At 40.1% G+C, this 72,089-nt stretch overlaps 1 protein-coding gene across 4 annotated transcripts; it reads right to left on the bottom strand.

The window, feature by feature from the left end:
- Positions 1 to 37,884: 37,884 nt before the first annotated feature.
- On the bottom strand, positions 37,885 to 63,250 carry LOC148036102 (coiled-coil protein). 4 transcript variants are annotated; one of them, XM_087678084.1, is made up of 7 exons: positions 63,028 to 63,250; positions 61,753 to 61,896; positions 61,444 to 61,489; positions 61,215 to 61,335; positions 39,337 to 39,651; positions 38,977 to 39,201; positions 37,885 to 38,882 (listed from the first exon to the last, which is right to left on the bottom strand). In XM_087678084.1, the coding sequence occupies exons 5-7, from the start codon at positions 39,577 to 39,579 to the stop codon at positions 38,172 to 38,174; spliced, it is 1,179 nt and encodes a 392-aa protein (XP_087534210.1). In that variant the 5' UTR covers positions 39,580 to 39,651; positions 61,215 to 61,335; positions 61,444 to 61,489; positions 61,753 to 61,896; positions 63,028 to 63,250; the 3' UTR covers positions 37,885 to 38,171. The 4 variants fall into 4 exon arrangements, with proteins under 4 accessions (XP_087534210.1, XP_087534211.1, XP_087534209.1 ...); XM_087678085.1 differs by lacking the exon at positions 61,215 to 61,335; XM_087678083.1 differs by lacking the exons at positions 61,215 to 61,335; positions 61,444 to 61,489 and having other exon boundaries at positions 63,028 to 63,249.
- Between the last annotated feature and the right edge of the window lie 8,839 nt (positions 63,251 to 72,089).

The following is a 72,089-nucleotide window of genomic DNA, read 5'->3' as shown; positions in this document are numbered from 1 at the left end:
AACAGCACTCCGAAATGGGAGAAGTAGTAATTTGGAACATTTTTTATCACGTGTCCTAGGGTTTTTCCCCCCTTTTGCTGCCAACGGAACCATCAGATTTGTGATTTGAGCATCAGATTGCATCTTGGAAGCTTCAGATTGCTGAAGATCTCCTCCATAAAGAGCTCTTCTTCTTAGCCACAACCCTTCTTCTCTAATTTAGCTATAAATAAGAGGCATGAGAAGCAGTTGAGAGAGGTCCGATAAAGAGGGGAGAGGCCCTTCTCAGGAGTATAGAGCGAGAGGGTTGCAAGAGGAAGCTAGAGAGGGGGAGAATTAGAAAGAGAGAGAGAGAGGGAAGAATATCCTGAGAGGTTGCGAGAGAAGGAATTAGAGAGGCGGTTAGAGAGGAAACAAATTAACTCAATCTCCCCCTATCTCGATCTTCATCTCGGTAATCTTTTCTCACGCTCTCCCATCCCGAATTCATTCCACCTTCTCTATCTCAGGATGCAAAAGAAATCATCTCAAAGGACAACCTCTTGTACACCAAGGGAACTTATGGAGCAAAAGGATGTGAACAAGGATTTAACATCAACACCAAGGATCGGGTCACATATCATTATTGTGGTAAGACTGAGCACATGGAGTGGAAGATCACAACATGGGCAAAAAGGTAACCATCAAAATCAATTCATGAATGAAGAAGATGAAGAAGATGCTTCCGCTATCTACAACAACTCTGACAAATTGTTTTCAAGAAATTTCCATTGTATGTTTCCCATAGTGGATCATGTGTTTTCCCATAGTGGATTTTTTTTTCCTTAGTGGATTTTCTTTGTTTTTTTTTTAACATTGCCAAATATGTAAAGTTTCAAACTTTAACTTGACTCGGCTACCTATGAGCTATTCTCCTTGGCCATGTCATCATGTAGGGGGGGCAAAAGCCAGCAAGTGTAGGAACTCATCATTTGAGGGGGGGTTTTGAAAGATATGACAAATGATGTATGCTCTAGGAAGAGATGCTATGTATCCCATAAGCACAATGAGAAGAGTAGAACAACCCAAAGGCTACATAAGCATGTACTTGGTTCTTATTTCAAAGCAATGTTATTGTACTTTGTACTTCAATCTATGTCCTTGTCATGTCCTACTCAAGATTGTGTTTATGAGTCCAAGCACTTAATCCTGGAACCTAATTCACTTGAGTAACAATCATTGTCTCTTATCTATGTCATCATGGTTCTAGTCTTTGCCTTTCGACCTCCATAACCAACCATGCTCAAGATCTATGTTTCCCAACACAAACAATGAGTGAAGTGCTATCCTGAAATGTATGATAGCAAATGGTCACAAACTGTGTATCAATGGCTGATCTTGGGAGCTTCAAATGAGGCCTAACTCAATACCAAAGTGTTGAATACAATGCCAAGTAAATGCCCAAGAGTTCTTAGGGGCTCAAGAGCTAGAAATGAGGAGGAGACTGATCAAGGATGGGGGATAGCAAACAAGCGCAATTCACACTAAATTGCTAGCCACTCTTGCTACCTTTGTTGAGTGGTGTGGCACTAGGATAGCCCCAATAGGTGCCATGGAAGCCGTGGACAAGCCTCACGTAACAAGAAGAAGTCAGGAAGAAGGTAGAGCTCAATGTATACCTCAAGGTGAAGAACCCATGGCTACCATTGCAACTGTAAACTGAAGCTTTTCTCCACAAGTAAAATGTCGAGGGCTTGAGCTCTTTGGGAAGATGGCTCTAATACCACTTGAAGAGTGTTGAACCTTGAAGTGGAAGCAAGAGGTATGGTGGAAGGAGCAAGAGCAAGAGAGAGAGACACACACAAGATGTGGAAACTCCAACAGTCAGAATGTGTGACCAGTCTTCCCTTTATTCAAATGTCACTAAAATAATAAAGAATAAAGTGAAAGTGATGGGTGCTCACCACTTGCAGTGTATAGGTGTGCGGGTATGCAGGTACTGTCAGTGTAACTAATACACGGGCAACTAGGCACAGGCGCCTTTACCCCCAACAGAGAATGCACATCAGGTGGAAAGAGACTCATGCAACATCCCAATCTACAAACCAACTGACCCAGAGCACTTCCTCCTCCTCCTCAACTAGCCCTTATTGTTGCTCCAGAACTAGCCCTAGCCAATAAGCAATCCCAACCTCCACCCCAATAAGCATAGTTGTTCCAATTAGAGGAGTTCCAAGGTAAAGGCTAAAGAGAAGAAAGATCTATAGCTTGATAGCCCTCATGAAAATCAACAAGTACTAGAAGAGCACATGGTTGCTGAGATCAAAAAAGTACTCTTTTTATTTATAGTGAAGAAGATCCTTTGGTCTTACAGAGATTAATTTTGCATTCAAGGACTAGCACTAGAGGCTATCCAAGAGGCCTCAAAAGCTTACCCTTATAGGCCTTTTTGAGAATGCATGATTATGCATACTTCATGCCAAGTGGGTCACTATTATGCAAAGAGACATGAAATTAGCTAGAAGACTGAGAGGGGAGAAAATTTAGTAATGCCATATACTAAGCATTTTTGTAATGTCCACTACAACATAATGTGCTTCATAAACTTTGACATGTAATGAAAGACCTTTGCCTTTAATTCAACTTTAAATGTCTCATACTATATTCACATGATGGTGTACTTATTAAATTTGATTTGGTATATCAACAAGGAATGTGAATTGAAATGCTATGGTTAAGTAGGATGGTTAAGTAGGATGAGCACTCAATCACCCATGCATCTCAATGTCTTATAGAGATTAATTTTTGTTTTTAATAATTTGATTGCTCTTCTTCTTTCTCGATCGACAAATGAGCATGCATGCATCTAAGCAATGAAGTACAGGCATAATGTTTTAAAAAATGATGTCAAAAAATCATTTTTTGAATGCCTAGATGGGCTAGTTTTGGAGCAGATGAAGAAATGCATGAGTCAAACTCCCGTCTTAAAGGTACCAAATTTCACCAAACCCTTCAAGATCTCCACAGATGCTTCCGATTATGGCATCGGAGGTGTACTGGTGCAAGAAGGCCACCCCGTAGCTTATGAGTCCAAGAAATTTACAGATGCTGAAACAAGGTGGAGTACACATGAGAAAGAGATGCTTGCAGTCATCCACTGCCTCAAAAAATGGAAGCACTATGTTCAATACAAGCACATAGTAGTCTTCACAGACAATATCTCCCTCAAATACTTCCAATCACAACCCAAGCTATCGGCAAAGCAAGATCGCTGGCTACACTTCCTAACAGAATTTGACCTGGAGATTAAACACAAGCCCGCCGGCTCCACCAACAAGATAGCAGATGCCTTGAGCCATAAAGCTGACTTGAAAGCCGTCAGTGTGGTCAGTAGCAACTTTATGGAGTTAGTCAAGGAGGCCTTGGAACAGGACCATGAACCCTCGAGGAGGGTATCCTATTTGTAGGCAAGAGATTGTATATCCCCAACAATTTGGAGCTGAAGAAACTCATCCTTCATGAAATACACGATGGCAAACTTGGAGGACACAAAGGACAAAGCAAAACCTTGGAGGCCCTTAGGAAGCAGTTCTTTTGGCCCAACAGGAAGGAGGAAGTCATCAACTACATCAAAACCTGCCCCACTTGCCAACTTGTAAAAGCACCACGCTCAAAGCCAGTAGGATTACTTCAGCCATTGCCCATACCAAACCGCCCATGGGATCTCATCAGTATGGATTTCATTGTGGAACTTCCCAAATCCCATGGGTACACAATCATCTTTGTAGTGGTGGACTATTTCTCCAAGCAAGCTCACTTCATCCCAGCCAAACCACCACTAAATGCTAAGGAAGTAGCCTGCCTCTTCTTCACACATGTATTCAAACTCCATGGCTTACCCTTGGCTATAGAATCAAATAGAGATGGAAGATTCATGAGCAACATGTGGAAGGAACTCTTCAAGCCCCTGGAAACACAATTGAGATTCTCCTCATCCTTCCACCCTGAAACAGATGGACAAACAGAATGAGTCAACTAAGGCATTGAAGATTACCTCAGAAGCTATGCTCGAGTGGATAAAAAAGATTGGGCCTTGTACCTTGATGTCTTGGAATTCCACTACAACAACTCCATCCACTCAACCACGGGTTACACACCCTTTGAATTGGCCACAGGAAAAGAAGTCATTACACCACTGGCCTTAGCATCAGGAGTGGCCAAAGCGGAAGATCAAGATGCAAAGGAGTTCTTGAAGAAATGGAGAGATCGGAATGCGGAAGCTAAGCAGAGCCTAGAACAAAGCAAAATCACCATGACTAAGCAAGCCAAAAAAAAAAAAAGAAGGCCGACAACCAATGGGGACGCTGCGTACCAATGCTCCATTCCAACGGTCCCTTTGAAGTAGAAGCATTCCTCCGACGTTGAGAACAAAGAGGATACCTCGAGTACCTCACCAAGTGGCACGGGCATCCCCTCAAGGAAGCCACTTGGATTTTAGAAGCAGAGGCTTGTGAGCACGGCAAAGATGCCTTTGCCCTTTGGCTCAAGGAGAACTCCACTACTCCTTCCAATGCCCCTTGAACTTCTCCAACAAACAAGCGGTTCTCAATCATAGGCCCTAAATGCCTCCACTCCTCAAACGTAATTGAGTCGAGGGTGGATTCACATGGTAATCCCAACACCAATAAATCCAATAGAGTCCTAAACAAGTCTAGATGGGAAGATACTGACCAGCTTGCTAGCAATGGCTGTGTTAAGACCCCCAAGTCCTAGTGTGGTAGATACTGACCAGTCTGATAGTATAGATTGTGTCAAGACCCCGCGGTCATATAGACCAGCAGACATTGGCCAGCTTGTTAGAAAAAACTGTGTTAAGACCCCGGATGAGTCAAATAAGGCAAGTATAGGAACAAAGTGGGCCATAAAAAATACAATCATTGGGGGTTTTTTTTAACCCCCATGTGGCCTTAATGTAAAACTAGAACCTAGTTTTTGCCATCGACCTTCCTGAAAATTGTTTTCATTGGGAAACTACCACGAGAACAGCTCCCCACTATAATTCCCACATTACGAATTACGACAACATCTTGAGCTTTTGCAATGGGAGGGAATACAAACCTAGCTAGGTGCAATATAGTTAGGGGTCTAACCAAGAGTGGAAGTCAACGTGGGGAACAAAGTTTAACTTGCCTCCCACAACTTGCAGTTTGTTGGAGTCTCAAGACTAGTCTTCTACCATACTAGATGTTGATTTGGACTAGTCATATGTGTCATCGAGACCACTCTTTGTCTTTGCATTTGTCGTAGCTACCTATGATATTGCTTATGCACCTATCTTCATCTCCATCCCATGTCCTAGAGCATGGGGATAATTGATTTTATTACCCCTTAGTTCATGAAGGTGAGCCATGATGCAAACAAAACACATGTGGATTTTGAAGGGGATATGTAATGTTCACGTAACTAGCTTTTTTGTAGTGTAATTCTCTCGGCTTGATATGAAAATCCCTAGGGTAAGTGGGGTTACTTACATGAACTTTTACCACTCATGAGTCATTGAGAAGGGCTAATAGTGAAGTGAAGTGAGATTTATAACATTACACTTGGACTCATGAATTAGTTCAAAGGGACTAATGAGTCACTTGCACATTCTACATGAGTAAGTGGGGTTACTCACATGAATTTTCATTGCTTGTGAGTCACTGAGAGGGGATAATAGTGAAGTGAAGTGAAATATTTATAATGTTACAAACAGACTCATGAATTAGTTCAAAGGGACTAATGTGTCACTTGCACATTCTACATGATCTTTTTCACATCACTACAACCACTACTCATAAACCCCCTCTTACTATCAAGGGATACCCCCTCTTACTATCAAGGGGTACAATGTAAAGTCGATGCTTAGCATCACCAAATTTTTTAGAATTTTTTTGTGGACACAAAGCATGAATTATTGTATTGATTTCTCATTGCATTTGGCTTGATATTAGCCTTGTACTTCAAGTATACAAAGTGCGACATTTGGATTGGAGGAGGTCTGCACCACAAGTATGAGAGAGAGAGAGAGAGAGAGAGAGAGAGAGAGAGAGAGAGAGAGAGAGAGAGAGAGAGAGAGAGAGAGAGAGAGAGAGAGAGTGTGTGTGTGTGTGTGTGTGTGTGTGTGTGTGTGTGTGTGTGTGTGTGTGTGTGTGTGTGTGTGTGTGTGTGTGTGTGTGTGTGTGTGTGTGTGTGTGTGTGTGTGCGTGTGTTTTTTGCTTGCTTGCTTGCTTGCATGTTTGTTTGTGCATGTGTATGTAGTGTGTGTGGATGAAGGGAAACAAATGTGTGTGAGCATGTGTGGGTAATATGAGAGAGAGAGAGAGAGAGAGAGAGTGTGTGTGTGTGTGTGTGTGTGTCTGTGAGAGAGAGAGAGAGAGAGAGAGAGGAGGAGGAGAGAGAGATTGTGTGTGTGTGTGTGTGTGTGTGTGTGTGTGTGTGTGTGTGTGTGTGTGTGTGTGTGTGTGTGTGTGTGTGCGTGCGTGCGTGCGTGCGTGCGTGCGTGCGTGCGTGCGTGCGTGCGTGCGTGCGTGCGTGCATGTGCAATATATATATATATATATATATATATATATATATATATATATATATATATATATATAGAGAGAGAGAGAGAGAGAGAGATGTTTGCGTGTGTTTGTGCACACAAGGGAGAGGGGGAGAGAAAGAGGGTTTGATAAAGTGAGAATTAGAGAAAGAGAAAGAAACAAAAAAATGTATATTAACACCCACAAAACGTTGTAAACATGTCCAAGTCTTTGTACTTAGCTAGTGCGATAAAGTGTGCATCTAGCCAATGGCACGCCAGTGGCCATGTCATGGCTGTACATCCATTATTTTTGGGTGCATGACAAATCTATTATTGAAGATATTTAAAAAGTGTCCCACTAGTAGAACCATCCTTGTGCCTAATTGATGTATGAAGCTCACCCATGTTTGCAACCTCACAATATCCATCTTGTAATCACTTGATTCACTTTAGCTTTGGTGAGTTTAAGCTTTGAACAATCAAGACTATAATCAAAAGAGGGAAGCCTGTCAATAGTAATTCCATGTAAGCTTAGCCATGTGCACATTTGAGTATACTAGCAGCATTCAACTCCTTCTAATTCTAATTGTCTCGAAGACTTTAGTGCTAGGTGTGAGTATTTCTGTTCTTAAAGCTCCCATCACTCTGAGTACAAGTTTTTGCCTCTACACACACACACACACCATGGATGATAACATGACTTTCTAGAGTAGCAATTTTTGCAAAGTAACAACCTGGTCTCTATTGCTTCTTGCATGGAAAAATTTGGACCCTTTAAGGTCACATATAAACATATGATCTAACCATCTCTATGGGGCTCCCCTTAAAGGCAAAGTATTGTTCTAGTCTAGTTATCCAAGCATGGATCCTATGAAAAACTATGGCCTTAGTTTTACTTAGGTTTATCAAGAGATCTCTTTCTATGCAAAAGACATGTAAAGCATTTAGGTGCTGCAGACCTTTTATGAATTTGAGATGAGGTAGGCTTGCTCCATGTTTTCTAGCCATCTGTACATTGTATTACTTCATCAATGCAAAGGCCAAATAGTGTAGGTGACAATGGGCACCCTTGTTTTTGTTCTTGGACATGTTACAAATTCTCTACTTCTATCTGCATCTCTTGCTTGTGAGCCTCAGTTTGAGTTAGATGAGGATTTTGAGAGCTATGTTACTATTTTTGTCTATCATTCTTTCTCGTGTGTCAATCTTGAAGTGTTCCCTCCAATCTATTCACATTCATCTATCTCATGTAGATTTTGCAATTTATTTCCAACTATTCGTGGTCATGTTCTACTTCAAATTTAGGTGCATTTCTCTAGTGCCACAATGCAATCCTCAATATTAGTATTCTTGATAGGTCGACAATATTTACTATTGGGTGGACAATTATTGCAACATTTTGGTTAGCTTAATTATCAACATTTTTCTTTTGTATGAAGTAGGTCAATTGATTGCATTATGAGTGTCTATTTAGGTAGTTATTGCATTCTAGGTTATGTATCCTTCTTGTAGATTCAAACACACTTGCATTCAACATCCTAATCAATGAAAACTTGTTCCTTCTCTATGTATTGACTCAATCTCTATGTTCCATTTTTCTTAGTATTCATAATATGTTTCCATTCCACACTCACATAAGTATGATCATTAAATAAGAGGAAGTAGAGACGCTATGAAGAGGGGACCCTCAAAATGTGTTGTTATGCCTAAAAGCAACGTTTTTAACTTAAAAGTTATTCCTATGCTAGACAATTTAAAAAATCAACATTTCAAGTCTATAAGTCACTTTCTCTGTTCCCCAAGTCCCTTCTACAATTGGCTACCCACCAAATGCAGCCTTTGTACTAGACTTTTCACATTCTCAAAGACTTCAACATCATAACCTAGTATCTTTATGTGTTTTCTTGGGTTTTTGTAATAAGTATCTAAAGTATAGCAATGATTGAGTAGTGCAACTATCAAGACAAGTTAGATCATCAAAATGACAACGATTGTGAAGACTAACAAAGTAACAAGTCTATTAATCCAATGTGTCACTATTTGATTGCTTATTACGCATTCTCTATTTAATAAATTCATGTCAATAAATTAATGACTCACTTTTCTTTGAGTGTTGATGATGATCTAGCATGGCCATGAGACCATTTAGAGACCAATATTCCTAGAGCATCACTTAATGGGGTGATCATAGCACTATGACAAGGATATCTGGTACATGCAGTACAAGTTATGAAGGGGGAAAGAAGTGTCTAACAAGTGTAAGAGTGTATACAAGAACCAAGGAGTTACATATAAATGAATATGGATTAAGTTCTAAGAAGAGGAAGTGCATTAGCATTGTATATATGTATTTATGTGTGGATCGAGGGATGCTTGGGAATTTTTACTTGTGTGTAATGAGCATTGCATTCATTTGGGGTCATCCTCTCCCTTACAAGTCAAGGTTTAAGTTCTTTTCTTTCATTAAGAAAGACAAGAGAGGTAATTCTCTCACTAAGAAAGACAAGAGACGTGATCCTTTGTAAGTGAGGAGAGAAGTGATTTTCTCTTTCTAAGGTCTAAAAAGACACAAGCTTTTGTGTGAAAGTCAATCTTAAGGTTGAGGCCCAAGGCAATTTAATGAACTTTCCTTAAGGTGGTTGCATGGAGGACCACAAGTTAAGAGTACAGTTTGAGAAGCTGTTCTTTTTAAAAAAAGACATGGTGAATTCATTTTTAAAAATATCTCGTGATAGAAAGATGATCTCTAAAAACGGGCCAAGTGAGTTATCAGAAACAGCAAGATCTACAACTTTCGTGTTGGATGTTTTTTCATCCGAACAACGCACAGAGAGATATCTCGAAATTAGTGCTCCAAAGTAGGTCCTGGAACAACCACATCTTACATGAAGATCAACTCAAGTCTCTCTCCAAGAAGAGAAGCTCTTGAAAGCCTATAAAAGAGGAGGCTCTCCTTGGGTGTGTGAGAGGTAAAGGAAGCATCACATTGCATGCATCCAAGAGGAGAAGAGAAGATGTAAGTGCTGCGGAAGCTCTGCTGAAATCAAGTTCCAAGAGGAGAAGAGAAGATGCAAGTGCTGTGGAAGCTTTGCTAAAATCAAGCGCCAAGAGGATAGCCCTACACATATTGTGTAGAAGACTCAAGAAGGATCAAAAGGTGCCAACTTCCAAGTTGTGAAAGTGTTAGTCGGTTGTATACCGTGCAAGGAATCGTGATCTTGTTTCCAATATCTACAAGTAAGAACTGGCTTATGTGTAACGGAGGAGCTTGCTCCTTGTTAATAATATAACTCCACAAGGGGGGGGGGGGGGGGGGGGGGGGGACTGGCTCATCTTCCTGTCCCTAGTGTGTTGCCAATTTCTCTACCTCTCTCTCTATATATATATCTTTCTTTTCGCTCATCTATTCTCCCCCTGTGCCAGCATAATATTTGCCATATATATTTTAAGTATATAAGAAAGTCGAGCGTGTATCTCGGATCTTATAACATTGGTATCAAAGTAGGTCTCTTTGCTTTTCTCAAAGTAAAGGCGATCCTTGCAAGAAGAAGGTAAAGATGGCAACTGATGAAGTGCCTACAAGTGAGCAATTACAGGCTCAATTGACAGAGTATTGTAGCTTGTTGGAAATTCCCGAAGTATGTCAATTGATTGACAGCTTAAGGGCAAGGGAAGAAGTTACTTATGAAGGACTGAATCCTCCAAAAGATGGTGATACTGGAAGAAACACTATTGCACCAATTGATGGTGAAGGTGCAAAGCACCCAATTGTTGAGAAGCTTCCTAGAAGGAAGGACTCTTGGGTCAAGAAGAGTAAAAAGGCCTCAGCTCGAGTGAGGCGGATAAGGATGGAATCATCTCCCTCAGCAACCAGCTACTCCCATGATTACTCAAGTTCCTCCTACTCCTCATCAACTTCTAGTTTCTACTCTCTTGGTTCTAAGTCTCGTACAATCCGCAAATGGACAAAGAGGGACCACAAGAGGAGCAAGCTTAAGAAGACTAAGACTTTCAAGTTTGGGGATAAGGACATAAAGTTTGACTCTTACTCCGGTAATAGAGATCCATCTAAGGCGTTAGCCTTTGTCAAGCAATTTGAAGTTTCTTTTTCTTATGGTAATTTCTCAGAAAATTCCAAGCTAAGGCATGTAGGCATGCACTTGAAAGACACCACTAGAAATTGGTGGTTGACTCTCATTTTGGAGGGAAGGAAACCCACGACTTGGGAAAAGTTCAAGAAGTTTTATGTTCGGTTCTTGCCTCCTGATTTTGAGAATGATGTCAAGAAGGAGTGGGATTGGCTAGGCCAGAAAGAGCATGAGAAGGTCACTAGTTATGTGGACAATTTTTGGTCTACTCTTCTCAAGGTTACTCCTTTCATGGAGATCGTTGATGAAGAGAAGAAAAGGAAGTTTGAAGCTAGCCTACTCCCTCATGTACATAGAACCATAAAGGTGTATCTACATGAAACCTTATCTTGCATGATGGAGTCTACCATCATAGCTGAAAGTTTGCATACACCTGGTACATCTCGAAAGTTGGAGATGAGTTCTTATAGAGCTAGACAAGAGCAGCTCTATGATCAACCAAGAGACAATACTAATCAAAGAAGACCTACCTTTACCCATGACCAATATTCAAAGCTAGAGGGTAACAAGAAGAAGTGCAAGTATCTCTCACCCTCTAAGATACAAAAGTACAAAGAGGAAGGAAGGTGCTTTCTTTGTGGTGAGTTAGGGCATATGAAGCCTGATTGTCCTCACAAAGGGAAGGAAGAAAATGTGCTTAAAGATCCTCATCCGCCATCCTCAAATTCTATTCTAGATGTGCAAGCTAATACTCATTCAAATGAGAAGAAAAGACAGCTCTTAAAGGGTTGGTGGACCCTCAACAATCAACGAGTTTTGATACTCTTTGATCTAGGTTCCACAGATAATTTTGTGTCAATAGATATTATTGAAAGGCTACAAATTCCACCAAATTGATTGGGAACATCAATTGGATCAGGTTCGGCATTTGAAGGAATTACAACCAATTCTACTCCTATCCAAGGGAAGTTGAATCTTAGAATTGGGGATTACCGTGACCAAGAATCTTTCCTACTTTCACCCATTGGTAATTGTGATGTTATCTTAGGCATGCCTTGGCATTATAAGATTAGACATCTTCCTCATTTTGTTAAGAAAGACCCTTGCATTTCAATTCAAGGGTCGGAACATAGTATGCATTGCTGATGCTGGAGATTGGCCTGTGCCAATGGTTAGTCATGTTAGCATTTCTAAAGAAATGAAGAAAGCTATTTCTACGTACATGATTTTTGTGAGAGAGTCAAAAGAAGCTAATGATTCAAGGGCACTTTTGATGCCTCTAATGAATACACAATACCAACTAATGCTTCTAAGTTTCAAACTTCAAAAGAACCCCTCTCTTTAATTGATCAAGCCAAATATGATTTTGTTAAACAATATGAAGATTGTTTTAGTGATTCACTCCCAGGAGAGTTAACCTAGCTCTTCTCCATACTGCTCTCCAGTCTTACTTGTTCAAAAGAAAAATGGTTCTTTCCGTATGTGCATAGACTACAGATCTTTGAACAAGATCACAATCAAGAATCATTTTCCTATCCCAAGGATAGATGATATCTTGGATAAGTTGCAAGGGGCTAGTATCTTTAGTCGCATTGATCTCAAGAGCGCCTATCACCAGATACAGATAGCACCTGAACATGTTCGTAAGATAGCTTTTCATATAGCATTTGGACTATACAAGTTTCTAGTCATGCCATTTGGTTTGACTAATGCACCCGCCACATTCAATCGAATGATGGAGAGAATTTTCAGCCCTCACTCAAAGTTCACAAGTGTCTTCTTTGATGACATTCTAATATTTTTACGGTCTGAAGAAGAGCATAGAAAACATCTATCTACTATTTTTCAAGAGCTTCACAAGCATAGACTACAAGTCAATGCTAAGAAGAGTGAATTCTTCCTTTCGGAAATTCATTACTTGGGCCATATTGTTTCTCACAATTTGGTGAGAATGGATCCTGAGAAGATTCGAGCCATTATTGAATGGCCTACACCTACTTCTGTACATGAAGTTAGAAGTTTATTGGGTCTATGTTCATACTACAGGAGAGAGTATGTTGCATCTCCTCTACATGACCTTACTAAGAAGCAAATGCCTTTTCACTAGGGATCAAGGCAACTACAAGCCTTTGAAAGAATTAAGTTTCTTATGACTCAAGAACCAGTTCTCATAGTTCCGAATCTTCAAAAACCTTTTGAAGTTCACTACGATGCTTCTGGGGATTGCATTGGAGCTGCGCTTAACCAAGAGCATCATGCAGTAGCATTTGAGAATCGATGCCTCAAGGATCATGAGCTACATGCTCTAGTATATGAGAAAGAGCTTATGGCAGTGGTACATACTCTTCAAGTATGGAAACACTATTTACTTGGTACACATTTTGTTTTTAAAACAGATCACCAAAGTCTAAGATACTTCCTCACTCAGAAGAAGCTCTCAGATATTCATACGTTTGGAACTAAGAATGTGGTAGCAAATGCTCTATCATGGCGACCTCGAGTGAATGCAATCACTACTGTTTACCATAACAAGTTCATGGATTTACCCAAAATGTATGCAACTGATTCTGACTTCTCAACCATATGGGATCAGCTTAACTCAGGCCAGTCAATTACACCTTACTCAATTCGAGATGGTTATTTGTATCATCATCAATTAATTTGTATAGCATTACCATTGCGACACAAGGTAATGAATAAAGCACATGCATCTCCATATGTTGGACATAGGGGTATTCTATCCACTACTCAAGCATTGGAAAGATATTTCTTTTGGCCCAATCTTAGAGCTAACATTGAAAGATATGTCCGCGAGTCCAAGATATGCCAAAAAGTAAAGTATGACAGGCATAAACCACCTGGTCTACTGAAGCCATTATTCCCAATGAACCTTGGGAAAGTATAGCCATGAACTTTATCATGGAGCATCCTTGCACACAAGCAGGCAATGATGCAATTTGGACTATCATTAATAGATTCAATAAAAGCAAGCTCACTTTATACCTGTGCAAAAGACAATCAAAGCCGATCATATGGCTAAGCTATTCATTGCTCATATTTTCAAACATCATGACATGCCTAAGTCCATTATAAGTTATCGATATCCCCGCATGACAAGCCTCTTTTGGCAAGCTCTCTTTGAGAACCTTGGGACAACGTTAAAGTTTTCATCCTCTTATCATCCTCAAACGGATGGGCAGAGTGAAAGTGCTAATTCTACTGTTCTGGACCTTTTGAAATCCTATATCTCTGATAATCAAAGAGAATGGGAAAATTATTTGCCTTTAGTAGAGTTTGCATACAATAATACAGTGCACTCTAGTATTGGTAAGGCACCCTTTGAGATCATCTATGGTAAGCCTCATTTACCACCCATCCTTCTTATGAAGGATAAGATCTTTGCAGCAGATGAGTTTGTTAGAGACATTGATACATCTTTCACACTCAAGTAAAAGCTGCTATCCAAAGAATACAAGAGAAGTAAAAACGCAAAGTTGATAAGCATCGTCGTAAGTTAGATCTCAATTTGGGACAACATGTTCTTCTTAAGTTTGAGAAGGCTTGCTTAAAGAAGCAAAAAGGGCAAAAGGGTAAAGTGGTTAAGCTTTCTAATCACTATTATGGCCCTTTCAAGATCACAGATAAGATAAATTATGTGTCTTTCTATTTGGATCTACCAAGTCATTGGAACATTCATAATGCTTTCCATATAAGTTTGCTACATCCCTATATTGGAGAAACTCCAATGGAACCAATCAAGGAAAATTTACCTGACCTAGAAGAAAAAGAAGAATTCCTTGTGCCTGAAAGAATTTTACACCATCAAGACAATACTCTAAGGTCAGGTAAGGTATTACGAAAGTATATGGTTAAGTTTAAGAATTATCCCCCATTGGATGCTCAGTTTATGACTGAGAGAGGACTACAAGACTTTCCAGATCTTCTTAAGGACTATGCATCCCCTCTACAATTGAGGTCAACTATTTAGAAGCCAGAGGGATGTCACTAAATTGATTGCTTATTACGCATTCTCTATTTAATAAATTCATGTCAATAAATTAATGACTCACTTTTCTTTGAGTGTTGATGATGATCTAGCATGGCCATGAGACCATTTAGAGACCAATATTCCTAGAGCATCACTTAATGGGGTGATCATAGCACTATGACAAGGATATCTGGTACATGCAGTACAAGTTATGAAGGGGGAAAGAAGTGTCTAACAAGTGTAAGAGTGTATACAAGAACCAAGGAGTTACATATAAATGAATATGGATTAAGTTCTAAGAAGAGGAAGTGCATTAGCATTGTATATATGTATTTATGTGTGGATCGAGGGATGCTTGGGAATTTTTACTTGTGTGTAATGAGCATTGCATTCATTTGGGGTCATCCTCTCCCTTACAAGTCAAGGTTTAAGTTCTTTTCTTTCATTAAGAAAGACAAGAGAGGTAATTCTCTCACTAAGAAAGACAAGAGACGTGATCCTTTGTAAGTGAGGAGAGAAGTGATTTTCTCTTTCTAAGGTCTAAAAAGACACAAGCTTTTGTGTGAAAGTCAATCTTAAGGTTGAGGCCCAAGGCAATTTAATGAACTTTCCTTAAGGTGGTTGCATGGAGGACCACAAGTTAAGAGTACAGTTTGAGAAGCTGTTCTTTTTAAAAAAAGACATGGTGAATTCATTTTTAAAAATATCTCGTGATAGAAAGATGATCTCTAAAAACGGGCCAAGTGAGTTATCAGAAACAGCAAGATCTACAACTTTCGTGTTGGATGTTTTTTCATCCGAACAACGCACAGAGAGATATCTCGAAATTAGTGCTCCAAAGTAGGTCCTGGAACAACCACATCTTACATGAAGATCAACTCAAGTCTCTCTCCAAGAAGAGAAGCTCTTGAAAGCCTATAAAAGAGGAGGCTCTCCTTGGGTGTGTGAGAGGTAAAGGAAGCATCACATTGCATGCATCCAAGAGGAGAAGAGAAGATGTAAGTGCTGCGGAAGCTCTGCTGAAATCAAGTTCCAAGAGGAGAAGAGAAGATGCAAGTGCTGTGGAAGCTTTGCTAAAATCAAGCGCCAAGAGGATAGCCCTACACATATTGTGTAGAAGACTCAAGAAGGATCAAAAGGTGCCAACTTCCAAGTTGTGCAAGTGTTAGTCGGTTGTTTACCGTGCAAGGAATGGTGATCTTGTTTCCAATATCTACAAGTAAGAACTGGCTTATGTGTAACGGAGGAGCTTGCTCCTTGTTAATAATATAACTCCACAAGGGGGGGGGGGGGGGGGAGGGGTACTGGCCCATCTTCCTGTCCCTAGTGTGTTGCCAATTTCTCTACCTCTCTCTCTCTATATATATCTTTCTTTTCTCTCATCTATTCTCCCTCTGTGCCAATATAATATTCGCCATATATATTTTAAGTATATAAGAAAGTCGAGCATGTATCTCGGATCTTATAGCACCATGTCCCATTTTGGAGCAAAGAAGAAGAAAAGAGGAAGCATTAAAAAATGAGAAATAAAGTTTGCTAGAGCAAGTGATGCAATTTCATCTAAGAAAAATACTTGTAAATTTTTAAATAGAAGATATTATAGTCAATGTGAAGCTGAGAGCCAGTCTCACTCTCATGCAAATTATATTGATTTTAGTTTGGAGTAGAGTCCCAATTAAATGTTTAAATACATGTATGCATTGCAAAGTCCAATCATGATGCCAGAAGAGTGGACTAGATACCATGTATAAAAAGGGTAAAGTAAGCTATTCCTGTGTGTGCAAACTTGTGGGCTCTTTATTCTTGCTTATCCTTTCATAATATTAGGAGAGTGAAGGGAGGGAGAGAGTGAGTGTGAGTGTGAGTGATAGTGGAGAGAAGCTCTCATTATCCTACTTTATCCTAATGTATCCATTCATGGTGAGAGATGAGGTTAAGAGAGTATAAGTGATGTTGAGTTGAGAGGAGTGAGGAATATGTAAAGAAGCTCATCTCACTCTGCTCTCCCCTTCTTCTTCAACTTCACCTCTCTGTATTGCATGCAAAGTTGGATGTGAGGATGTGGAGCAAACCATGAGCATTGTGTTGATTGTGGAGTGTTGATTATCAAATATAATGACTACAAAAAGGTAAGTTGGTCTCTCCACTCGAGTTTTGAGTCATTATATTGTGCAAGTAATATATTAGATTCATTGTAAGGTTTTGTGTGTGAGTCTGCTAGAGCCATTGAGTACATGGATCATGCCCTTGAAACAATAAGGGTTGTGTCCTAAGCCCTAACGGTAAGCTCGTGGAGCACAATTTTTTTTTTTTCTATTGCCAAAACATGAAGGATACATCGGCATTTAAGTCACTTACGTGCAGCTTCACATTGTGGATTAGGAGGTGGTGTATTTGTGCCAATCCAAAATATGTGGGAATAGTTAGGTCATGATTTTTGTTCACTAATTTAAAATGATATCATTGTGTAATTCATAACAAAGTTGTCGAGACATAGACTAGATGAATAATCACTCCTATCAAGAATATTAGAAAAAAGATATGGATACTTGAATATGAATATAAAATAAATGAGAAAATGTATTAGAAATACTTTGGATTTTTACAATGCACTAGAGGCACTCATCATCTTGAGAAATCCCACATACAAAGGAGGGTTATGGCATACTTACAAAGGAGGTGGGGGTGAAGTGTACCTTTACATGTTGTGAACGAGGGGAATTAAACTATAGATAGGAGAAAGAATTAGAGATTTCTCCAAGAGTGGAGAGAGAGAGAGAGAGAGAGAGAGAGCACATCACGCTCAGTAGTGACCTTGGCAGCAAAGAGGATAGGGGCATGTGTTGAGTTGGAGAGGAGTTTGCCTTCTATGTGGCTATTTGTGGAAATCCAAGGGTGAGTTATGCTGATCGGTAGCAAGATTCATGGTTCAACCTATCAATTTATATGAAAGTTTATAGAGGGCAAAAATACATTTCCATCTCTCGTGTAGCACACATGTGCTCCCATCACTTACTGTTGATAGGTCCATCACTCCTACATTTTGCCCTCTTGGCACACTGTCGATAGAATATTGTCAACAATCATATGCTAGACCTAAAAGAGAGTTCTATGTAGAAATAGGGTAAATAAAACATATGCATTCTTGATGCCGCCACATGCTATGGCATCTTTGACTACTTGTTGGGCACACTTTAGATACCCACCACCTATGACCATCCCCACATAGTGGCTGTCGACCAATAGCGCCTCTTTAATCCCTCCACCTTGCTTGTTATCTAGCGCTTTCCGATGATCTCCTTCATCATGGAGTTGTCTTCCATGCCACTTGGTTTTGTGGGTCATTGCCTGGCCATTTTGGCCACCTGAAAAGTAACACCTTGCTAGCCTTCAATCACACCATCAACTACCTTGACACTACCCTTGTAGTCCCTTATTCATCTTTGTGTAGTTGTCTTTTACTTTTTTAAAGGGTACTAGACGCTCCATGGCCAAAATGTGAACTCTACATATAAGTATTAGTTATAGGTTCAATGCAATTTACGTAATTACATTTAATAGTTAAGGATTCATATGTAATTAATGTATATATACATGATACATGCACACATATATACATAGTTTTTCCTTTTTGCTTCTTGTTGTCTTTCCTATGCTTTCTATGTGTACATGTATATGTGCATATATGTATGTGTATAATGTGTGTGCGTGCGTGTGTGTGCATGTGTGTGTAGTGTGTTTAATATGTGTGTGTCTATTTGTATGGTCTCATAAATGTGTGTCACCTCTCTCCCTCTCATCATTTTTATCTCTCCTTTCTTTTGCTCCCTTTTGTCTCTCACCTTTCTTCACCTCATATGTGTGTACATGTACACATGTGTATATATGTGCATGCATTGCATGTATATGTACATGTATATATTTGTGTGTGGATGCGTATGTTTGTATACGTGGGTGTGTGCATATTTTTAAGTGCGTGTTTTATAAGCGTGTATCATCTCTCTCTCTCTCTCTCTCTCTCTCTCTCTCTCTCTCTCTCTCTCTCTCTCTCTCTCTCTCTCTCTCTCTCTCTCTCTCTCTCTCTCTCTCTCTCTCTCTCTCTCTCTCTCTCTCTCTCTCTCTCTCTCTCTCTCTCTCTCTCATATGTTTTGCATGAGCATGTATGCATATATCATACATGTGTGTATATATGCATACATGTGCAAATGTTGTACATGTGTATGTTTGCATGTATTGTTTATGTGTCTTTATAGTTTATGTGCATTTATGTGTGGTTTTAGAGTATGTGTACATTGTATGAACATGTTTACCTATTAAAATTATTATCCCATCCCACATGTTTAATCAAATAGGAAATTCAACTCTTTTTTAATAGCCTATGTGCATTTGTGGATGTTTCTAGAGTATGTGCACATTGCATAGACATGTTTAACCATTATAATATTATATAATTTTGTATGTTTAATTTTTAAAAATTGAGAGAGAGTGTGTGTGTGAGTGAGAGAGAGAGAGAGAGAGAGAGAGAGAGAGAGAGAGAGAGTGTGTGTGTGTGTGTGTGTGTGTGTGACGGGAGGGAGGGAGAGAGAATAAATATAACCCCCACTCACCCTTCAAGAAAAAGCCCTCTTTATCTTTTGAATGCAGAACTCCTTCTCTTTGTAACGCATAAGCTTGGGAGCCTTATGGTTGGTTTGGCATCCCCAATGCAAATCTCTAAATAAAATATAGGATAGATGAGCATTGTATACCATGGTATGAATTAGAAGGACAAATGCCAATATTTGAATAAAGTGTGGTATAAGCAAGGTTGGATCAATGAAGAGACAAAAATCAATTTGTTGTCATTGTTGTTGGCATGGCAAAACAAAAGCTTAAGCATCATCCTTCACGGTGTTAAAAATTTATTGCTTAAAGATACTTTTCAATGCCATATATACAATACATACTTAGAGTCCCAAGTTATATCTGATAAGACAGTACCTTAATTGATAAAGGCTATCATCACATAGGTGATGCCTACTATTTGTGTGTGCCTTAAATTGATATCCTCACCACTAAGCCTATTTGCTTCCACTAGTGACCCCACATGTTGTTGTAGACATTGTAAAAGATAGTAACATGCAACAAATATCATGGGGACAAAACTCCTTGATGTAGTTTAGCAACCATCATTATTGCACAAAATTAAATCCAAAAAGAAATATAGATTACAATTCCAACTTATGTGATGTTGTAGTGATTCAAATTCAACTACTCTATCAAGAGATCTTGCAACAACCACAATGCTCTCCTCAATTGTTGCATCCAAAGGAAGCCTTTGCAAGTGTTCAAATAATATCCTGAAACCAGTGCAACACCCGCTATCCCCATCCCTTCCCCTCTTCCCCTTTGTCCCTATCCCACACCTTCTCATCTCTGTCACCTCAATACCCTCTACCCTTATCCTTGCAACTCTTCTTCACACACCATAACCACCACCTAGTCACTACCACACAAGAGAGGAACCACTGCCAAGCCATCACCATGAGAGGAGGAGCCGATGCCCAAGGACAAGCAAGGAAGAAAGAGAGAATTGTAGAAAAGTAACCCATAATTTGATTCAAGGTATACATTATTTAATTCTATTGTCTATATTCTCTTCTGCATAATTTCCTTGATGCTTTTATTATCATTGGGAGGAGTGGATAGCAAGGAAATATTGTGCTAAACTCCATATTCATGATTTTGGGAATTTCCCATCAATATGGGAAAACCAAATCAAAATGGATTTCGTGAGTTTTGGGAATTTCATTAATTTGGAACTTGGTGCAATGGAACATATTACTGCTTATGGTTGTTTCCAAGAGATTGAAAAAAACTCAAAAAGGTGGTGTTAATAAACACCTTAGTTTTAATATCCTTGAAAAGATTCAAGGAAAATCTTCAGTCGATGGATTCTTGTAGACTTTCTTTGGCCTTCAATACAACCTTTGGGGGAATTTTAATTTTTTTGGGAGATTTTGTACCTTTCTTCATCCAAGAGAAGAGAATGCTATCTATTTTTTCCCATCGTTCAGGATCTTTTTTGTTATCCAATATTTATCCCAACAATTAAAATACACCCTTGCATTTGTAGCATTTTGACGACTACAAACTAGTGCCCAACATTGTATACGTACCTTGTTGAAGTTTTTAGAATTTCTATTTGTATTGATCTCACTTTGTGCAACACCAAGCCATATTGGATATACTAGATTTGAAGCTCTAACAAGCGCACAAAGTCATCTTTCTTAACATCAAGCATTGGTTCAAATACATGTTTGGGTCGTTTGCTCAGAGGACCACAATAGTGATCATTCAACTCTTCTAATCCAATAAAGTCATCTGCATTATCTACATCTATATTGGTTACATCACTTTGTGTTCTTGGCCAAAAATCTATGAAAAATAAATATTCTTAGACATTTGGATTTTGAAGAGCATAGATCATATGTTTCCAATAATCAATCACTGGTGCTATAAACTTTATGAACTCTGCTTCAGGTCCTTGTACATTTGACCATCTTTTCCAATACTTCAAATAATCTTTAACTCCACTTACTACTTCTTGATGATCCTTAACGTACTCAAACATGGGCAGCAACATTGGAACACCCTTTGGAAGAGTAGGCTTTCTTGCAAGGTCTCTCTTCCATAATTCAATGCCACCTTCTCTTGGTAACCAGTTTGAGGACTTTGGATGCATCTTATATTGCACCCATATTGCATGACAGGTGTATCTCCTTGCATATAAAACCGAAATTGAAGAGGTTTTGAGTGACCCAACAAGTGTATCTTTGGAATCACACAAATATCCTTCAATGTATCTCTTAAAGTTAGGCATATGTGTCAATAAGAAAGGTGTAGGACTTGTCATCTAGCATGATTGAAAATGTTGCATAAGATGAGGAAAAGTGAAGGTCATGCTCGTCCTTAGCTTCTTTGAAAATTTGTTGAACATTGCATCGATGTCTTCATGTGTATGACCGACCATGAGAAACCCAAGCTGGATCATCTTGAATGTTCCTTGTGCAACAAGGAATGATAGATATGCAAAGAGATAGCGATTTTTGTTTTCTAATCCACATGTATCAAGTTGAAGTAGTAAGTTCTCTGGCAATTGTTTGAAATGATGATGGCCATCCTGTGGTGTATTATCTTCCATGCATGATTTATTTTGTGCAACACCTTGATGGTAGTCTAGTGCTTTTTTCGAGTTGAGGGCATTTAGTAGCACAGAGGTTGATCTCGGCATTCCATCTACTTGTAGATCACCATTTGCATGCATGTGTAGTCGCTCCAAGCTCCTAAAGCACAACAACAATGAGGCAAGTGTGAAGTTAGGATTGTGAGGCCATAGATCGAGTGAGACATGTCCATATCTACCTTCTCCATGTCCATGTGTAATCATGCATGTTAAAGAAATTGGTAGTTGAGTAGATCTTTTAGTCTCTTTTGATCGAAGCCTTAACCTAGGGATAGATGTCTTTTGCTGGTCCATTTTATCACGTATGATGCACAAGTTTTTATCTAGATCTAATGCTGAGGCCAAGCGCCAACTGTAGTATATATTCTGACAACTTTGTTGTTGTAGCATGTGACATTGACGCTTCTTCAAAAGTACAAACTTGACCACACCAAGCCATGTGATAAAAAATGCCCCAATGCCATAAATGACTCAGGCGGTGAAGCCCATAGAACCTCAAACGCATGAGCCGACAAAGACTAAACAAGTCTATCAACCAAAGCCACAGCCTGCTACTCACACAGTGCCTCAACCTAGTCCTGCTAGTGTCCCTAAAATCTCACCAACGTCTAGTAGCTCGACATCCGTATCACAAGCCAAGCCAAGTACACCAATGACTCAACCACGCCATCAAGAACAACCAAAGCCGCAACCATCAGCTATGTTGAATTGTCTAGTTTCATCAAAACCCAATCACCTAGGCCTTAGACCCTCTTACGAATGAAGATCAATTCTCACTTGGGGCATGGACTTTGCTGAAAATACAAGGGATGCTTGGTTGCTTGCCTTTGACAATTGGACGCAACTTTTACCACACTTGCTAAAAGCTATGATCGACTACACTTAGGCCTTTTGGACAAGCCTTCAGCAATAGAGGTACATACGTTGCCTTGTTCATGGGAGGAATCTAAATTGGTCTTTGTTAAGGCTTTCCAGGAAGCCGAGATATTAATTGCCACTGAGATATCCCAAGAACATGCATGAAAACAATGCCTCATTATGTCTTATGACAAGAGCACAATCCTTGCCACCGAGAGCGACCAGAAAATGAAGGAGTTGAAATGGCTTGTTGACACAACGACTCCTCTTTCTTGAGGAAATGGTATACTTGTCAAGATTGTGGGAGAGAAGGAAGGAGTCTCACTTGAAGCTTTCTTTCTTGCACAATGGGGGAATACACACAGAGATGGAGGCTGAAAACAGTTTTCCTCTTCTTAGTTGTGTAAGCCAAAAAGAACTCTCGTACATAGAAATAGAAGAACCCTATATATGGGTCTCAAACCAAACTCAACTAACTAAGGTGGCATACTAACTGAGCCACGAACTAGAGTAGATAAGGATAGCTGTCATCTAGCTATTATTCATGGGCGGTGTACCAACCGCATCTACAAACTGACAAGTCGGTGACATAAATACACAACGGTCACCCTGGCGTATCACGAGTGGAGCTCGATATCTCAACACTCCCCCTCAAGATCAATCCCAATTCCTGCACACCAAGCAGATCTCTGAACTTGCGCAGCTTCTCTACGCCCAATGCCAATATGTCAGCTACCTGATCCTCTGTGCTGACATAAACTAGATCAATAAGACCTAGTAAAACCCTCTCCCGCACATAGTGATAATGCACCTCAATGTGCTTTGTTCTAGCATGATAGACTCGATTATTTGCCAAGTGTATACTACTCATGTTGTCACAATAAATGACAACTGGCCCATCTGTAGGAGGCTGATGCATATCATAAAGTAGCTTATGCAACCAAGCTACCTCACATGCAGCCATTGCTGCATCCCTGTACTCAGCCTCTGTGCTGGACAAGGCAACTGTAGGCTGTTTCTTGCTGCTCCAAGTGACTGCAGCACTCCCAAAAGAGAACACATATCCACTGGTAGATCGTCTATCAGAAATGCTACTAGCCCAATCAGCATCAGTGTATCCATGCAACTGTATCTGAACCCCAATCTCATAAAATAGTCCATACTGCAATGTGGACTTCACATACCTGAGTATGCGTCTAGCCACATCCAAATGCGGTTTCCTTGGAGCCTGCATAAACTGACTTACCAATCCAACAACATAGCTCAAATCTGGCCTGGTAATAGTCATATAAATCAAGCTTCCTACTATGCGTTTGTACATAGTAGGGTCTTCCAGAAGCTCACCTGCATCTGCGTTCAGCTTCACATTCTACTCCAAAGGAACTGAAATAGGCTTACAGCCTGTCATCCCATATTTGGACAGCATGTCCAATCCATACTGCCTCTGCAAGAGCTGTATCCCACTTGGTGATCTAATCACCTCAATGCCCAAGAAATAACGCAGCTCTCCCAAATCCTTCATCTCAAACTTCTGCTTCAATAGCATTTTCACATGAAGGATATATTCATCACTGTCACCTGTCATAATCAAATCATCAACATAAATGACAAGTAGCATAATACCTTTCTCTGTTTTTCTCACATAAAGTGAGAAATCTGCCTTGGAAATCTGAAAGCCAATAGTGACAAGATACTGTCCTATCTTGTCAGACCATGCTCTAGGTGCTTGCTTCAAGCCATACAAGGCTTTCTTCAACCTGCAAACAAACTCAGGATGAACAGCATGCACATAACCTGGTGGCTGCTCCATATAGACCTCTTCTTGCAAATCACCATGCAAGAAGGCATTCTTTACATCCATCTGATGTAAAGACCATCCCTTTGATGCAGCCATAGCAATGACTGCTCTTACGGTTGCCATCCTTGCAACAGACTGAATGTTTCTTCATAGTCAATGCCATATGTTTGTGCATACCCCTTGACTACTAATCTTGCCTTGTATATGTTCACAAAACCATCTGCATTGTGCTTCACCTTATAAACCCACTTACAGCCAATTGCATTCTTATCTTTAGGCAAAGGTACCAATTCCCATGTAGCATTTGCTTCCAAGGCATCCATTTCTTCATCCATGGCTTTCTCCCATTTTTCTTTTCCCATGGCTTGCTCAAAAGAAGTGGGTTCTGGTTCCTGTATCACTTTGACCATATATGCATAGTGAATGGCTGTAAATCCATCATATTTCAGCCTATCCACAGGATACCTAGCTCTCGTAGACTTGCGCAAAATAGGTTCACTCCCAGGTGCTCTCAAAACATCCCTGGTCTTCCTTACTCCAGGTGTAACAATAGAAGGAATACCCAGCTCATCATCAATGCTCTGTTCTGAGCCACTGGATTCACCATCCACATAAGAGTGACCTGCATTCACATCAAACATGGGTTGATCAACCTTCTCTTTTCCTTTTCGTGATACCTGCATACCACTATCTGCATTGCTTTGAGAAGATTCTCCTGATCTCAATCTGCCTGTCCATGGCGAAGAATGTGAACCACTGCTAGAGGACGCTCCAGGTCCACTAATATTTTGTGACTGCTGCTGTGAATTCTGTGCAGCATTACCATTTTGTGCATCTACATCATCAATCACATTTACTGGTTTATACCAGCTACTCATCTCATCAAAAACAACATCTCTACTCACTGTAAACTTACGAGTAGAAGGGTTATAGCATCTATACCCTTTTTGCTGCAGAGAGTAACCAATAAAGATGCACTTCTCAGCTTTTGGATCCAACTTGGATCTCAACTCATCTGGCACATGTACATAGGCAATGCAACCAAAAATTTTCAAATGAGAAATATCTGGTTTCCTACCAGTATACCTCTCCTCTGGAGTCATCCCATGTATTGCTACAGTGGGAGTCCTGTTCATTATGTAGACTGCTGTAGCAACTGCTTCAGCCCAATAAAAATCTGGCAGGTCTTTTTCATTGAGCATGGCATGAGATACCTCTCCAATATGCCTGTTTTTCCTTTCTGCAATTCCATTTTGTTGTGGGGTATGACTGCATGAATATTGCTGCTTTATGCCATGCTCCTGCAGGAACCTTGCAAACTCATTTGAGAGGTACTCTCTCCCTCCATCTAACCTTAGGCATTTTATTTGCAGACATGTTTCTTTTTCAGCCATAGCTTTAAGAGTTTTAAAATGCCCAAAAACTTTCTTTTTCATAAAATACACCCAAACTTTTCTGCTATAGTCATCAATAAAAGTGACAAAATAATGACAGCCTCTAAGAGATGCAGCTTTAGTAGTCCACACATTAGAGTGGATTAATTCTAATGGCTTCTTACTCTCTTGAACATGTCTAGGAAATGGTTTCCTTGCCTGTTTTCCAAATTGACAGGCTTCACATACCTTATGCATTTCTGCAACCCTGAATTTAGGCAATCCTGCAACAATATTTTGGGCCTGCATTGATTTAAGTCGCTGTACATTAACATGACCAATGCGTTTATGCCAGATATCAATATCTGCAACTACACCGGTCCCATGTGCAAACATTGCTGCACTCAATTCAGGCATGTCTGCATCCAACGTAAACATTCTGCCCTTCTTCTTTCCTTTTGCTATCAAGTGACCTTTATTTTTCATATCCTCAACAAAGCATCCATGAGGATTAAATCTGACCTCCAAGCCCTGCTCAACCATTTGACCAACAGAAACCAGATTCTTGGTGATATTCGGGACATGAAATACATCGGACAGGTATTTCTTTTTCCCATCCTGCATAGACAAAGGAATTTTTCCAATCTGCACAATAGGATGTGCAGTATCATCACCAGTCTCCACAAATCCTGGTTTTTCCATTTTCCTTGCATCCTCCATCCATTCTGCATGACCTGTCATGTGGTTTGATGCACCTGAGTCAACATACCATACATCGTTGCTTTCTTCTGCACTTGTCACAGAATTGTTCATGTGCTGCACCATAAACAAATGCTCATTTCTATCATCACCCTGTCTACTAGAAGATGCATAATTCCCTTGTTGCAATTTCCCATTCATGATGTCATTCTGCTTTTTATAGCAGTCTTTAGCCATATGACCCATTTTACCACAGTAGTAGCATTCAACATTGATGTTTGCATTTTGGTCTCTTTCCCATCCACCACGACCTCTTTGGCTCCCCCTGCCTCTAGAGTTACCACGTCCTCCTCCATAGGACTGGTTTTCTTAAGTTTGCTGCATATTCTGATTTCTACCACGGCCTCCAAATCGACCTCCTCTACCTCTGCCTCTACCTCTTCCATCATTTGAGTAGAAGACAGCTTCTTTTGAAGTTCCTCCTGAAGAAGATGCACCACCATTTCTCTGCTCCTCAGAAATTAGAAGAGCAATCAACTCCTCAAAATCAAGAAATCTTTCACGGACGGAAATGGATGTTCGGAACTGTGCATAATCCTTTCCCAAACCATTCAAGGTCACAGAAACTAAATCATCATCTTCCACTGGCGACCCAATGGAAGCAAGTGCATCTGCAATCTTCTTCACCTTCATATGGTAGTCATTGATGCTCATATTTTCTCTTTGCACATTGTGCAACTCTTGCTTGAGCTGCATTTTCCTGGCTTGCGTATTTGTGCTATACATTTTTGACAAAGTATCCCATGCCTCCTTTGGCGTACTTGCATCTTGAATATGCACAATCATAGAGTCTGAAATGCTGATAGACAGCCAGTACATAACTTTCCTGGCTCTCTCATGCCATGCTTTAAATGCCTGCATTTGCTGTTGATTGGAAACATCAGGAAGAACTGGTTCTTCTTCATTTCCTACAACAAATTCCCAATATCCTTTTTCCATAAGGAAATTCGTCATTCTAAACTTCCATGCTTGGAAGTTGTTCTTGTCAAGCTTTTCAGTGACAATCTGTGAAAGAGAATCAGATGCCATTACAGAACACTGCAAAAAATTCTGTCACTGCAAAGAACACAGCTTCAGCCTCACAAGGGCAAATCTGCAAAACTGGGGAAAGTGGTATTTGACCACACAGTCACTTCCTAGTGACGATTTTGCATATACAGGAACCAAGGATGATTCTGTAACTCCCAATGTCTCTGCACACGAGCATACGATGCAATATCTGTGGTAACTTTTCACCGACCTGTAGAACAGTGGTCGCACAGCATAAAACATGGCTTTTTCCTGAGTGCGTGCAGAAAACTTCCGCCTCCAAAACAGGCCCCGAAATGGCCTCAAATCAAAAAAACAGGGTCGCCGAGGGCTAAAGCTCTCGCCCGCAGCATATACTGCCCTCTTGCTTCACCGCGAATGGCGTCTCAACCTAAGACAATGCACTCTTGCAATTTTCGGCTGTGCTGCCTGCAGAGATCTGCTCCCAAAACAGAAAATGAAAGCAACACTGCTCCTCTTACCAGAACACCGCGAGCTTGCCTTGCTTTCTTGAGCTCCTTACCACAAACAAGGCTCTGATACCATGTCAAGATTGTGGGAGAGAAGGAAGGAGTCTGACTTGAAGCTTTCTTGCTTGCACAATGGGAAGAACCCTATATATGGGTCTCAAACCAAACTCAACTAACTAAGGTGGCATACTAACTGAGCCACGAACTAGAGTAGATAAGGATAGCTGTCATCTAGCTATTATTCATGGGCGGTGTACCAACCGCATCTGCAACAACTGACAAGTCGGTGACATAAATACACAACGGTCACCCTGGCGTATCACAAGTGGAGCTTGATATCTCAACAATACTCTCCGACTTCAATGGGAGCTAGAGGGCTACCAAATCATGATATAACATTAAGAAATGCCGTACCATCAAAACCTCAGAGTATGACCCCACTTATGTAGCTCCAACCTCCTATAGGGAGGGTGTTGTGACTACCATTCGTAACCAACCCCTAGAAGAGTATCTCCTGACCCACCCATATTTAGATCGAATTCCGACTGAGGAAGAGTTATGCATTGCTAGTCAAATAGACTCCCGTGACTTCCTCACGGATGTTCTCACCTAGATCACTTAAGCAGGCATCCATCCTTTCAACATGGACCGCTATGCTAATCTAGAATACAATCCAAACTTCTATGCTTTGCTCATGCAAAAGTAAAACACCAAGAGCACACAGTGAATGCCCTTGACCTCTCCAACCTTAGTCCTAGGAAGGATTCTTCTCAATTCCAAAAGGGGAGGGGGTAAGGTGAATCAAACATGTAAGGTGAATGAGCATGCGAGTAAAAAAGCCTCAATCAATGTCCAAAAGCGGAAAAGAGTGGATGAAAATCAGCTTGTGATTGAGGAAAAAAGTCATAATTTTTTTGGAATGAATGGACAAATTGAAGGAAAATTTATCTTTTTGTACTCGATCATTTTATTTTTTCCATAAAAGCATAATCAATTCATGCTTTCCTTTCAACAAGAAATTATCTTAAGGACACTAATGGTGAACTATGATATGATGGCAAGAACTCAAAATGGCAGCACAACAGGATCGGGACCATTAGCTTCCATTCACGGAAGAAGAAAGGGCAAGGTACCACATCTCCCTTGAGAACCACACCTACAACCAGATGAAATTCAGAACTATCCACAACATCGGAGAAGTCGTGGCCAAGGAGGAGGCTGCCAAAAAGGGTTGTAGAATAGTGTAATTTGGCAAAATACGTCAAGAAATTTGGGCAGGAGACTGACCACACCAAATGCATAGAGTTCTTGAGAACCTATTATCTTGACAGAGAATGTGGCACAGCGACAGTTGGAAGAGGAGAAGGAACCAAGCAGGTACAGGTCCAACTCAGTAAGGCCTTGGTGGAGAAGGCACTAGGGTTGGAACCCAAGGTGGAAAGGAGACCAAAATGAGATGTCTATACCATGTGAATATGAAGAAAGATCAGGTTCTGACACCAACAATGGTATCAACATTCAAAACATCCCCGACCTAGAGATAAGGCTCCAAGAAAAGTTCATCCACTCCCTATTCTCCAACCAAAGGTATAGTTCGCTCATGCACAAAATCAATGTGCCCATGTTAGAGAGCTTGGCATCCCACTCACTCGATGAGGTTGATTGGAATGGGTATGTGAGAAAGATGATCAACCAATCAGCCAAGGCATTGACCCTCAGAAGAAGCAGGCAGTCACATGTGGAGAATCCCCAGCTTCTAAAGCTAGGAGGTCATTGCCATCAAAAGCCCCTACCATTGGCTTCGGAGGAGTCTTGATGGCCATTATCAAAGAGGCCTTAAGGGAAGTGCAAGAAGACAAGAAGTCAGACATGTCCCCTCTGCGCCAAGAACAGGGGTAGTCTAGCGAAAGGAGGGTGAGTGAGGAAGAAGGAGATCAATGAGCACAATCTAGCCAAGGAGGGGCCAAGAAATCGAAGAAAAAGGTTCCGCAGAAGAAGGCAAAAGAACATAGCAGGAAGAAAGAAAAAGCAGATCTGACAAAAGCCCAAAGGGAGTCCAAAAGTGCCAAAGAAAGAAGAAAAAGAAGAGAGAAGGAGGAGACAAAAAGAGTAAAAGAGGAATCCAGGAAGGTTGAAGAGGAAAGGAGGAGGAAAGGAGAGTAGGAAGCTGAGGAGTTAAGGAGGAAGGAAGAAGAAGACATAGCCCTCGCCATTAGCCTCTTAGTGAAGCAACCTTCAAGGGAAGAAGAGCTTGCTACTGCCATGAGTCCACCCAAATGCAAAGGCCCAAGCACCCAAAAACCTGCCACCCCTAGTAACCAAGGGCAAGGGCAAGGGTCTAATCAACCCCATCCCACCATCCTAGTGCTCGCCACCCCAGTCACTGCATCCACCCAAGGCTCTTCTACCACGGTGGATGCTAGCAATCTTGTGGCGGCATAGGTGCAGTTTTTGGTCAATAAAGAGACAACTCAAGGCGCAAGTGGAGGAACCCCCGTGACAGGAGCAAAAAGACAAGCAGTTTCAAATGAATCTAGTCAGGATCCCAAAAGGCAAAAGATAGAAGCATCTACAACCACAAGTCCCACTACACTGCCGTTGTCTACAAACTACGGTGACTATGTGCAGAAACTCCTGTCACAGCTGAAGCAGGCAAAAGAAGACAAGAAAATAGTCATCGCTGAGCTCGAGGCTGAAAGGGAGACACTGATAGTTTCTCAATTAGAAATATCCCATCAAGTGGCCATGTATTAAAGAGAGAACAATGAGCTAAAGGAGAAGCTCAAAGCCAAGGGAGGAGAAGAAGAGAGGTGGAAGCAAAGCTTGCGGCGGTGGAAACACAAAGCCTCATGAGCCTACAATGCCATTATGATAAGCTGGTAGTATTGTATAAAAACCTACAAAAGGAAAATGAAAAGTTAAAAAATGTTGCAAAGCAACTAGCAGCAACAAAATAAGAGAGAAGCCGACGGCACCAAAAGCACATAGAAGATCTGGAAAATAGGATGGCCTCAGAGCTTGAAGAGCAACAATACTTGGAAAGAGAAATCGAGGAACAAAAGAGGAGGCTAAGGGCATTAGCCTACACACACAACGAAAGCCTAGAAGAAATGAAGAAAAAAGCATACGAATGGGTGGACAGGAGCAAAGAAAGAGTAAGAGACTTAGCATGCAGGCTAGCCCTTGCAGAAGGCGATAGGGTGTTAGTAGAGAGCAGGATAGAGGTCGCACAAGTGACTTTGGAAGCCCAACAATGCGCTTTCCTCCACACTCTCTTGGATGCCACACAATCTAAGGAAAAGGAGGCCATTGAGTCATTAAGAAGAAAGATGGAGATCACCCGCATGACTCTAAGACACGGGCTGCACATCCAATCGCAAACTGCATGGCCCAAAGAAGCAGAGCCACCATAGCACAGGGGAGAAGAGAGGCAAAGGCCGACTAAAGACATAGGGCCAAGTTTTGAAAGGGGGCAACAAGACACAGCTCCTTAGTAGAAGTTTCTTAAAACAAGACCCTACTTCACAAGAATGCCACCTCCAACCACTCTTTTTTTACCTCAAACACCCACAAAAATATCTGTGCAATAGCTAGGTCAATGATGTGTGAAAAAAAAAACAAAAAAAAACACAAAAACAAAGAAACAAACAAATGAAAACGAACAAGAGATTCCAAGAAGAACATCACCAGGGAAATGCACCACACGTAGGTCACAGTTACCGCACCTAGGGTTCCTCAAGTTAGAAATGTCCGGTGGCTTCAGTCGGCTAGCTCCGTCCCTAACCCCCTAGCCCATTTTGATTCCCCACATCATGCTTAGGACACATCAAGGGCAGGACATACCTAGGGAGGTCAAACTCGCCTATGGTTAGACCTGTCTCCCTAAGCTGTGAACTGCACCTACAATGATGCATGGACTAGGTCCTCAAGTGTGGGACAACACCGCAGAGGTTCGACCCAACTCCGAGCTCCACTAGCACCTGCAGCACCATGCACTCCACGAAGAGGTAGATACACCCCTTAGGAAGTGCAAAAATTTGTCTTACAGGTTAAGATTGCGTCTTATCAACCTCGAAGGGCACGAGGAGGGATCCATCCAACACCATCTTCAATTTCAAAGGACAGATCCACCCATCGTCAGCGTCAGGGGAAGGACCCACCCTAACACCATGTTCAATTTCAAGGGTAGATCCATCCAACAACATCCTCAGCAAGTGCTTGTATACAAACTCAAAAAGCCATCTGGCTACACCCATCCCACCTTCCAGCTCCTATCCATCAGTGCCATGGAACTGGCACTCGGCTAGGAAGGGGTAATGTTAACCCCAATTCAAGACAGAGAAAAAGAAGTCCAAGAAAACTCCAAATGCAAACACAAAGGAAGAAGCAGTAAGGGAAACAACCAAAAGCACAAGAGCGGCCTCAAAAGCTAAGTCAAAGGCAAAAGCTCATTTTTAAATGCAAGGCATCCATAAAACTTTTGAAAAAGAGCATCACGCTCCCTATTGTGCAAGTTGTAAAGTCTAAACGGACATAGGTGAAGGGCTAAGGAAACTAGAAGAGAATAGAAAAAGAGAACCTTGGCAAGATGCCCGGTCATGTAAAAAATGGGATGGATGTCCAAGGGATTTAGGGTTTTGTATATAAACTCAAAAAGTGAATGAAAGGCAAATTCTTGGTGTGTGACTAAAGTGGTCTCTTCTTCTTCCCTTCTTCTCTCCTTCTTGCTTGCTTGTGTGTGCTTGAGAGAGAGACTGTGAGAGTATTAACCCTCATACAAACAAGGTGAAAATTTTGAAAAATCTAAAGTAGAAGAAAAGGCCAAGGCAAAAGAAATGGAAGATGAAGGCACACCAAGAAAAATATGGAAACACAAGAAGTGCAAAAAAGGCCTAAATTAAGGAGAGAGGTGCACAAGAAAAAGCACAAGTCAATACTTTTGTAAAAGAGTGCAAGGCACATGAAGGTATTATCAGTGTAACTAATACACAGGCAACTAGATACAGGTGCCTTTACCCCCAACACAATGCCCTAAGCTCCATTTTTGTCGCAAGCAAGATAAGAGAAGAGAATAGAAGAGAAGAAGAGAGGAGAAGATGGAGAGCTTCTCCATCACGGTCCCTCACCCTCACCCTCACACACTCACTCCCTCACACTCTCGCACTCCCTCTCTCAAGCACAAGCTCAAGCAAGCAAGAAGAAGAAGAAGAAGAAGAAGAAGAAGAAGAAGAAGAAGAAGAAGAAGAAGAGAGCTACCTTTGGCCACACACAAGAATGAGCTTCTTCATTCTCACTTTTTGCCTTTTATACAAAACCCTAACCCTATTTCGCTTTGGGCGGTCATCCCCTTTTTGGTCTGGGTTTGGCCCATCCCTCCAACCCTTCTCTTTCTCTTTCCCTATTGGCATGGCCTCAACCCGTGCCTCTAACCATTTACAATTTACACGGGTGAAAGCCCGACGCTCTTTTACAAAATAAATCATGGACACCCATACATTGTAGGTGGTGATCGCCCATCAATGTCACTTCATTCTTTATTATTTGAGTGACATTTGAATAAAGGAAAGGTCGGTCACACATTGTCATTGTTGGAGTTCCCACATTATGTGTGTGTGTGTCTCTCTTACTCTTGCTTCTTCCACCATAGCTCACAAGTCCCATGAGCACATGGATGAAATCTTGACGCTGAGAGTCATCTTGTAAGTTTTTAACTTATAGACACAAAACCATGTGACAATGCAAGGTTTATTGCTTCATCAATGCCAAAAAACTAGCTTATCCTAAAATACATTCATTGGATGGAATACCCGAATTTGGTAAACCTATTTTTGTTTGAGGAAACTAGGGTCAACTTTATTATATCCATTGATGGCCAATCAATTCCTCAAAACTATTGCATACATGAGTGCATGATAGAGGTCACGACTCATCTCCCTTAATAGAATAGTTCCATTTGGTATGTGTAGGCATAATAACTATGACATGAGGACTCCCCAAATTACCCAATAAAAATAGATCCCTTTGAGCCTTCCATGAGCTAGCTTCTTACATACAATTATTGCCTTTGACTTCCATAGCTAAAAGAAACTTGTAGTGGAGCACTTTGGAGCTGTAGGATATTACCTAGAAATTCCTTCTTAATAATGAGAAAAGGGAAACTAAAATTGCATTCTTTTCAAAGATTGAATTGAATCATACCTCTAATAAACTTGATATTCTACATACATCCACTTGCAACCAACCTAGTTGAGCTTTAGGAGAACAAATTTCTCCACAAGTAGGTGCTTAACTAGAGTTTTTACCTCACATGATGTGTGCTCTTTAGAAACTTTATAATAGGCTGGTTGCTTTAACCCTATTTTTCACTTCACAACACAAAAATAATCCTTCTAAATCAATTGGTTTAAGTTTTGTGTTGCAATGTGTTCTAGAAATCAACTCTTTCTACCATGTAGTCTGCAAAATAAACATAGAGCAATGGAAAAGTATTAACAGGGGAAGATGTTTTAATAGTGCATTGCAAGGTTTAGATTCATAATTTTCCCTCGTCCATGTCCCTTTATTCACTTACCATTCCACTACATATCAATATGTTTTTCAATTCTTACATATATAGAATAGTAGGTGTTCTCCAAGGTGCATGTCATGCAAAGAAGTTTACAAACATATGGTTGAGAGGAAATTAGTTAGAGTGATTGACCTTGATCCACTTGAGAACTTCAACAATAGTAGATGGTTATCATGTAGCATTTGCATTGTTAAGAGCATGTTCTTTTTAACAAATCATTGTCAATCACATATTGCTCTAGTAAGGTTGGATCAAACATCCTACGAGCTTTCCAAAAATGATGAACCATTTGAAGGAGAGCTATAAATTTCTTTGTAGAGAGAGGTGTGAATTAGTATTGGTAGCAGTACATTTAATATAGGTTATATATAGTAAAGCTTCAACTGAACTCATGAATTGGCATGTTGTATGGATTTTTTACCTACAACACTTGATGATGAAGTTGGAAACTCAAAAGCACTTTACTTAGATTCCTCATACAACCTCAATTAAAACCTTGGATCCATTGTGGATATTAGCATCACTTTAAAAAAGCATCTTTGACACTTTAGCGTCAAACAAAATCGAAGCACATTAGACTCTTTGGCAAGGAGATTAGTATTTGCTAATCAAGGAAAGAGTAATCAATTAATACTAGCAATCATGTCATATATGACTTCATACAAGGCCTTCTCTAAGTTCTGTACTTTTGTTGGGTGAGACAATATCATCTAAACAAGATATAAAGATGGTTTGACTATTATCTATCTAAATTTCCACAATAAACCTTTAGTAGGGAAGCTTATTACGAGAGGTCGTCTTCTAGGGAAGGAGGCCTAAAAGCATCTATTACTATGGTGATTGTATAATGCTATCACACCCATACTCGAAGGGCCATGGTAGTATTAGTTGGGTTGTCAACCAAACGAAAGCTACAGATCTGAGGAGGGTATTTGAGGTCAAATTCACAATGGTCCTCATTTGAGCTTGGAGATATAGCATCTTCTAGAGTCAACCACCATTAAAGAGGACTTGATGTAGACACTTTTCTTTCACAGCATTTGCAGTAGAGTTATGGGGAAAGGGCTCGTCTTTCTTGGGGGAGGTTTACCATGCAACTGCTACAAGTGAGCGATTCGTCATTTTGAATATATCCAACAAAACTCACGTATGCAAGGGCGTCAAAGAAACTAGAACCATGATAACAAACTCAAACGCATATGCAAGGGCCTTAAAGCAACTAGGACCATGATAACGACAATGGAACAAGAAAGGTGTCTTCTGAGTGGACAAACAGGAATCTATCACATTTGAATTGATCTCTTTTCGAAGGAAGATAACTTGCATTGAGTGGTGGTGACTAGCAAAGAACGTACTTACGAGCTTATGGATGAAATAGAATTTGTATGTTGCTCATGTAAAAGTAACAATGTATTGGTGCATTGCAACCAAAATTTATATGAAAACATTGACCCAAATACTTACAAATGGAGACACTCATCTTTATTATGGATGTCTTAAAAACCACAACAATATCAAGGGATATATGTATATTGAACTCATATCTTGATGACCATGGCTTTTGGCTATTGTAGGATCCTAATAGCTTGCATCAAATGCATAGAGTCAAAGCAATTAGACACACTACTAAGGGATTACCCAAGGCCCAAGCATTATGACGAAGAGCCCTCTACATGATCTCCCATCATATGGCTAAGACTATGATAGTTGCTTATAGGTTAGGAGATTGGATTACCAACAAAGGTCCAACATGTTAACAAGGATTCTCAAGTAAGCCAATTCTCTCTTAGCTTTGGATGCATATGATTCCCACATCAAACTCATTGCAATCCCTTCTTAGTTCTAAATGCACATGATTCCCATGTCAAACTCATTGTACAAAAAATGGACCGAATGACATTATATTTATGACTTAGAGTTCTAATATTGTAGCTTTGTTCGTGAGACTTGAGTTCTAATATTGTAGCCCTCTACATGATCTCCCATCGTATGGCTAAGACTATGATAGTTGCTTATAGGTTAGGAGATTGGGTTACCAACAAAAGCCCAACGCGCTAACAAGGATTCTCAAGGAAGCCAATTCTCTTCTTAGTTCTAAATGTGCATGATTCCCATGTCAAACTGATTGCACAAAAAATGGACCAAGTGACATTATATCTAGGACTTGAGTTCTAATATTGTAGCTTTGTTCATGAGACATCCACAACACAAGCTTTAGGATCTAGACAAAGCATCCATAAACTTTGTGGGAGAATGAAAAGGCAAGGCGGCCTAGCACTCAAGGATAGATGCTTTTCTTCAAATACTATACTCCAATGCCTTTCATTCAAAGCAACCTTTGGTTTACCCTTTCAAACCTTCCTAAATAGCTTTTCATGCAAACCTTTGTGTTAATACATCTCTTATCATCCGATGATGCACAATTGTTGCCCTATTTAGAGCTCATGTATATAATTGGGTCATTTTAGGCTGAGGTGCACGTTACTAGAATCTTTTTCTTGGGTATTTGGAGGATAAAAGAGTACTACAATAGAACACATTGGAACCAACTTCAATTGGAGAACTTCAAGTACGAATGTGCTCATCTTTCCACATGCTCTTCACTACGAAAGACCAAACTACATAAGAGTATTGTTATTGGTACGACGAGATGCTTACCCAACCACTTATGAACACACTACCTCCTACTCACTCGAGATCCAATTGTGACACCAAATCAACCATGTGTCCACAAACAAAATGTTGCCAATATGATGTCAATTCTGCCACCTAGCATCGTCCTACAAACTGGCATGCCCCTCCCTAGTCACATTATAAAACTAATCACAATTTTTTGACAGTCTGTTAACTGTCTCAAGGGATTCAAGCCAAGATGATTTGCACGTCAGGGTATTAACCATCATATAAATTATGATGCTGCCATTATACATACAATGCCAGCTTAATGGAATAACACAATATCATGTTATGTAACAGATGTGATCTCATTAATTTTCCTCTGCAGCACGAGTAGAGCAGCATAAAAAGACTACAAGAAGTAAGCATTGTTGTGCACCAGAGCATTGCCCTTTTGTTTCCAACAAGAGTTCCCAGCACTCCTTTAATTCCGAAAAGCAAGGGCCACCTTTTCTCTCAATATTTTGCTTTAAAAGAAAGAGAGTTTAGGCAAAAACAGTGATCTTAAGCTGAACTAACTCAGCTCTTGTTTTAACTAGGACTCAGTTTTGAATCGTGCTTCACCATGCAACTGTACAATTGTAAAAGCATATGCCCTAAGGGACAATGCTAACAAAGGACAAAGGACCATGTGATGCATACAAAGGAGGCTGCAACAATTATATAAGAAAAACTGTAATAGGATCCTTATACAAGTACCAAACCCCTCAGTGAGAGTTGACAAAATCAAGAGCAAAGTTCAATCAAACCAAAATTACAATGATCCAATCTCAACTATAACCTGCCACAATGACTGAAAATGCTGGCCAGTAATTACAAAAAAACTCTTGTGAGTTTATCAGCAATATAACAGATTCCCAGTGCTCTATACAACCAATCTGCACATCTCAATGCAAGAGGAGCTACTGTCTGGGCAATGCTTGGCAATACAGGATAAGCCAAAGTACCCAGCAGGAACCAGTTAAGACTTAGAAGGGCAAGTGCATCGAAGCCTAGCCTGTTATCCGAGGACAGTAACAACTGCACAACCGACTTTAGTGACATACATACCACTATAAATACGGCTACTACTAGAGGTACGCACGGATCTTGCGCCTGCCAGGTTATTGTTTCTACTAGTAGAGACAGGAACACACTGAAAATGCTTGAAGTTAATGCAATCCCTCTACCTGCAGTAGGAACCTCCCTGCCCTCTTTCCTACCTTCCATCTCACAATGTGGGGTCTTAAACTGATCAACTTTAAGAGGCAACTTGTGGCTTGAGTCATGTCGCTGGACACCACCAGAACCACCATCCACATATCTCTGTTGTGAGACCACGCTACTCTCCTGAAATTTGAGGACACTGTAGTGCCGCTTAATTGGAGAAACACGACCTTCCAGGTTTTTCTGTGATGCAATAACTGAAAGACTCTGGCTGAGACTCCTTGGCTGTGTGAGGGCTCTCTTTCCATCATGCAAGCCCTTCCCTATATTCTCCTTTTCTGCTTTTAGTAAATCCCTTTGTTCTTCCAATTCAATGACCTGAAAGCATCCCAAGCCAGAGAAACAACTTATTCACTGGGCACTGCCCACAAACTCCCTAGAAATGGAAAGAATAAGCTACAAAAGTTCTCACATGATTTTGAAGCATGCGGTACTTTTCAATTATAACCTTTTTCTCTGTTTCAGACCCTTCCAGCATCTCCCTGAGTTTATTACATTCTTGAATTGCAACGTCCAGTTTCTGCTCCATTCTTAAATTACATTCTTGAACTGCAACATCCAGTTTCTGCTCTAATTCCTTACTTCTCTGCTCAAAGTCCATTTGAATCAATTGAATTTCTTTTATCTGGATCTCTAGCTGCCATGAAAAGAGAGAGAATACATCAAAGATCGTTGTTTCCTAGTTTTCAGGAACAACATCATCTTAAATGGATCCGCAGACTTGAATCCACATCAACATGAAACTTGGAACACTACTAAAATAACAACTTACCCATTTTTCCTTCTGAAACACAGTCAAAATCCATATTGGCAAAAAAAGAACTTTCATCCCAAAAGAAACTATCATGCTGCATATTGCCACATAGAAATTATAGCATGACAAAGCAAGCTTCCACCAAGGATCTGTGATGTCTAGAGCTAAGTTCAAAAAATTCCGGCAAATGAGTAAGACTGTGAGCAATGGTTGGAGCATTAAGTGGAAAAAATTAGTCACAACCCATGATAGCAACACCATCACGCCAGATTAGCAGCATTGCCTCTAGTCCCATCCATATTGGTGTTTGGGATTTATGTACACACTCCGCACCTGCAAGGACACAGGCGAGCAAACTGGATGAGAGACTACACAAAATCAGCACTAACCTAAATCTGCGCGTAGAAGAATCTCTACTTCCTTTCTATAATGAGCACCTAGAGAAATATTGCAACACACCTACCTACCATTAAATTGAAGAAAAGAAAGATTCATCCTTCTGCACTTTAAGCTCAATACTAGACCTTTCTAAACTGGTGGACTCAAGTCACTTTTGAGTGGTACATTGAGCTGTGACACCAAAGCATGTTTCATTGCCATGACAACCTCTTCAACACTGGATCAGATTCACTATTGGGGAACCATCAAAACATTCAAGGTACGTGTTGAAAAAGGATAAGAAAATTTTGTTGATGAGGTTAATGCAGAATTAATTTGGCACCACATACATGTTCACACTAGTTGGACAGAAACCAGCCTTCCTTCTCAGATAGGGTGGTAGATGGCCTGATTTTACACAACTGACAGCAAGCAAACATTTTCCAAGGCGACACATTGAAAGTGTTTTGGTGATGTGGCACTTGGTTTTGGTCAGTCAATTTTTTACATTAAAAAGCAACAAACACAAAAGTGTCCGCAAAAAACTGTGAACAAAAAAGGTTTATCAACTGCACAATTTCCAAAGGAAAATAAAAATTCATAGTGAAGACTGCATCTACACATTGTGGCTGGATCCAAGCGGCAAATGTATCTTCCTCTACCCTTCTCTTCCTGCTGACTGCGAGCACTGGCAAAGAAAAAGTCTAGCCAAGGGACTACTCTTCTCTTCCTACCTACTGAAAGCAGTAGTGAAGAAAGTCCAGCCAGCAAACTGGAGAGTTCAAGAGATCAGCAATCCGGAGTGTTCATGGCAGACTGCAGCTGACTGCTCAAGGACGAACATGGGGCATGGAATAGTTGTCCCGATTCGGACTGCGAAGCAGCTCTAGGGAATCAAAGTGAAGAGTGTTGGTTATGTCTCGACCCTCAAAGCCGATACTTGTACAAATCACCATTAACTGCTGTAATTAAATATTTATCTCCTTTGCCTTTTTGGCTTTTCTCATCTTCTATTGGGTTGTGGAATTAGGATTGTGAATTTTTACAATTGGCAGGCACAAAGGATTGGAATAGAGAATCCCACAAAAATAGCTTCTCCTCTACAACATGTTGCAAGGATTTGCTTTTTCCAACCATGGATGCTTTGTACATAGACCCCATCAAGCAAGTGGAGGCAGCATGAGCAGCAGTAGAGGCGACACACTTGAGTGTTACTCTGCCAAGAGCTTACTATTCCCCAAAGTCGCACAACTTCTTTACATTTGATAGTGTCCCATCTTTGAGGGGAGGTCACCGATATGCGGTGATGTATGGAACAAAGGTTAGAGTGACTGAAACCAATCTTCCTCCTCGCATAGGGTGGTAAATAACCTACTTAAGAAGTAATTACAGCAAGCATAAAATTCATGTAAATTGAAAATGTACACTTTACCACTCTAATCTTGACCATTGGACACCGTGTTAGCCCCAAAACTAGCACCCCTTGCGGTATCTCTTTATCTTATAATGCAAATGGAAGGAGTACAACTAAGATCCTTTGATCTCCTCCGCTAATCCAAGTGCCTCGTGCTATCAAAACTAACCAGCAAGCCTCCAAACCAATTTGCCCCTTGGTTCGGCCTTCACCTTACACCTTGAAAAACAAATTCACTCCCAAATCTGATATTGGATGGCTCGCCTCTTGAATGTCCCTGAAATTCCTCAATTTTAGCTGCTGAAATTCAAGTCCTAGGCCCTCAATTTTGAGCATGCATCCTAGGGTGGTTGTCAAAACCCTAATTTCTACTGTAAATTTAGTTTTACAACAGAGGTTGGCTGAAATTTCTTCCTCTGTTGGCTTAAACTGGTGGAAAATGCTCTTGACAGATGGTTGGAAAATAAGAGAAAATGTTGTAGAGAGAGAAATTTTAGAGTTCCATCCAGCATTTGGTAATCAAGTCAAGAAACCCACGGACATTTTGAGTCAGATAAATGAAATGCAAGATTTTCTCTTTTCTATTTCTAGACTTTGATATTTCTCTATTCCTAGAGATAGGATGAGTAGATAGTTCTAGGAGAAGGAAGAGGAAACAGATACTCAATACCTAACAAGTAAATATGATTTTTTGAGGTACTTTAAAATACTTTGATCTGTTCTATTCAATCATATGGAAAGATGCATCCGACGAAAGCCGTATATGCAATTTGGAGAGAGATCTCCAACTAGCAGAAAGATCCACCCTACAATACGGAGTCAAAAAGCCAAAATAAAATATTAAGTAAAAGACAATTGGGATAGGAGATAAAAGACACATCTGCAAACTCATGTTACATTGGAGCATCGTAGCCAACAAAAAGGGAACCATGGAATCAAATCCGATTTATCGTGATAAACGTTGAAAAGCTGTTGTTGCAGTACTTAAACAACCATCGAAGCAGTCACCTACAGCTTGGGACCACCATAAAGACTATTCCCCCCTCCCATATGCTATCATCTGCACCAGAAAGACATTGGACTGTTATCACTTGCTCTTGGAGGGCTCCAAACTACTATCACATGTTGTAGGACAATTCCCTAGTGGCTGCAAATCACATCAGCAACCTCTACTTGCTCTACAGCGTCCTTCTCTCTCACAATGGCTAGAATAGACTTCCAACAATCCCTAAGAATGTTTTTCCACCTACATGGGCAAGTTTCGCCAAATGACAATCTTTTAATCCTATTTTCCAACGTTATCCCGCTTATTAAATTAATTTTCAAAATATCAATTCTGAAAATTAATTTAATAATTATTCTAGTGCTCAGAAAATCAATTTCACCAACCAATAATTAAATTGGCTAGGCCACTTTGTCTTCCAAGTATCCCTATGTAATTATTAGCCCTTAGACTGGAATTAATTAATTAATTAATGCCTAGTCTCTAATGTTACCACTAACATTAGTAATCAATATATAGGTCTAAGCCAAAAACTTACTCCTAGAACCACCTAGCACTTGTCAAGCATAACTTATTACAACTTTTGTCTTTGGCACCAACTAATATCTTGGGATCATAGATACCACATTGTGAAATAATTGACTTGCACCTCACATGTGCAAGTGACATTAGCACATTTTATTAACTTTTAATCTAATGCTAGACAAGTAATAAAATTTCATGTCCTTGTGATAGACCACCCCCTTGAAATCTCTGCAATTGTCCTCAATTGCACTGCAATGTGCCAAAGAAAAGGCATACTGCATTAGAATTTCCATAAAGCATCATAGTCACGAGATTGGCCACTGTTGTCAAACCATTCCATATGCCCCAAACCTACTGAAAATTTCCAGCTAGCATATACATAACATAAAATTGAAAATGAGTCCAGAACTACTACTACCCATTGAATGTATCCATAACTCCTATTTCAATTGTTCTAACTTAACAACCGTAGTAAGGCATAAACTCAGTATAAACCATGGCTAAAAGTATCAATGGCATTAACTAACATGCTGCTCTCCGTGAAACTAGTTGTTGTGAATCATTGAAAACCGAGCATAATCTGATCATGAACTAATCACTTGCTACTCTAAGAACTGATCACAAACTGCTACAAATGTGATCCCAAACTAATCACAAGCTGATTGCAAAAATTAATCAATAACTATGCAAAAACTGATGCAAAATTAATCCCAAAAGTAACCATAAATGGTTCTCAAACTGATTAAAACTGAGCTAGAACGGATCAAAATTTGATCTCAAAACTAAGGCAAAAGCTCATGTCCAACTAATCATGAATTGACACAAAAGTATAGTTTCAGTACCCAGGTGAAACTCATACTCATCTACATACATCTCATAGTGACTAGTACACTAAGTAGTGACCTCATGGCAAACATACTATCAACATAGTACCTTGGATGCATGCTGAACGCATTTGAGATTCACTACTTACGAGAGCTATCCACAACTGGAGGAGTGGAATTGTTACCTTCCCCTTGATCATCAAGCACTACTCCAAACCCCTACTCTATTAAACTTGATTGAGCTCGAACTAAAATCGGCTCTAACTAAAAGGTATCTAGATAAAGCTACAACAACTGAGGATGGTTTGCCAAGTCATCCTCTTCCATTCATTTTGCATATGTCGGTGAGACAATACTAAGCAAAGTCATCCTTTTCCATCCATTTTGCATATATTGGTGAGACAATACTAAAGCTTCACCAAGAAGCATATGGAAACTTCACCTATAACTTTACTTGCCTCGAAACAAGCACTAGGTTATAGGTATTTCTTTCCCTTAAGCATTGCAATACTTTATACTTTTACATTGCTGCAATTTCAACTAAACTTACATGCAACATTGCATCCAATTGACTAGCCCCTCATGTGTACCTCATATGCCAAGAGCACCACGTGCATTAGACAATATTCTTGTTTGCATAGTTTGGACCATTGCAATATGACTGTGCATGGGAATTTGTATACTACCAGCCATACCAAGATACATTTTCCCATATATTGCATACATTACTAGCTGCATTTTTCCTCATGCAAGCACTATATGGAGCGTTTGCATGACCATCATTAATACCATGAGTTCCAAACAATGGGTTACATATATGTATTGCCAAACTTGCCACTTTGTGCCCCTTCATCATGCCAACATTACTATACATGGGGTTATGCATCTTATCAACCATACCTAGATACATTGGGTCTTGCACATCATGCATTGTGCCATACCTACATACCATAAGGAATTGTGCCATACATTCCCGTATGCGGTCCCTAACCCACAATAGCACGGAAACTAATGCCAACACCAAAGTAACTTGGCTATCCCATAATTGCATGCATGTCCTGATGTCCTTAAAAAACATTGGATTAGCACTTTCAAGTTGGCCTTGCATATGCATCCATTGCTCCACTGGCATCATTTGCTTATGCTCACTATCCACATTTTGAACATCTTGCTATTGTGTTGGCTCTTCCTTCGGTGCATCTTGCTATCCCAAAACTCGTGAAGTCAATTTCCTCTTCTTGCCTTTGCTGCCCTCCTTTAAGGGTTCAACAAGCGCATGAACTAAGAATCATTAGCCAATTGCATAAACATTTCACTTGCTATCATTAGTTCATCTTTAAATTGTGAAGAAAATTACTAGGGTTTGCACTAAGGACACACAGAGTGTACAACCACGACAAAAACATAAAGAGACAGATATAGACACAGAGAGCAAAACTCAAACCCTAAACGCAAAACTCAAAACTCAAAACTCAAACACAAACAGAAGAAGGGGGAGAGAGAACCCAACTCTGAAGTGAATGAATGTTATAAATGAATGTAAGAGTGTACAATGTGCTCAAGGGCAGAGCAATGTCGGAGAGTGATGTCCACCGAAGACGGATCCCAAGTCTATGACCACCAATCGGAGTGTGAAGAGAGAGGAAACTGCAAAACAATGGTACCAAATGCTGCTAGAGAACCAAACGCAAGTAGAAGATGCAAAGGACAGAGAGCGGCCCTAGAAGGCTGCAAACGCAGCAAACAAAGTCCTGCCTAATGGAGGAGAGTATCAACCAGCAATCGCCTAGCAACGCAGGGTACTGGAGGTCGCCTAATGGAGGAGGAGAGCTGCCTACTGTCACCAACAGCTAGAAGCTGCAAACACAGAGAGCAGATGAGGGTGGAGGTGTTGGCGATGAGGAACAAGGCCAAATGCAATAGGAGGGATGGCACCACACAGTGGGCGACAACTGGAAGAATGCACCAGGGAACTGCAAGGCTCGATGGAGAGGTAGCAGCAGTCACGAAGGCTGGACACCCACGTGGAGGTAGACTAATGGCTGAAATCTGCACTGGAGAGTGTGAAACCTGCACAGACGGGATAATGCTAAATGGGGGCAGCTTGTCTATTTATAGATGTGGAAAGGCTGCCCCAAAAACTAGGGTTTTTGGGAAAACTAGGGCTTTTGGGAGACTACTGAAACTCTTTCGGACGGGTTTTTCATTAATTAAGTGTGTTTTGGGGCTGTTTAAGAATGCTAATCAGCTGAAAAGCATGTTTTAGCTCAACACCCCCTCTCAGGCCCAAAATTGAGCCGAAAGGTTAGACTAGACACTGTGATGTTTATTGACCCCAAGACATCCCACCCCAAAGCAGCCAGGGCATTGGACAAAGGGTAAACGTTGGCTGCCCAATGGCCTACCAAGACTACAAAGGCAATGGTTATCTTACCAAGGGAATCCAAGTAGTTACCCCAGAGAGGACAAGGCATCAAACAAAGGGTGCACATCGGCAGCCCAATGGCCTACCCTCAAGTAGTGCCCTGCACAATGAGATGCAAAGTATACTACATGTTGAAGAATGCTCATGCAGCAGGTGCCACTTGGACAATATTCCTCATGGGAAAATTGTTCACTTATCCAAGCACCCTAGTACAAAGATGATGAAATCATGCAATGCAAAGGGTAAGGTACAACAGGGGGAAGAAGCTGATATCGAAAACAAAGTGCTGAAGCTTGTAGAATACCAAGAAGGGTAGGAACCCCCTCTCAACCGGAATGTAGATGCCAAAGAAAAAAGAGGAGCCTGATGTCGGTCTTCCTATGGTGCCGAGATCCAGAAAAATGAAAGAAAATGAAGTGGATGAAGCACCCTGCTAGAAGAGCAAGGTAGAAGTCACCGCTATGATAGCATTGAGAGAGATGCTGCACGATCTGCGTCGAGAGAGGAAACCGCCATGCTGGAAGAAGAGCAAGCACTCCTAGAATGATGAAACAATGAAAGAAACAATGCGCATCCCTACGTCTCTAGCCCAGGTAGGACCAAAGCAATCTGCAAGGTAGCCCTACACTGAAAGACAAAACCCTGCAAAAGAGATGAGAATCTGCAAACACAGAGGTTAGTAGTAAGATGCTCTAAAGCAAAACATAACAGAAAGAAAATCTAACTCAAAATAAAAGCAATAAATGTGTATGTGTATGAGTAAATGCAACAAAAGATAAAAGAATGGAAAAGCTAAGGACAATGAATCTTATGGACCCGACTCTAAGAGCGCGAAAAATGAATGCTAGACTGATCTAGGGTATCTAAAAGGACCTAGAGACATGCTAGTCTAAGAAGGTGGCCACCATCGCGTACGTCCAGTACCAGGGCTCTGCCAAGGGAACACCTAACAAGGTGGAGAGGAATATGAGATAGATACATGAAGTGCAACGGGATCAAAACCTGCAGACCAATCAGCTTAAGTCCCTCAAAGGTAGTGAAAGAGATGGGCTGTTGAGACTATACTCGAGCCACGTGTCCAGCAGCAACAACAAGTGTTGAAGGAGCAGATGAAGCAGGAGCGGAAGTTGTAGCCCCACTGGACTGTGTAGTCACAGCGGTCTACTGAGGCTTTTTAGGTGAAAGACCTTGGGCCCTGGAGCAACACTCCTCGTCAACATGGCTTGCTCTTTGGCAGTGTGTGCAAAACCGGTTTTTCTTAGGGAGTTGCTACCAAATAGATCTAGATTCTTTGGTTCCATCTAAGAAAGAGGAGTCACCCTTTGATCGGCTTACCTTCGCATCTTGCGAGTTCTTGCCACTGGTGGTTTTTCCACCTGAAGAAGAGATAACCAACCCCCTCTACTCTGAATAAGGCTGTGATGAGGATTTCTTGTGGACTTGATCATGCAGCCTTGAGTAACGCAAAAACTGGCACTCAAACTTCTAGAAGGTTGGCAATCGAGGTTGGGAGATAATGTGTTGAATGAAATTAAAGTACTTTTTGAACAACTTATTCAAGAAGAATGTAACCTAATCGTCATTTGACTTCAGAGAGCCAGTAGTGGCGAACTCGGCAAGTAACCGCCTATATTCAACCAGCTTAACTTTCAAATTATCCTCTTCCTTAATAGAGAACTCTTGAAGCTCAAAGTCAAGATTGATGCGCCGAGTACGATCACGAGCTGCATAGCGATCGAGAAGGTGACTCCAATGCTCTAACGCGAGAGAGAAGTGCTGCAACTAAGAGTGAAACTCAAGAAGCAATCCCTGCATCAGCTCAACATTGGCTATGGCATTGCGGGCTCTCCATTGACGGATGTAGTCAAGGTGAGCTAGTCGAGGGTCCGACATAGACTCTAGACCAATGACGAGGTCCCAAAGACCCTGAGACTCAAGCACCTGTTACATGAAATTAGACCAAGTGGTGAAATTTGACCTGTTAAAATGTGTCTTATCCGTGAAGGCATTCTTGGCCGTTACAACAGGAATGATAGTACTCGGAGATGCATAGTATAAAAAAGTGTAGTGTGGGTAGGATAGGGGAGTGAAGTACACTTGGGAATGGGGCCCAGAGTGCCCACCAAGCATGCGGGTAGTGTGCAAGGTGGATCCATAGGTAGGGATGGGCTGACTAAACATGGACATGGTAGCCACATGAGGAACCCAAGGAGGTGGGATGGGAACTCGGGGAGCAGAAGATGGAAATCCCTGCATAGATGTAACCAAAGGAGAGTGTGAAGACGCACCATAAGCTGAGAATGGAAACCCCTGCGTTTGAGTGGTCATGTGAGATGTGAAGCTAGGGATAGTAAGAGGGATCCCCATCACAGTCGACCCAGGAGCTATGGGTGTGCTCATTTGCTGAAAGGTGAGAGGCACTATGTTAAAGAGTGGCATTCCCCCTAGTGAAGTACCATGGTGCAAAGAGGTTGAGAATGGGGTGGAGAAGGAAAAGGTGCTAGGAGCAGAGATGGAAGATCCAACCCCTAGGATATGTAATGCAAATATGGAGAGTAATCCAAGGTTTTGGAAAGATTATGAGAGGTGATGTGATACAGAAGAGGGTGGAATGGGAAGGAAGTGAGAAGTGTATGTGATATGCTCAAATGAAACAGAAGCTGTAGATGTACCTAAATTCCGTCTGCTTCGTGAGTCCCCTCTGTTAAAGTTCACATACGCAAAGCCATCCGGATCTTGTACCTCAAAAGAAAAAACATGCAAGGGTTTTGATCATGCAACACAAAAGAATTGTACAAACCTGACATTGAACCTGGCTGAGATTATGAAGATGGATCGCCAGACGTTCTGAATGACGTATGTCCTCCATGATCAAAGAGGTGGCCAACCTCACCAACCGGTCCGGATGTGGTAGCAAAACTAGTAGGAGGGGTGTAAACATCACCGTACTTGTTGCGATAGTATTCCTCAAAGTCCTCCTCTGTCATGTTAGTGAAATCTGAAATAGAAGTAGAAGAAGAAGGTGAAGGTGGAGTGTCGTCCTCCTCACGGAGTCCATAATGCCATCTCAAGGCCTCCAATGATAGAGAAGCTTAATAAGACATCATAGGAACTGGTGTCTAGGACATTGTGATTCGGTTACGAGTCGTATTATGTGCCTTGCACAAAAACTAGCTCTCCATAATATCCGTAAGATACTCTTTACAAGAGCACCAGCTCTGATACCATGTGAAGAAAATTGCTAGGGTTTGCATTGAGGACACACAAAGTGTACGACCACAACAGAAACACAAACAGGCAGCCGTAGACAGAGAGCAAAACTCAAACCCTAAACTCAAAACTCTAACACAGATACTCAAACACAAACAGAAGAAGGGGAAGAGAAAACACAACTCTGAAGTGAATGAATGTTGTAAATGAATGTAAGAGTGTATAGTGTGCTCAAGGGCAGAGCAATGTCGGAGAGTGACGTCCACCGGAGACGGATCCCAAGTCTATGACCACCAGTCGGAGTGTGAAGAGAGGAAACTGCAAAACGATGGTACCAGAGGCAGCTGGAGAACCAAACGCAAGCTATAGAAGATGCAGAGGGCAAAGGGCGGCCCCAAAAAGCTACAAACGCAGCACACTGAGTGTCGCCTGATGGAGGAGAGCATCAACCAACAATCGCCTAGTAGTGGAGGACCAAAACGCAAGGTACTGGAGGTCGCCTGATGGAGGAAGGGCTGTCTACTGTCGCCAGCAGCTAGAAACTGTAAACGCAGAGAGCAGATGAGGGTGGAGGTGCTAGCAATGTGAAATAGGGCCAAATGCAGGAGGGATGGCGCCAAACAATGGGCGACAGCTGGAAGAATGCGCCAGGGCATTGCAAGGCTGGATGGAGAGGTGACAGCAGTCACGAAGGCTGGACAGCCACGTGGAGGTAGACTGATGGCTGAAATCTGCACTGGAGAGTGTGAAACTTCCACAGACGGGATAATGCTGAATGGGGACAGTCTGTCTGTTTATAGATGTGCAAGGATGCCCCAAAAATTAGGGTTTTTGGGAGACCACTGAAACTCTCTTGGACCACTCCCCTTTTTAGGGTTTTTCATTAATTAATTGTGTTTTGGGGCTGTTTAAGAATGCTAATCAACTGAAAAGCGTGTTTTAGCTCAACATAAATTGATCATCAAATTTCTCTTCCTCTTATTGGTCAACATCTTCGAGAGGCCTAGAAGGACCCACATTTTGGTCTAAACCAACATTTATCTTGCTATCAATGCTATATGCCTTATCCAAGATCAAGCATTGATTTTTCCCAACACTTTGTGAATTTTCAGATTGAGAGGCATCATCCTTGCTTGATCCCATCTCACTATCTAAAGACATTCTTATTTTAATGCTCAACTGAATACAATTATGGCACTAGAGCAAAGCTTTAAACCTTAAGGCTTCAATCAAGTGCCTTAGGCCCACCAAGTCAAGGGAATTAATTGTATCCTAGCGATGGAACCTTGAAACCAACCTTCCTCCTCACATAGGGTGGTAAATAACCTCATTAAGCACTAATTACAGCAAGCATAAAATTCATGTAAACTGAAAATACACACTTTACCACTTTAATCTTGAACATTGGACACTATATTGGCCCCAAAACTAGCGCCCCTTGCGGTGTTTCTTTATCTTATATTACAAATGCAAGGAGTACAAATGAGATCCTCTGATCTTCTCTACTAATCCAAGTGCCTCCTGCTGTCAAAACTAACTAGCAAGTCTCCAAACCAATACCCCCCTTGGTTTGCTCGGGGATTGACCTTCACCTTGCTCCTTGAAAGAAAAATTCAGTCCCAAATTTGATATTGGTTGGCTAGCCTCTTAAATCTCCTTGAGATTCCTCAATTTCACATGTTGGAATTCAAGTCCTAAGTCCTTAATTATGAACACGCATCCCGAGGCCGTTGTCATAACCTTGGTTTTTGCTGTAAATTAGGGTTTACAACAAAGATTGACTAAAATCTCTTTCTCTAATGGCTCAAACTGCTGGAAAATGCTGAGATAACTTGAGAGTCTATAGATAGTTGGGAAATGAGAGAGATTGTTGTAGAGAGCAAAATTTTAGAGTTTCGTCGTGAGAAATGCTAAAAAGCTACTACTACCCTACTCGAACAGTCATGGAAGCCGTCACCTATAGCTTAGGACCACCAGAAAGACCCTTGCACCCTTCCATATGCTATCATCTGCACCAAAAGGACCTTGGGCTACTGTCACTGTTGAGAAACCCTTCACCGGCAGTTTGCGTTTTTGCATTTCTCCGTTTTGCGTTTAGGGTTTGCATTTAGGGTTTCCAGCCCCAAAAAGGGGCGCCCTCTGTCTACTATTCTTTACTGCAGGTTACATTTCAGGTGGAACTCTTGGATCTGAGGAATCCTCTACATCTTCTTCCTCCTCTTCTCTTATTGCCTTGGTCACTTAGTCAGCATGAAGCCACCTCCCGAGATCGAGTACGGGCATATCCTTACGGTTCTCGGTACCACACAAAGTCCGACATTCCTCCTATGCATTGCATGTTTTCATCATCTTTGTACTAGGACGCTTGGGCAAGTGAACAATTTCCCCACAAGGGACACTGTCAAAGTGGCACCTGCTGCATGAGCAAACAAGGGCTTCCTAAGATAAGCTCTCTATGATCAATACCATGGCAAGTAATCACATATAAGCTTATCTTCTCTTTTTGTGAAGATTAGTGTGATGCTCTTTCTTTTGTTCTATGCTCACTATTTTGATATTTATTTTGTAGAGATTTGTGGCATACATTGGAGAAAATTGTGCATCTAGAGATTGCCATATGATTGTTAACTCCCAAGAAATGCCTACTACAAATGTATAGAACTTTTGCTTTTGGATCTATAGATTCCTTTGTGTTTTGACATTAGTAACCATGGAAAAATCTTCATCAATTATGGATAATGCTGAAAAAACCATTTGGAAAGACTACCATTTGTCAAAAGTGCACATGTAAGACTAAGAAACGTCTTTAGAGGTTGGAGAAAAGCATTTTAGTGCATTCAACTTGTGAGAGAGAGGGATGAGATGCTACCGGTCTGATTTGTAGCCGTTGGAGGACCTTCTAAGGCAGCTAGAGGCAGGAGAAGACCGATCAACAAGAAGTGACGGCATCTATAGGCTACTGAGACAAGGCAACAATAGTAAATGAACGATTTTCTTCAGTTCTTTGCATCTATAAGCTGTTGAGACAAGGTAGCAACAATAAATGACCGATTTTCTTCAATTCTTCATGAAGTCTAAATTTTCTCTCTCCTCAACATTCTCTCTTATCTCCTAGCCTTTCTAGGACCTTGTTTCGAAGATTACGACATTGAGATCACCAAAGGCTGAGAAATTTCAGTTTTCTCTGCTATAAACCCAAATCTGTAGCAGAAAATAGAGGTTAGCAACAACCTCAAGAAGCGTGTCAAAAATTGGAAGCTCCAAGACTTAGATTCAACAAGACTGAAGCTTTCTTCACTCAAATTCAAGTGGAGGGACTAGCAAATCAACGAATTTGGGGCATTTTTCATCTCCATCAAAGCAGATGATGGCCAATTGACTACCCGAATCAAGGGGCAAATCATATTAAAGACTTGCTGGTCATTTTGGACAGTAAGGGATGTTGGAATACCGAAAGGGATTGGGTGAATCCCATTGTACATCAACTTCTTCTTCAATTAAGTTAAAGAAGTACCGAAAGGAGTGCCGGTTTTGGGGCCAACAAGATGCCATTGTCCAAGACTGTAAGTTATTTTTCATTTCTCAATTTTGTAATAAATGTTACTATTGTAACTAAGTTATAATCAAGGAATTATCACCCATCCACAAAAGGAAGGCTAGTTTCAATAGGACTCATCCTTGGTGGCTACAAATCACATCAACGCCCTCTCTCCTTGCTCTCTAGCAGCCTCCTCTCACACAATGGCTACTATAGACTTCTATCGGCCCTTAAAAACGTTTTTTCCACTTACATGGGTAAGTTTTGCCAAGTGGCAACCTTGTAATCTCATTTTCCAACACTATCTAGCTTATTACTGAAAATTAATTTAATAATTATTGTATGCTCAGAAAATTAATTTCAATAGCCAATAATTAAATTGGCTAGGCCAATGCTAATAAATTGATCCAAGCCAAAATCTAACATCAGATACCACCTAGTATCTGTCAGGCATAAATTATTACAACTTTTATCTTTGACACTAACTAATATCTCGAGATCCTAGGTCCCACACTGTGAAATAATTGACTTGCACCTCACATGTGCAAGTGACATTAGCACATTTGATTAACTTTTAATCAAATGCTAAGCAAAGCAATAAAATTTCACATTCTTGTAATAGTGACTGGAGCAATTGGTGGTCTCGAATCTAGTAGTCGAAGAGTTAATACAATGGGTTCACACCATAATTGTTGAGAAATCCCACTCATTAAGTTCATTATACTATCTTAATTCCTATCTTGGTTTCCGCTTATTTGTATCATTTATTTAGTGTCCAAGTGCCACCCTAGACAATTTAGTGACGTGCCTATAAATAGAACATGGTCTTCACCCTATCTCACCTCTCAGTTCATTATTCATCATCTCTGTCCATCAAATCCACTCTTCCTTCTCCATCTCTCCTATGCCTGGTGGATGCTTCTCATAGGAGTAGTTCCTACAAAGATATGCTAGGGTTCACATTGAGAAAACCCAGAAAGTAGGACCACCACTAAAACACAAAGACTCGAACAATGACGTGCAAAACTCAAACCCTAAATGCAAAACCCAAAAATCAAACACAAAAACAAACACAAACACAAAAAAAGAAAGAGAGAGAGAAGAGAACTTTGAAGTGAATGAATGCTATAAATGAATGTAAGAGTATACATAATGCTAAAGGGCAAAGCTATAGAATATCAAAGTGTGACATCCACTAGAGACAGATCCTGAGTACTCTAACCACTAGTTCAAGATGTCGGAGTATGAGAAACTGCAAAACGTTGATCACCGAGGCAATAGGAGATCCATGCAGCTACAGAGGAAGTGAAGGATGATGCAGGCAGCCACACTAGATGCAAAAATGCAGGCAGATGCAAAAATGCAGGCAGATGCAATAGTTGGATGGAGATCAATCTGTCACCAAGTTTGGGGCTGTAAAGGCAAGCAATAGCTAGTAGCTGAAAACGCAACAATGTGAGCCCTCCAGGTGGCAAGGCAATAGTAGGAATGGAGACATCAAGTGCTGGAGAGGAAGATGTTGCAATCGGTAAGGGCTGGACAGCAAAGAGAAGGTGGTTGATGGCTGAAATCTGAATGTCGGAGTGAGAAACCTGCACACAACTCTAAATGGTGGGCAGCCTATCAATTTATGGATGTAAAAGGATCCTCCCAAATTAGGGTTTTGCATGTGGGATGTAGAAACTCTCTGGAACCGCTCCCCGTTTAGTGGAACTTTCGAAAATTTGCTATTTTGGGATTGCCTTAAAGAGCTAATAAGTGGATAATGAATTGTTAGCTCAACACTCCCTCTCAAGCCCAAAACTCGAACCAAGTAGGGGCTAGAAGAAAAGCCCAAGTCCATTTTTATCCCACGGCGTCCCACCCCAAAGCAACCAGGGCATCAAAAAAAAGATATAAGTCGGCTACTCAATGGCCTACCAAGACCACAGCAACAATGATTACCTTATCAAGGGAGTCCAAGTGATCAACCCTGAGAGGCCAAGGCATCAAACAAAGGATGCTCGTCAATTGCCCAGTGACCTACCAAGTCTTGCAAAGGCAGATGGAACCACAATAAACTTTTTTTTTTTTGGATAAGAAGCAATGGTTTACGACCTATTAAATAACTATGCCCCAAGGACAGAATGAAAAGGAATGGTTATATCCAACACACTACAAAACAAACAAGCTGACCCAACTACTAGGGGATATAGATGACAAGGAAAAGGTGATGAAGTATGGTGAGGTGGTGATAAGTTGGTGAAGAACCGCTAGTGGAGACAACTCAAGATCCACTCAGGGGTGCTATGCACAATGAGATGCAAAGGAGTATGCTACATGATGAGAATGTGCATGCAACAAGTGCCACTTGAACAGCATCCCTCGTGGAGAGATTGTTCACTTGCCTAAGCACCCTTTACAAAGATGATGAAATTATGCAATACGCAAAGGAGAAGGTACAATTGGGAGGGGGGAGAGAGGCCAGTATCAAAGACGAGTGCTGAAACCTATAGAATACCGTGAAAGGGTAGAAACCCCCTCTCAACCCTAGATGTCAAGGTCGAAGGAGAAAGAGGAGCCTGATGTTGGTCTTCGTGTGGTGCTGAGAATCATGGAGATGAGAATAAAGCACCTTGACAGGAAGAGCAAGGTAGAAGGCACCGCCATGATAGCATCAAAAGAGATCCGGAAGATCTGCCTCGAGAGGGAAAGCCTCCATGCTCGTAGAAGAGCAAATCTCTAATGATGATGAAACGATGAAAGGAACAGCGAGCACCTCATGTCTCCAACCCAGGAAGGACCGATGCAAATCTATATATTAGCTCTATACTAAAATACAGAACTCTGAAAGAGAGATCAGAATTTGCAAAAACACAAGTTAAGAGTGAGATGCTCCAAAGCAAAACAAGATGAAAATAAAGCGAAACGAAAGATGTGCAATGTGTGTGTGTGTGTGTGTGTGTGTGTGTGTGTGTGTGTGTGTTCAACGAAAGACTAAGGATGTGGCCACCAATGCATACATCCATCAACAGGTTGCTCTCAAAGAAACACCTGACAAGATGGAGAAGTGACCCTAGATGGAGGTGCAGAGAATGACCAATGGATGCAAAGAATGCATGGGTAAGGAGCTAGCAAACCAATCAACTAACCTTCATGAGTAATGAAAGATATAGACTATGTCCAACGACCACAAGGGAAAAAGGAGCAAATGGGAAGCAATGGGAGGTGTAGCCCCACTCGACTATCCAGCAGGAGTGGAGGTTGTCATAAATAATGGTCTACTAAGGTTTCTTATGTGGAAAACCCTAGGCTCTCCAACAAGAGTGGAGGCAGCTGCAACGGCCTACTAAGGTTTCTTAGGTGGAAGACCCTAGGCCTTGGTACAACACTTCTTATCCACATGACCCAATCTTTGGCAATGTGTACAAAACCTATTTTTCTTAAGGAGGTGTTGTCACACGGGTTTTGTTTCTTTGTTTCCGTCGAAGGAAAGGGTGTCACCCTTGTTTTGAGGTACCTTCACATTTTGAGAGTTCTTACCACCTCCACTTTTCCCTTGCGAAAAAGAGGCAACCAAACACCTCTCTAAATAAGAGTATATGGAGAACTTATTGACTTGACCATATAGCCTCTCATAATGCAAGAACTAACGCTTGAACTCATAGAATGTTGACAATTGAGACAACTAAATGATGTGTTGAATGACACAGAGGTATCAAGCAACTTGCTTAAGAAGAACGTAACCTAAAAGTCGTCTGACTTCAAAGAGCCAATAGTGGCCAACTCAACAAGTAACCACTGATATTTGTTCGGCTTGACTTTCAGATCATTCCCTTAATGGAAAACTCCTAAAGCACAAAGTCAAGATTGATACATCGAATACAATCTCATGCCACATAGGGATCGATGAGATGACTCAAACGCTCAGATACAAGGGAAAAATACTTAAACTAAAGAGTACAACTTAGAAAGTAACCCCTGCATTAACTTGACATTGGTTGTGGCATTGCGAACTCTCCATTGACAAACGTGCTCAAGATGACTAGTTGACAGTCTAGTATAGCCTCTTAAGACCAACTACTAGGCCCCAAAGTTCCTCAAATTCAAGCACTTGTTGCATGAAGTTCAACCAAGTTGTGAAATTCAACTTGTTAAAACAAGTCCTATTTGTGAAGGCATTCTTGGCCATAGCAATAGCAGTAGGGCTGTAAGAAGGATAATATGGGTAAGGATAATAGGGTGGATAGAGTGGGGAAGTGGAGTAGACTTGGAAATTAATCCCAAAGTGCCCACCATGCATGCAGAAAGTATGCATAGTGGATCTAAATGTGGGCATGGTAACTGCATGAGTAACCCATGGGGGAGGGATAGAGACACATGGGGCAGAGAATGGAAATCCATGTGTAGAAGTGACCCATGGAGTGTGTGACAATAGACCATAAGCAAAGGATAGAAATTCCTACGTCTACAAGGTCGAGGAGTGGAGAGGTGAGTGATCAAGAATAGTGAAGGAAATGTCCATCACAAAGGAAAATGTCCGTCACAATTGTTCGTGAAAAGATGTGCTCACTTGTGAGTATGTGGAAAGCGCTATGTTAAAGGGTGGCATTCCCCTAAAAATGTAGCAATCCATAAAGAGGTAGTGAAGTGAGGGTAGATAGAAGATGGTGTGGAGAAAGAGAAAGTGCTAGGAGTAAAGATGGAGGATCCAACTTCTAGTGTGCTAGATGCGAAAGTGGAGTCCAATCCGAGGGTTTGGAATGAAAAAGAGAGAAAATCAAGGTGTGAAACAGAAGAGGTTGGGATGGGAGGGATTTGAGAAGACTGGTTTACATAATCGAACAAAACAGAAGATGTAAATATACCTGATGAAGAAAGTTTGTTTCGAGAATCCCTCTATTGAAGTTCACATACTATAAAACATTTGAATCCTACATACCAAAGGGAGAAATACGACAGGGTTTTGACTCATACGACCAAAGGGATTGTATGAACCTTACATTGGGCCTGGCTAATGAAGAAGATGGGTTGCCAATCATCCCAAATATTGTATGTCCTCCATGATCGAAGATATGACCAGCCTCACCAACCAGTCCACATGTAGTAGCAAAGCTAGTAGGAGGCATATAAACTCAACTATACGTGATACACAAGTACTCTTCAAACTCCTCCTCTATCGTGTGACTAAAATCTAGAACAAAAGAAGAAAAAAGGGTAAAGGTAAAGGTGGGATGTCATGAGGACATGTATTTTTGAAACCTCACTTAACATGTGGATTAATTTTTAATCACATGGTTAACTAAATGTTACACATGTGAGGTGTAATTGGGGTTAGAGTAAATTTACGAGTCCGAGACCCGAGAAAATCACGAGATGTCAAAGGCAAAAGTTGCTATAAGTTATGCCATACAGATACTTGGTGGTATCTAGTGCCAGTTGTTGGCCTAGGTCATTCATTTGGCCATAAGTGTCAATTGGTGACACTACATGAGTGGCGTTTAATAGCACCTAACCCCAATCTTGTGGTCACTGCCAAGGGGGAGGTAGCACTTCCACTCCTCTAGTTATGAACATCTCTCGTATGTAGTGGATCTTGGATGTATTCAATATGCATCCAAGGTATTGTGCTGACAGTATGTCTGCCATGAGGTCACTACTTAGTGTACTAGTCATTGTGAGATGTATGCAGATGAGAATGAGTATCACGCGGACACTGAAACTATACTTTTGCATCAGCTTATGATCAATTTAGCAATGAATTTTGCCTCAATTTTGAGACAAATTTTGATCAATTTCAACTCAATTTTTTGTCAGCTTGAGAACCATTTATGGTCACTTTTTTGATCAATTTTTGCATTGATTGTTGGTCTATTTTTGCAATGAGTTTGTGATCAATTTGGGTCACATTTGCAGTAGTTTGTGATCAGTTCTCAGATCGGCAACAAGTGATTAGTTTATGATCGGATTATGCTCAGTTTTCAATGGTTTACATCTAGTTCCATGGACAACAGCATATATTATGATGCCATTGATATTTTAGCCATGGTTTGTGCTTGGTTATGCTATGCTATGGTTTGGTTTTACCAGATGAGTTGAGCTGATGAAAAATAGACATGCCACATGATAATCTAGCAATGTTTCCTTTTTATAAGATTCTTTGTGAATCTTATGGTATATTATGATTGGCTAGTAGTTTTCAGCATGTATTGGGCATATGGAATGGTTGAGCAACAGTACACAATGTTGTGTTAACTATGATGCCTTGTGGAAATTTCAATCATTTTTACTTTTGATACATATGGCAGTGCAATCGTCGACGATTGCAAGGATTTTAAGGGGGAGGGCTGTCATGAGGACATGTAATTTCGAAACCTCACTTAACATGTGGATTAATTTTTAATCACATGGTTAACTAAATGTTGCACATGTGAGGTGTAACTAGGGTTAGAATAAATTTACGAGTCCGAGACCAAAGAAAATCACGAGATGTTAAAGGCAAAAGTTGTTATAAGTTATGCCGCACAGGCACTTGGTGGTATCTGGTGCTAGTTGTTGGCCTGGGTCATTCATTTGGCCTTAAGTGTCAGTTAGTGATACTAGGGAAGTGATGTTTAATGGTACCTAACACCAATATGATGGTCAAAGATGACGCAGAGACACTCAAGAATAGAAGTTGCCTAGCCAATTTAATTATTCGCCAATCGAATTATTTTGTAGGACACCAAAATAATTATTAGATTAATTTTCAGCATTTAAAGACTGAAAATTAATATTTAATTATGGATAATGCTGAAAAAACCATTTGGAAAGCCTGCCACTTGTCAAAAATGCCCATGTAAGACTGAAAAACGTCTTTAGATGCTGGACAGATGCATTTTTAGTGTATTCAACCTGCAAGAGAGAGGAAGGAGAAACTGCTGGTCTGATTTGCAGCATTGAAAGTCCTTCTAAGACAACCAAGGATGGGAGAAGACCAATCAACAACAGGTAACAACATCTACAGGCTGTTGAGACAAGGCAGCAACAATAAATGATTGATTTTCTTCAGTTCTTTGCATCTACAAGCTGTTGAGACAAGGCAGTAGTAGTAAATGACAGATTTTCTTCAGTTCTTTGCAAAAAAAGTCTAAATTTTCTCTCTCCTCAGCATTCTCTCTCATCTCCCAGCCTTTCTACAACCTTGCTCCAAAGATTGCAGCATTAAGATCACCAGAGGCTGAGAAATTTAAGATTTCTCTGCTATAAACCCTAATCTGCAACCGAAATTAGAGTTTACCAGTAGCCTCGAGAAGTGTACTAGAAATTGGAAGCTTCAAAACTTAGATTCAACAGGGCTGAAACTATTTTTAGCCTATTCAAGTGGAGGGACCAACAAATCATTGAATTTGGGACATTTTTCATCTCCATCAAAGCGGGTGAAGGCCAATTGATTGCCCGAATCAAGAAGCAAATCAGATTAAAAACTTACTGGTCATTTTGGACAGTAGGGGAGTTGGAATACTGAAAGGGATTGGGAGAATCCCATTGTACATCAACTTTTTCTTCAATTAAGTTAAATAAATACCAAAAGGGACGCCAGTTTTGGGGCCAACAGGGTATCCAATGTCCAAGATTATATGGTAAAGTATACTTTTCAATTTTGTGAATTTATTAATTGCTGTGAATAGTGCTTAATCAAGTTATTTACCACCCTATCTAAGGAGGAAGGCTAGTTACATGGGATGTCCTCTTTCTCGCCAAGTCCATGATGCCTTCTCAAAGCTTCCAATGATGGAGAAACCTGATAATGCATCATGGACACCCAAGAAGAAGCAGTCTACAACATTATGAATCAGTTACGTGTTCGATTACCTCACACAAAAGCAAGCCTCCACAATATTTGCAAGATACTCTTTACAAGAGCACTAGCTCTAATACCATGTGAAAATATTCTAGCGTTTGCACTAAGGAAACACAAGAAGTACAACCACAATTGAAACACAAAGACTCAAACAGTGAAATGCAAAACTCAAACCCTAAATGCAAAACTCAAAACTCAAACACAGAAACAAACACGGACAAAGAAAGAGAGAGAGAGAGAAGAGAACTCTAAAGTGAATGGATATTGTAAATAAATGTACAAGTGTACCGAATGCTCAAGGACAAAGCTATAGACTATTGGAGTGTGATATCCACAAAAGATGGATCCCAAGTGTTATAACCCCAATTCGAGCTGTCAAAGTGTGAGAAACTGGCTGATGGATCTAAATGGTGGGCAGCTTGTCTATTAATAGATGCAGAAGGATCCTCCCAAATAGGATTTGGAATGTGGGACATAGAAACTCTCTGGAGCCGCTCCCCATTTAATAGAACTTTTGGTAATTTACTGTTTTTGGGGTTGTTTAAAAGAGGTAATGAGTGGGTAATGAATTGTTAGCTCAACATCTCCAGCCTACGACAATACGCAAAGGTGCAAAAAGTATTGTGTTACAAAGTTGTTTCAAATGCGTAAGACTGCTCTCTTCTCTTTAGCCTTACCATTTGGATCAAAGAGGACATTTTTGAAGTAAACAACAGTAAAATGCAGCAACTTCACATGAACGTGGGCATATAACTACCTCCAGCGACACTTTCTCAATGCCAAATCTCTAGTACACATTTGACAGCTGAAAGCATTATATGAAGCTTCATCTGCAGTCCCAGCACGACATGACAGCAGCAACTACACTTTAACTGTTCCTGGATCACTTTGCAAACATTAAACCAAATGGTCTCGTGCATTTGTTTTGAAAACAAGTCATAATAGAATACTCCACAGGCATGTTTGGTCCAGATCAGTCTTCTTACTTTCCATGGCTTATTCATTGTGCATCAAAGTTGTTTTAAGGAGATGCTGCACAGAAAAGAAACAAAGCTTCAACCTTCCAAAAATGCAGAAACTTCTGAAAGATCTTCAGTTGATGGATGATACATTCATAATTTCACTGTGATTGTCAATTAACTTGAGGAGATGCAAGGCAGAAAAAGGGCAAAGTTCCAGACTTCCAACATGCAAAATTCTCTGAAAGAACTTGAATGGCCAAAAAAAAGAAACTAAATTCATAATCTGAAAGTACTTCAATTACGACATTCAAAAAAATTAAAATAAATCCCAACCTGCATCTCAATACAGCCCTGATCCAGCCCTCCTCCTTCGTCTTCGTGGTCCACAGCACAGATATCCAAGGCAGAGGCAGCAAATGGAACACCAAAAACGAGGACCCCGCATGAAGGCACCACCCTAGAATAGGTTTCAAGCTTCTGGAAAGAAAGCAAAATATAAGGTGTTCAATAAATCAACCAGACAATTGAGACATAAATCCTAACCATAAACTCAATATTAGAGATTGACACCTGTGCATGTGGATTCTCAAGTTTCCTATTCACTGAATCTACCTTTATCAGCTTGGAAGTAAGGGCACTATCCAGTGACTTATCGACAAATCATCTAAAACAAGCACGTCTGTATAGCCACAAAAGGCACACACTGGCAAAGCAAGACCAGTATAGCATCATACTTCAGCTATGCATTTTCCCTTGTATAATGAATTTTGGGAAGGCATGGCCGATTCAAAATGGCAATGAAGCCTACAATAAATGCTTGCATCAACTGCAATGAGATGCAGTCGCTTGATAAGTCAAGATAAATCCCAGCGAGAGGCATCACTACTAAGAAACAGTCTTCCTCCACGAGCACTGGTGGTGACACACGAAGAACTGCCTGGCTTAACATGCAGTTACTGCCTGTCTTCCCTTGTACAATGAAATTGGCACGACATTGTCCATTCAAAATGGCAATGAAGGCTACAATAGAATGCCGCATCAACTGCAATGAGACGCCCTTGGTTGATGAGTCGAGACAAATCCCAGCGATAGGCATCACTACAAAGGAACAATCTTCCTCCACGAGCACCGGTGACGCACAAGGTACTGCCTGTGTTTAACTTGCAGTTAATCCAAAGTCACATTTACACACTTGGAGATGCAGGCGTCCATTGAGTACATCTACTTTAAGCCAAGCTCCCACTGGCCCTCAAATTCTGCAAGGCTGTGAAACATCATCCTTTCATGACATCTTCAGAATCACAAACATTGTGGAAGGAGCTTTGCTCTGCATTAGAGTTCGGCCATACTAGGGACATCTGGGAATTTCGAGCAGCAAGATGAAATGGCAGGATGTGAATGGCCAAAAGATAAAATGGAATGGCCGAGTCCGAGGAGCTGGCACACACACACACACACTCTCTCTCTCTCTCTCTCTCTCTCTCTCTCTCTCTCAATCAGAGCAAGCAAACCGCATGGAATGCCCTTGCATTCAGGTTATTTATTACAGATCTTGCGAGTTCCATGGTAAATTTCAGTTATACAGAAATGACAATTTGTGCTAATTACCTAAATTTGACCTGTTTACATGAAGAACCAATACTGCAGGCTATAAGCCTGTAGAAGGACAACTCGAGGCACGAATCACGATATCTTGACCAGACGAATCTTGCACAATCTCAAGGCAGACGGGTGGCCTGATGTCTTGCAGGCAGCAGGAGAAAAGATGGCTGGCGAGCGAGAGACAGAGAAAGAGAGAGAGAGAAGAAGTAATGGAAAATTATAAGGAACGTTTAAGTTTTGAGGGGCATTTCATTTGCATATTTTAGGCGTCAGCGCGGCCTACAGTCTACTCGCCTCCCTGCCACGTGTGCTATGGTGTGCATCTAACAATTCTTCATTATATTATTTTTTTTCCAAGTGAGTTGCGTAATGTTTTTTAATAATTAATGGTCAAACTATTTATATTATATAAAGCTCAAAGAAAAAATATTAGAATATTTTGATATTTTTGTCAAGTAGTTTTAGTTACAAATGAAAGGTTCATAAAAAATGGACAGTGAGGGGCCAATAGAGTGACACTCGAGGATGTATTACTTTAGGGTTTTACAAAATCTAAAATATAAAAAATTTTACATGGCTCAATTGTTTGACTTAAGTTAAGCTCATTTGTAATTTTAAACAATTCATATTATATTGTTAAATGGCTAAAAAAGCCACATCTTTCTTGTAAAATTGTCACTCAATTGGGGTGGGGTGTGTTTTCCTTTTGGACTGTGCTACTTTATTGGCCCCTTTACCCTAGGCCTTATTCCAATATCCATGATCATGCAGTCTCATGCAGGAGGGAGACAAAGGTTTCAGTGGTAGAGTGGGGAGTGGCTTGGGGATAGTCCTTCAATTCCCTCGTTTAATCTTGCTAGAATGGCCTATGTTATCTCCACCTTACATGTGCTAAGGTGTTTGGATTGGCTCACCTAACAGTTCCCTCAAGCTCCAGCCAATGCACTCCTTCATCTTATCACATTAATGTTACATTGGCTCGCCTAACATTTCCCTCAAGCTCTAGCCAGTGGCACTCCTTCATCTTATCACATGAATGGTACATCGACTAATGTTTTCTCCATCTCAAGTCATTTGAAACCCTCTCTCTATCAAGTTGTCTTAAAGTCACTCTGTGATTGTTGTGGTAGTGGGGGCAAGGTTCCAATCCGTGACACTTCTATTGCCCTTAGAAGCCCTAGCACAACATAAGTTGGAGCTCTAAAGCTTAACAAGTTTTAAGCATTCTAGATTTTTACCGTGTGTTGCTAGGTTTAAAATGCTCATGAGCGCAAAAACATTAAATCATTTAATTACAATTAAGTTTTGGGTTTTTGGTAATACGGCTAATTTATGTTAGGAAGAGTATTTGCATTCATGTAAAAGACAATAACTGTAATTTATATTAGGAAGAGTATTTCGCATCCATATAAATGACAATAACTACTTCATACAAAGGTATTAAGTGGCTTTGTTGCTAGCTTTGACACAAAGGGTATTTTGCATCCCTAAAAAAGACAATAATTACCTCATACAAAGGTATTAAGTTTCAAACAAGTGGCTTTGCTACTAGCTTTGACACAAAACCTAGCTAAAACCTCTAGAATCAACTAGTTACCTTAAGCAAGGCGAAGCCATGACCTTAGGGATTGCTTTGAAAGGAACCTAATTCCTATCTTCTTAGATGGCCTAAAGTGACAACCCCTTTTCTCTCTGTCAAATTGGAAACAAATCAATGCTCATATTTCCTCTTGCATCAAGTTATACTTGTCTTCATATTACACAATTATGCAAGCAATACTTGTCTCCATATTATACAATTATGCATTTGATCTTTAACAAGCCATCCTAAGATTTCTTTTCCAAACAAGACAAATTCATTTACATGCGCAAAAAAGGTGATAGACTAGATCACTTTCAATACAACTAAGGGGCATAGAGTTGGGACCCAAGCCCATATATATAGACTCTTTCAAGTTGGCAACTTGTTTATGCAAATTATCCAGCACAAGAGATTAACAATAGGTAAAAGTATGATATTCTATGCCTTCTGCACCAACTTCTACATTGAAGAAGTCTTCATATTACTATCTTATCTTGAGCATCTCTTAACATATAATCCTTTGACCTAATCATCTAAACTGAATATACATTTGATTGCTTTGGTTGAAACTTGTGCAAGGGGGGCTCATTAATCTCCAAAACAACTCATCTATGCATTGTAGTGAGATGTGGTAAATCTGGCCAATCTTCTCTTCTTCTCATCTCAACTTGTACCATCCACTACTATTCTTCTTGATCTAGCTTGTGCATTTCCTTTTTCTTACTCAACAAAACACGTTAGATAGGTCTTTATCCCAGATGTTTGCCCAAGCCCTTATCCTCTTGATATTCAAGTTTAATCTTTTCTTAAAGTTTCGAATAATAGTGAGCAATTCAGAACAACTAACTTGTTTCTTAGCAAATGATTACAATTAAATTGTTTTAAAAAAACAATTTCATAAAGACTTTGCAATAATAGATGACAATAGTGTAGCACGATTATTGTTGGACCCTCACACACACACGCGTGCGCATAGTGCATTTATGTCTATTGGTTTACATGGCCCTAATTTAACCAAAGCCATCATGCCACAAGGAGGTTAGTTATGTGGGAGCATTTGATTGGTTGATAAGTAAACACTTGAGTAGGAGGGGGTGGTAATGGTTCTTAGAGGGCTTAGGAGAAAAGCCATGCATAAGGTTGCTCTAAGAGGCTTAAGTAAAATGACTACATTATAACTAGATGATTCATCTTTTGTGATGTAATACATTTTATTTCTTTCTATAATTCTACCAACTCAAATTGGGAAGGCAATCAACGTTCTCTCCCTAATACATGTACATATCTATTCTACCAACTTAGATTGGGAAGTGGCAATTAGCACTTGGAAGACTATAAAGGCCTTATGTAAAAATAGATTTGATTAAGCAAGAATATGGATGCATGCAAGTTCCAACCTAGAAAAAGACTTCCATTGGATTCTCTTCAACATTAGAGATCTTCATGGGCTTCTCCACAAAGGGTGTGCATACAAGGGTCTCCATATTACATGGGTAGGTCCCTTTATGCAACACCTACATGTTCTGTGGTGGATACACCTACATGTGCTGTGGTGGATACCACTCAGTATGTGGGCATAGGTGGATAATCTTCACACATAAGAATATATATATATATGTATAATAACAAAGTATTGTGATCAATCATATGTTTACACTTTACTTTGGCAATATGATGATGGGTGAAAAGGTTTTAGTTGTGGCAACTACATCATGTTTAAACATTCTCGCATGTACATTTAACTATCATACCTCCAGCGAGCTTCATGCCTATTACAACATATGCAAACATGACATCTTACAAAAAAACACTTGTTAGAAAAGGTGTGCATTAGGCATATCATTTAATCAATGCATCTATTGCACTACTTCCTTGAATGAGCACAAGGAAAGACATAGCAAGCATGAATGATGTCTTGCTAAAAGGTAAAAATTTTGTGAAGGTGTGGCATGGCTTTTGAGGATTTTTGTCAAATGTAAAGGGACTTAAATGAGTATGCCCTTAAAGGTAAGAGGTATTTAAACAACCACATGAGCAATGGGCTAAATTTACATGTCAAAGATATTTATCTAGTAAAATAGTGTGTCCCTTCTTTCATACTTACATGATACAGCCGAAACAAGTTCCATGATGCTCCCATTGTGCACCACCAATCTTAAGATTTACTCATTGCTTTACTTTTTAGCATATGCAATGCACTACAACACATAAAGGTTATGTACCACTATCGTGCAAAAGTTTTGAAATGTCATTATTAGTATCAAAATAACCATCACTATAACCCTTGGTATATATCGATGCATATATTATTATCGAGATCAAGGGATATTCCAATGGTCATACCAATAATTGTAGAAAAAAATGTCCAACACAAATACCAACTAATGCAAGGGCCAAATCTAGCAGGGATCTTGCCCATTTCAGGGCCAAATCTAGCATGAATCTAGCCCATGTAGGGGGCAAATCCTTATTGTCCATGCCTACTACCTATTGAACATGGACTAGTTATTTCCCTATATAACATTCCAAGAATAGCTAGAGTACTTGAATCAATTAATAATGAAACAAAAAATGACAATATACAAGACTACTTCAAGCTATTAAATAATGAGAGAAGGATATATACATATACAAATGAATCAATGTCTAGTATGTGACAAAGAAAATAGGAGTAAAATAGATTAGATAAACAATAGAACAATGAGATTTATGACTCGAAAATTATCCATATACAAATAAAGAGTCTATGAATTCAAACAAGGGAGTCTATAAATGTAATGACACAACTAAAAGCAATAGACAAGATAAGCCACAAAATGATGAGATCCAAAAATTGGAAACCCCATCCTCACATAATGGCTCTTGGTCCCAATCTTGTAACAATAAACAAACACAAATTATAAAAACATTTGAATAAAAGGTAAAATGCACACAATAATAATGGAACAGTTATGCACCTCTTACATATCCTCCTGCACCCATATCTCTCAACGAACACATAAAGCATGTGTTATACCCCATCACTAGTCATCTATGAACTCATTCTAAGAAGATTAATGTATACAATAATTAATATTTGAAGAAATGAATAGAATACAAAAACAACTTACAACATCCAAATTGAGAACATAAATATAATGAACATAATGCTTACAAAGTCAATCTCAAAATAGTATTAGTCTCACTGCTCCAAAGATGTGATGCCGTGGGGACCCTGCTACTGCACAAGGGCCATTTCCTTTTATTGCCCCCACTTATTGGGACTTTTCTTTATGTCTTTTTAATGTTCTTCCACTAATCAACCAAATAGACCACCCAAGCTTTCCCAACCCATTGTTGTAGGCCACATGTGCCTCCAAAAGATGGGCTAGGTGCTTCCACATACACATCATCATATAATCATTGGAAAACTTGTCGATTTGGTTATGTGATTAAAATATTATATCTACATGAATAAAGGCTACCATTTAAATGTCTCAAGATGGTAAACTCTTATACTTGCTTGGAGCCTTTGAATAAAAAGACAAATCAAATTGAAGTGAATAATAAGGTGCTTAGAAATTGAGTCACCTTTTATTTTCAATGTTTTATTTGTTTGTTAAATACAAGATAGTTAAGAGTACAATCATTTAAATGTAGATGTGAATAGGCTTACATATGTGCATTTGCTTACAAAATAGCAAAACAGTTTATAACATAGATGTAAACAACTAGATTGATATGTCATGCTTATGAAATAGCTAATATCGATGTAAACAACCATATTGATCTGTACATAATACATCTAAGCAACCATATTGACGTGTAAATATTGAATACTGCATGTAAACAACCACATTGATGTATGCATGTTGAATACTACATTAGTTAATATATTACACAAAATAAGTGTCAACATGTCTTATGATGAGAGTAGATTCTTAACTACATGTTGATCATTACTTTTAACTAGTATACACAAACATGTGAATATCATGTTGAGGCTACGTGCTTACATTATTTGTGATAAATAGAAAATTGTGTATGAGTGCAAATTTGTTTGGCATGGATATGCATACTAGGAGTGTGGAAAATTAGTGGTATACATAAATATGTGAATATTTTATTGCTGTAAACGTGCATGGTATAAGAAAGACCATGAGAATGTGGGGAATAGTGTGAACATATCAAACCCAATTGATGTGCACATAGAATTTTAGGTGGACAATTAATATTGCTTGTACACATGTTAACAATTTGTTGATATGACTAAGCTTGAATCATTTGGAATAGATGTTTGATTATATATTTACATGGTCAATACCTAAAACTATTGTTTACTAATTTTTAGGAATTGACACTATTCTAACATTTGTAATATGGCAAAATTTTAATAGTGCATAAAGTTATGCAAACTAATTCAATCTAACAAACATATGACTATTTTTATTTTTAATATTTATTTTAACCCTTTTATATGTTTCAATTTAAAATCTCTTGAAAAATACCATACGTTAATATGGAAATTTTATTCCTATGTTTTAAAGGTATGGTGGTACTTAGTTTGAAACCAAAAAACACACATTTCAAGACAATAAAATGTTAGCATGATTGTCGATAGAGTGTAAACAAGATTTACACAACTAAATGAAATGTTAGTTAATATTTTCATGGACCACATTAGCACAACCTCCAACTTGAAGATAATGACACATTTGTGATGCATCTACACATAGACTATGCAAACTATTAACTAGATGGAGTTTGCTTACACCAATTGTAGCATCCTATGATGGTTGGTAAAAGCAAGAAATTTCTCTCTCTACATGTTCTATGGATCAATACCTATGGCCTTTACTTCTTGAATGCAACACCTAAATGTTGTGCATTTGTTAAGAAAGTTGCTAGCCTTTATCACGAATGGACATATTGGAGAAAGATGAGTCCTAGGCAAAATGGAGTTTAAGTTTAGGAACCTATCAATCTTAATATTGTGTATGCTCTTCCTTAGTCAACTAGTTTCTCCCCTAATGACATGCTTATGTATGAGTGCCATGTGTGGGTGCACTTCTTGTCTTTGCCTAACTAGCTAGACAGCGAGGTTAGTCAATATTGTTGTTGTAGAGATCCTAAGAAGACTATTACATGTCCCTTCTTACAACTCCATTACCATGTGGGCCCAAAAGCATGCATGCATATTATAGGACCACCTTAGTGAGATTTTTGAAGTCTTGGAGCTATTCAACATAAATACTTGGAAAATGTCATAGAAGTCAAGTTCACATCATTCCTAGGCATTTGTTATGCATGTAGGTCATGCAAGCACTTTGCCAAAGCCTACCCCAACACACTAATAGAAAAGGAAGGTGATGGCAATGAGAATGTGGCAATGGCCGAAGCCCTTAACAAACATGAAGGAAAATGAGAAGGAATAGAAGACTAGTTTTCAGTCAACTCTATCAAAGGATGCACATACATGTTGAAGGAGAAGCCAAAAGGAGGTATTACTATGTAGCACAACAAAACAAATCAGCCTCTAGGTAGTCAGAGTGGTAACACAATTAAGCAGATGGGTAATCAAAGTGGCAGCACAAGCAAACATGTTCCCAAACCTCAACGAGGCCACTAAAGGCAAGGATAACATTGAGCCATAGCAAAACTATCCTAATAAGAATGGTAAGCCTAAGTTGCTCAAAAAACTTGCACGAAAGCTGCTACTAGAAAGGAACATGTGTGCATGCTTAGGGGAAGAGGATGATGAATAAAAGAGTCACAAGCAAGCTCAAAGTTCTAACATGGAATGTACAAGGTCTTTGTAGCAAAGAACATAGGAAATAATGCAAGATTCTAATCAAGAAACATAAACCACATGTGTTCATGGTGCAAGAGGTTAACACCGATTCAGAATGGGATGCATATGTGGCAATGGAAGAAGTTGACAATTTTGTGGAAGTGGTGGTTTGTGGCAAGGAGGGACAATCGTTTTTTGCCACATTTGATCCTAAAACAAAAAAGGAGTGGTTTGATGATAAGGGCTTTGCTATTGCCATTAGGCTCAAACGATGTAGAGAAGATGTGGAGATATTCTCCATCTATGTTCCCAATGGATTGGGCAAGAGAGTAGGTAGCAGAATCAAACAATCTCCTACTATTTTGGTGAGAGATTGAAATATGACTCAACACCTTAATGATCTCTTTCTATATTGAATGATAGATGTAGAAAGAGATGGATGGGGAGATCTTGAGCTTGATTGCTAACTTAAAGATGTGACACTAATCATGGAGAAAAATCATGCTTTGTATGTGTGGAACAATAAGCATGGAAGCACCACTTTGCATGTAACAAGGCTTAATGGTTCTACATTAAGGAAGAAGGCTAAAGGATTGGTCTTGGGAGCAATTTTGGAACCATCATGAAAATGACATTGTTTGCACAATTAAAACTAATTGGGGTCATCGCCATTCAAATTGAATGTGTCATTTTTGAATGAGAATACTTATTGTTATCTAGTTAAGAGAATTTGACAATAAAACTCTTCTAGGTTAGTCAACCTTGTAGAGAATAGGCATAAGAGTGTGATTGAGATCATCCAATTCTCTAAAGGGTAGGGTCCTAACAAAGCAAAGCAAAGAAGGAGGGTAGAGGAGCAAGTGGCCAACTATAAAGAGGGGATACTAATTTGACTTTCTCTCTTCCTAATGATTTGATTCTAATTTGACTATTGAGGATTTCTTACTAGCTTGGGAGCTTAGATAACTTGAGGTAGCAAAGGTACAATTGGGGGAAAATGCTTACTTTACATAGAGTCATCCCCAATAAGAATTGTAGCTACACTAAAGAAGAAGCAAAAGCAAGACAACTTGGTGAGCATAATTTATGAGAGTGTAAATATTTCTACTAGGGATGATGACATTGCTAAGGCATGTGATGCTCACTTGTCCAATGTTGTTGGTTCCCTCCTCTACTAATAGCGAGCTATACATAAATAACTCTCAAACTTTGTTGAAGTATGTGACTTCTTAGGTGCTTGATGAGAAAATAATCTCATTGGATTGACCATTCACCATAGAAGGATTGCAATTTGTCACATTCAAAATGAAAAGGTAAAGAGCTCTTAGCCTTGATGGGATGTCAATGAAAATTTCTCAATAATTTTGGGATCTTTTCGCAAATGACCTCTACATGCTTCTAAATCAATCTAAGGATAGGTCTACTATCTCCTTGAATGTCAATGGGGGAGTTATTAAATCGATACTAGAGTCTTAACAAAGGACTAGGATGGGTGATTGGAGGCCATTTACTATGCTCAATAAGGCTTACAAAGTCATGGAAAAAACTATAGCCTAGCAAATCAATTTATAATCCCAAATCTATTCCACCCCCAATAGCATATGTTCCTAGCTAGAAGGGCATTCAAGATCCAATCTACAAAATTGTGACAACGATCAACTATGCACTACAAATGGGTAAGAGTCATATCCTCATCAATATAGATTTTGATAAAGC

Source organism: Lygodium microphyllum, chromosome 5, assembly GCF_053477565.2.
Source record: "Lygodium microphyllum isolate KBCC chromosome 5, Lygodium_microphyllum_v1.1.10, whole genome shotgun sequence".
In the NCBI taxonomy this organism is placed as follows: domain Eukaryota; kingdom Viridiplantae; phylum Streptophyta; class Polypodiopsida; order Schizaeales; family Lygodiaceae; genus Lygodium; species Lygodium microphyllum.
This window is presented reverse-complemented; position numbering and strand designations above follow the sequence as displayed.

Bases quoted from the DNA above. Each gene is read 5' to 3' on its own strand.
- LOC148036102 (XM_087678084.1), bottom strand. From the start codon at position 39,579: ATGGTGTTGCTATCATGGGTTGTGACTAATTTTTTCCACTTAATGCTC. The intron at 39,202-39,336 runs GTAAGTTGTTAT...TTTTCATGGCAG, and splicing joins TGTTTCAGAAGGAAAAATGG to CTAGAGATCCAGATAAAAGA. The intron at 38,883-38,976 runs GTGAGAACTTTT...GGATGCTTTCAG, and splicing joins ACCGCATGCTTCAAAATCAT to GTCATTGAATTGGAAGAACA.